At 43.1% G+C, this 51,854-nt stretch overlaps 1 protein-coding gene across 1 annotated transcript; it reads right to left on the bottom strand.

Annotated features, from left to right (window-relative positions):
- Positions 1–208: 208 nt before the first annotated feature.
- Positions 209–23,507, bottom strand: LOC134601783 (uncharacterized). The gene is made up of 4 exons (XM_063446284.1): positions 23,400–23,507; positions 12,538–12,569; positions 7,796–7,850; positions 209–1,074 (listed from the first exon to the last, which is right to left on the bottom strand). Exons 1-4 carry the CDS (start codon positions 23,473–23,475, stop codon positions 209–211), a joined length of 1,029 nt encoding a protein of 342 aa, XP_063302354.1. The 5' UTR covers positions 23,476–23,507.
- Between the last annotated feature and the right edge of the window lie 28,347 nt (positions 23,508–51,854).

The following is a 51,854-nucleotide window of genomic DNA, read 5'->3' on the forward strand; positions in this document are numbered from 1 at the left end:
TAAAGGCAGGGACGTGTTTCCTTTAAATACTTGATGAAAGGGTTATTATATCAAAAATAGTTTTGAGATGATAGTTATCCTTTTAGAAAGTATGTAAATAAGTTATAACCAGAACTGAAATTTACATTTCAAACAGTTAAATTTAAATGTTTATTTTGCTTATGTACCAAAATACATATTATTGAATTATTTTCCAAAGTCAGCTTGTTCAAGAAGATGGTTTCAATAGAAACTCAAGGATCTTTAGTTCATCCTGCAATATTTTCCTTACAGCTTTTAGAGTGTCTTTTTTCATCTTGGAGTTGCACAGAATATGTTTGAGAACAGCATGTATTAAAAATGCTTTCTCTGTGACATCCATGTCAGTGTTTGCAAGGGTGGATTTTATTTCAGGAACATGCTTCCCTAATAATACTATTAATTTGTCCAATTCCTGCATAGATTTTGCTTCTTGTTTGGTTATAGCGACATCTTTTTTTCTGTTAAGATTTCTGGACACAGGTTTAGGTGTGTCGAAGGGAGACAAACCACTGAGTGTTTTTCTTTTGTGTTCAAACATTTGGTGTTCAGAGTTAGTTAGCTGTGCAATGTTTTCTGCACACTCAATAAAATTATCTTCTATACGTATTGTATCACTTTCTATGATGAATGTGCCATGTTCATCTTTGTTGAAAGGGGGTTCCATGTTTAAAGTACGGAGTGAGTCTTCATCCAGATTCTTATCAGGGAATGGTGCAAACTCAGAAATGTTGATTACAAGATCAGTTTTTTTAATTGAAGCTGTTCTATGGGTTGGTGTGATGCTTACTTTACTATGGGTTGATATGGTGCTTGCTCTACTATGGGTTGGTGTGGTGCTTGCTTTACTATGGGTTGGTGTGCGGCTTACAGGGTTTGTGTGCTTCTTAGTAGTATATCTAATTGTTAAACCTTTTGGCAGTCGGTTTTTGGGATGTTCTTTGGGAAAAGGAGAAACACTTGGCTCAGGAAGGGAATATAACAAACCAGCAAAGATATTTCTGAGATAACTTATAACTTCTTCATCCTCCTTTGTTAAATTGTTTGCTTGAGATCCTAAAAGATATTAGGAAATATATCAGAGAAGGTGATATGGAATGCTAGCAATACCAATAAGGACACCTTTATTACAATATTAACCTTTCTAAATGGAAAGAAAAAATAAACTTTAAATGTCATATACAGGAAGCTACACTTGTGCAACAATTTGTTTGATTAGTTTTGCCGGAATCAAATTTATTTTAATCCATACGTAAACGAATCCATTCGTTCAAAATTTACTTCTGGAGTATTGTTCAATAAATAAAACTCCTATGGTAAATCCTGGGCAAACCAATTCACCTGGGTGTGGATTCAAAACAATATAAAGAGCTAAACTTGCAATCACTGGAATCCTGACACATCTTTCCAGCCTTGTGTTTAAGAGCTTTTTTGGGAAACTCCTACCCTACCTGAGCAGAATGGTCTCCCCAGCTGTTCCCACCTCCTATAAGTTCCGACCCATTACCAGCATTACCGGCTATATTTTGTAATTGTTGAGCCTGAGTGCAAGGAACAAATTAAATTTATATACATACATATATAAAAAAAATAAAAAATACAAACAGTGCTGCACTCACTGTATACTCCGTTCACTGCCTGGTGCTGATCAGCAAATATATAAATATGAAAGTAGATAGCACTCCACGGTCTTTTTTCTTGAAATAAAAATTAACTTTTAATGCTCCAAGTTAAAAGATCAACGTTTCAGTCTGGACAATCAGACTTTCATCAGGACATATATATATATATATATATAGATAAATAGATAGATATTTTTTAATATTATACTGTGCCCTATTTTAACAATACAGTGTTTGTGGACACAGGATACTTGAAAACAATAGAAATCTTAATGTATCCTTTCTGGTAAAATATTTTATAAATAAAAAAAATAATGACACCAAAAAAGTTTACTGTAGCCAGAAGGAAAGTAAAAGTGAACCTATGACAACAGATGTAGGCTTACTTTATGTAATACATTTAAGTCTTTCTTCCCTTCAAGTGGCAATGTCATGGTCGCATCCGTTTGTTGTTTTTTTCTAACCCCCCTTCCAACTCCTCTACATTTAATGTACCCCATGTCACATCAAAATGCCTCTAGGTCCCCCATTTCACCCTTTTTACCTCTTAATTCTTGTCCGGATTTATGTCCTTGGCGCCGCCTTCTTAGTGTTCCCTGGATGACCTGTACAGCACTAGGTTGTGGTGTGAAGTTCTAAATTTGCGTGCATGCCCAGTTGGGCACACACTTGACACTTGCTATTGGCCGAATTTCAGACCAAATTTTGTCTATTCGTCTATTCATCAGAAAGACGAATGAACGAAATTGTAAGCCGGTCTTCTATCGGCTCGCAGCTCCCTCCTTGTAATATGTAAAAAAAATAGAAGCGCTGTGGCCACTTCCTAAATCCTCCCATGGCTCCTTTGCTCTATGGGGTAAATAATAAGGTTAAAATATCCTGTCCCTACTCGTTGTAGATTTTAATCTTATTATTCGCGCATGCCCAGTTGTACACTTGGCATTCGCTACTGGCTCAAATTCAGCTATTCATCAGAAAAGCAAATGGAAGAATAGAAATTACAAAGAACGAAGACCGAATTGCAATTCAGCCTTCGTTAATTTAGTTTATTACAAGGAGGGAGCTACCGGCTTGCAGCTCCCTCCTTGTAATATGTAAAAAATAGAAGCATTGTGGCCACTGATAGTCTGAGGTTCAGCTTGGTGCTTGTCTCTCCCTTAATAAAATCTATCCAAGTGGGGGCCTGACCAGCATGGCTGACAGACGTGAAGAGTGTGTGCTCCTGATAAAAAACCTGATCTTGCAGTGGGAATTTAAACTAAAATATAGCATGAATCAACTAATTGGTGGTACCTACATGCTGTGGACCTTCTGCCAACAAGTTTGGAGCCTCACTTCATATCCTGTGGCCCAGACTCATTTTGCAGCCCGCCAGCCTGAAGAACTCATTGGAAGGTAGAAACGGCTGATCTCCCGGCCTGGACCTCCTGACGCCTACAATGCCCCGCCCTATTTAGTGTTGGGGGGTCATCTCTGTTCCAGCCTACAATAGAGCCTTACCAAAACCTCACTGCATGGATAACAGCATGGGGTACGCATGATCTGGATTTGAAGTGGAGAGAGGCCATCACTGTGAAATTCAAGGCTATCTATCATGTGTTCTGGAGCCACATTTAGCTCTGCTACCTCACCCAGGAGGAAGCTATAGCCACAATAAGGCATGCATTAATATGCAATGTTGCAGTTCTGAAGGCAAAGAGGCGGAGGAGGCCTCGACTATGGAGGTGCCGCACAGAGAGGTGCCCTAAGTCACCTGGGCCCTTAGTCCACACAAGGGAGTTTCCCAGTCAACATCTCAACCCCTCGGGAAGCAAGTAATCTACATAAAAGCCAACGATCATCAAGTAGAATCCAAGACACCGTCCAGACCAAAAAGAAAATCAGACCAGCGAGGATCAAGTACAGCACTGTGCCAAAGCCTGGGACTGGTGGGGCAGCTTCCAGAAACACCGGAGCCTTTGGAGACCGCTGGGCAGACTATATCAGCTAATGGGCATAGGATGAGCTCCCTCCTTACTATAGGGCCAGAGCCCCCATTATCTCATTAGACTCTACAGCTCACATAGGGCAGGGACTCACATCACCATGTCTACCTGTGTTAAGCATCCAGTCCTCAGTTTTTTTTACATTTTGCGGCTGCTACCAGTAGAATTACTTCCTAACACATGATATTACTCTAGCACACTTTGCGTTTACTCCATTTTACTTCATGTATTCAGTGCTCTAGCCTAGCATAGCAAATCAGTGATCCTGTAATGCCAACCTATCTAGCAGATCTTCCTTTTGAGGCTGTAGATATAGCTTAGCTTGAACTAGGCACGCAGTCTCATGTCTAAAGGTCTCTCACTATTTATTCTCATACTTTGTTTATTGCTTTGACTTGTAAGTTTTCTTGTTTGTTGCTATATTTACAATATTGTGCTGAATCTCAAATGCCATGCTTCTGTTTTACCATGTTAATATAACTGAGCTGGCGTCTGCTGTCATGGCATTGCAGGCACCTTTATATTCATCTGCACGACAAAGATAAAGAATATATTTTAAATAAGCTATCCTAGTGCGACCTAAGCCTCTAAGCTAGGATCCTGCCTGCCTTACCACCAGCATTTAGGTAATTGCTTTTTTAACTTGTGAAGGTCTCAGCATGACATCATGATATGCAGCTTTAAAAGGGATGCAGCGGCAGCACTGAATCATTCAGTTATTTTGCTTCACTTCGATTCAAATTTGCAAAGGGGCATTTGGGGGTGACTTGGGGGATGATTAGATGTAGGGGAGTCAGAGAGGGGGGTTAAAAAAAACAACAGGATTCGGCTATGACAGTGCTGCTTTAAATACGGTTAAATATACCTAGCAATACTATATATCTACCGTGTGGATGGATAATTTTCTTTTGGAAGGTGAAGTTTTTATCTCTATATAAAAACAGAGACACCTTTCTATATACACTCTGATAAGGCATGAAACTAAACAGGAATATATCTAAAGAAAATATTAGGAACAGCAGGCTTTTAAAGGAACACTTTAAAACCTGTATTCTTGGGGGGGCGGGGCCGGATTGCCGAGCAGGACGATCGGATGTCAGACCAGCTCCTGAAACTCAAGATAAAATAAGCATGAAAATTAGACTTTTGGCATAAAAAGCCAACCGGCAGCTGTGGCCCTCATCGGGTGGAGAGTACCAGACCCAGGGTGAGGCTGGCCTGATGGGTTTCAGTCCCCTGCAGGAAGAATCCTCACTGGCGCAAACGAGGCCTACTCCGGCGGTGAGTGGAGCAGACGGCCGCTGCTCCGCTATCCCGCCCATCGGTGCTCAGCCAAGGGCCAGACCCGTGAGGAAATGGCCCCGTTCCCCTCCCTCTGGACCGGTGGGGGGTGATCCCGGTCCACACCCTTGGGCCCCGACCACCCAGGGCGCAGCTGCAGGGCCGCCCTGATCCGACACCAAGACACAGCAATCAAGATGGCGGAGGCCATATGTGATGGCGCCGAGACCGGAAAACAACAACAGGCTACTCACCAAAATCAGCAACGAGGCTCAGAAGCAGCCCACACCAGTCCCCCTTCAAAGAACTTACCTTCGGGACGGCCCGGCAAGAGGTGACACTTTAATGAAGGATTCCAGTCTGATGCGCCTTTACAACAGAGCCGCGGCACCTGATGACAGCCCGACCACAAGGGGGCAACAGCGCACATGAACTCCCCATGCTGCAGCCGGAATCCATAGGCAACGTAGCTTACAGCTGGAAGAGAACATTTGCTGCAGGTTCCCGGGATACCTGGGATGTCTGCCAACACCACGCTGTAACACTTGAAACCATGCTGAATTTAACCTTTACTTTGGGCCCTCTCTAATTGAAATCCACTTCCTGTAATTAATGCTTACCTTCCCTCATTAACCCTCGATCAGCCGGAGGGGCAGGGTTCCTCTGCTTACTCAGATTGCTGCATGGTGGGGGGTCTCTGGGGCAAAATAATCTTATGTATCTACAAGCAGTTCCTCATAATTCACTTAAAGCTTAATGATAATCTAACTTCCAGATAAGCATAAAAACCTCGACCTGGGCATGGCGGGGCAGATGACTGTAGCTACTCTTGGTTGGCCTGTTTTTTCCAGAGCATACTTAGTGATTAAGCAAACTAGCCACAGAGCTAACTCCCCAATGACTCGTCTTGCCTACTAGTGCCCCCATACAGGTCTTAAACGTAACAATCTAACAATGAACGACCTCAATCCCTGGTGCAACCCCTATGTTATGTCATGATGTTTTGCTCTAGTTAATATTGTAACTTGCACATCCTGATAAGCAGAACAGGGAAAAACACTAGGAAAGATACATCATTGTATATAAACATGTGTAACATCACCTCATGCCTCACTACTATAAATCCATGTCAGAATAACTGCTTAACCAGGCTGTGTTGGCACTGTACACCTGTTTAGCAACACTCAAATATCTAGACCTAATCTAATGTTATCTCATGTTATTTTGTTATACCTATCGCTATAACCAAAAAAAAAGTGCAGCATCTCTTGACTTCCTATGCTCATACTTGTTAACTGTGATCGATTGTACTATACAAGTCTTTGTTTTTTCAGCCTGAAATTAACTCTGCACTCCAAAAATAAAAATAAAATAAAACCTTTATTCTTGACCCTATTGTATTAAAAAAAATTTTTAGACTCCCGGGCCCCCTTAAATAAGTAGAAAATGTACCTTTATTCCAGCTCCGGGTGAGTTCACTGGCGCTGGCCATGCCACCAATACGCCTTCTTGGAATTGATGATCATAGAAAAGCATTGGGATGCTATTGCGCATGCACTGCAAAACGCTGCGCTGGCCAATCAGCATCTCCTCACAATGTGCAGCACCGACCTAGGTAGCACCTCTAGTGGCCATCTGAGTGACTGCCACTGGAGGTGTCCCTAGGAAGCCTATAGAATGTAAGCTCGATTGAGCAGGGTCCTCTTCAACCTATTGTTCCCGTAAGTTCTTTGTAATTGTCCTATTTATAGTTAAATCCCCCTCTCATAATATTGTAAAGCGCTACGGAATCTGTTGGCGCTATATAAATGGCAATAATAAATAAAAAAATAAGCCTTTTTTCTCCGAAAAGGCAATGTTGAAACCAAAAAGCCTACAGGGACTGACTATATTCACCAGAATATTAAGCAATTTCTGCCTGACTATGCCATAAATCATGTAAAAGTAACCTTTCTGTTCTAGGGTATCCCCTTAACAATAAATGTAATCATTTTCATAATTAGAAAAGGGAAAGAAGTCTGCTATGCACTCCATTTGCGAGAGTAGCTGGCAGGATACTAAGGTGGACAGACCAAAACTCAGGAAAACAAAAAACAATATATATTCCCCCCAAGCATAGAACAAAGCAATGTATACTGTATAGATAGAGCTTATGCTCCTAAGAACGGATGTCCAAGGTAATTCTCATACTCTAGTAATAATTTTAAGTGGCAGGTGAAGAAGCTGGGGAATGTATTACGACAAACTCTAAGGAAGGGTCAAAATAACTGTAAAAAGTAATTAAGGGAAGGTAAATAGAAAAATACAGCTCTCATAGAGCTTATTAGTGCAGGTTCTAACCCAGTCACAACTTGGGAAGAGTGGAAGCAATCCTCATGTGAAGAACTACATGGATGGTCAAGTCATTGATATAGCTACAGTAAGCATAAGGTGTCCTGTGGCATAATATGGGAGGCATAAATCAGGTACGTTTACTGTACTTTTACATTTTTTATTTTGTCCAGTAAAACAGTCTGTTAGCTACCTCTTTTCATAGAGGAAAAAAAAAATCTTGGTCAAGTAGATATCAAATTACGTAATCCTCTTAGAAAAAATCAACATCTACCCTCAATTTCTTGAATTTAAGGAAAATCAATATAAGGGTCAATAGGGACTACAATACATCATGAGCATTAATGTGCTGCTATAGGAAGCCCAAGTAAATGTGAAAGAAAACTAAGTAAAAAAACATAAGAAAATTAAATATAGAATAAAATCTAAAGTTATGTGTACCGTTACAGTTATACTTTAAAAAATAGGAGGAAAACTAAATCTAAAGAATTTATAAGCTAAGAAGTTTTATACACATGTACCAATAGAAGTAAACATTAACCAGTTTTAAACACCTACTATTTGTAACAGCTTTTCCCTTCATGTCATGCATTGGTGCAGGTACAGGTGAAACCTATTAAAAAGACGAGAAATATGTTGTAACCGCCTCTCAATCCAAGAATATTCTCTTAAAGGGGATCTGTGCATCTGAAGGTAAAATCTTTAAGAAATAACCATATTGTCTGTGTTGCAATCCCACTAAAATTCCAATGAAGGAACTACTTTCCCTTATGGTACAGTCAGAGGCTGACAAAACTTAACAAAAGGCAGAGGTTTCACTGGCATATTTTGTTGATTCCCAGCAGTCGCCCTAGCAGTGGCGGTGGGGAAAAGCATCTTCACCTGTTTGACATTTTCTCAAAATGTCCTCATCATCGGAAGGTAAACAGTGTACATCAATGTAATACAAGTGCAATAAGTGAATAAATGGCTCTAATTATTTTTTGTATATATACACAAATATAATGAACCAAAATAGCAGCAACCAATTAAGTGTCTAGACGTAAAGGGTTACTCCAACCCTGTTAAAAAATAATCCATTTACATTAATTACAATAGTTCATTTACTGTATATGACATCACTTAGCACTCGCGTAGACCAATCACAGGCTTCACAAAGAGAAGCCTTTGATTGAACCTTTTCTCAGGCTCAGTGCGCATGTGCAGAGGCCGGCGAGAGAGGGAAGGGGAGTTGGGAGGAGGAAGCGGTCACAAGGAGGGGAGAGCTAGCGAAATTCAGGCAAATGGATTCCTTATTTGAAGTAACAAGTTAGCAGGGTAAGTTAGCCAATTAGATTAGTGTGAGCTGAACTGCTGACTTGACTCTGCTCCCAAATGTAATCACTATCTTCTTATAATCTGTATAGAATTTCAAAGCTATACTAAGGGAAAAGAGAATGCTTGAAGCCTCAGAAAGCATTGGAAGTTTAGGGACAGATCTAAGCGATTTTCTCTGGGGTTTAACTGTTTGTTAATGAATTAACCCCTGAATGGAAGCCAGCACCAGGTACCTCCTGGCAACATAACAATTTAATTCTGATGAAGTTGTTTTAGTGCCCATAGTGTTCCTTTAAAGACTGATCAGCCCAAGTAGTGATACACCCTAGGGAAGTAGGCGCACACCTAGAAAATGCAAAGGAGTGTAATGGTTGCTGAGTGAGGATTTTTGCCATGCCCTGGATACTGTACAAGGCAAGCCTATAAAGATTGCCTGTTTATTTTGTGAGTACGTTTGGATTTTTTTTATTGTGGAAATAAGTTTACTGCACTATGGAAATGTTGTTTGTTGCACCTGTATTCTAGAAAATGTTTATTTTGTTACAGAACAGTATTTATTTTAAAAGATGATAATAAAGGAACACACTAAGCACCAACATAACTTAAAGGGACACTATAGGGTCAGGAACAGAAACATACTTGCCCCCCCACTTAGCCCCCTTAAAAGCAATTAAAACTCACCTTATTTTCAGCGCTGCGCGGGTCCGCCGACACTGACCCCGCCCCCTTGGCGACATCATTAGAATTTACGATTTTTAGGCAATCCAATGCTTTCCCCTGGGAAAGTTGCTAAAATCGGCAAGAGGCAGTGCCAAACACCGTTTTGGCCAATCAGCACCTGCTCATAGAGATGCATTGAATCAATGCATCTCTATGAGGAAAATTCAGCGTCCCCATGCAGTGTGTGGAGACGCTGAACAGTAGTGCTGCCTACTGTGCAAGACTGCCCCAGGAAGCATCTTCAGTGGCCACTTGGAGGTGTCCCTAGGGGGCAATGTAAACACTGCCTTTTCTCTGAAAATGAAGGCATGAAATGCCTGAAGGCAATGATTATACTCACCAGAACAACTGCATTAAGCTATAGTTGTTCTGGTGACTAAAGTGTCCCATTAAGTGCATTTCAGCTGTTTTCCGTATACTCATCCCTGTTCAAATCTCTTTAGATTTGCTTAAAAAAATAAATGAAAAAAAAATCCTTTTTTTTTTGCAGCATAACTCCAACCATTTACCCATGCTCCATTTTCACAAAATGTCTTCTTGATCAGAAGGTAAGCAGTGTACCTCAGCAAATGAGAGATCAGTGTGAGATGAGCTGCTGACTTGACCATCTCCCAATCACTGTACTCTTATTATCTGTATAGCATAATAAGTGGAAAGTCATAATAAGGGGAAAGAAATGTAATAATAAGAGGACAGTGATTGCCTATATAGGATCACCCTGATATCTCTTTGGCGGAGGACTTACTCTGAATATGTTAAATGGGAAGTTATTCAAACCAAACAGTTGATCGTCGCCATAAACTGGTAGCGAATGTGAGTGTGAAATGGTTGGAGTGTGAAATGGTTGGAGGAGGGAGTGTGAAAGGGCAAGTGGAGGTAAGTATGACAGGGCAAGTGTTGGCATGGTTGGAGGGACGAGTGTGACAGGATTGGAGGGGCTGATATGACAGGGTGCGTTTCATAGGGTTAGGGTGAAAGTGGCATGGTTGGAGGAGGGAGTATGACAGAACGAGAGCAGTGCGACATTATTAAAGGAGGGTAATGTGACAGGGTGTGTGACATGGTAGGAGGAGGAAGTGTGACAGGGTGAGGGTAGGTGATTGTGATAGGATTAAGGGGGGGTTAACATGTCAGGGTGAGTGTGGCATAGTTGGGGGGTGTGGCAAATCAAGGGCAGGGGAATGTGGTATGATTGGAGGGGATGAGGTTGACATGATTAGGAGGGATTAATGTGAGTGTGGATGGGTGACGGGGCTGACAGCGTGAGGGGTGACTGTGTGTGTGGGCAATAGTGGGTGTAGGGGGGGTGGCAGGAGACTGGAGAAAGGGTGTGTGTGGAGGGATTGTGACTGTGTGTGTTGTGGAAGGGTGATGACAGTGTGTGTGGGCGGCAGTGCAGTAGGGGGGTGACAGTAGAGTGGGGGTGAAAGAGCAGTGAAGGGGTGACAGTATAGTGTGAAGGGGCAATTGTTTGTGTGGCTGTGACAGTGCAGTGTGAGGGGGATGACTGTTTGTGTGACAGTACAGTGTGAGGGGGCGATTGTGTGGCGGGGACAGTACATTGTGAGGGAGTGATAGTGCAGGGGGTGACAGTGTGACAGTGCAGTGGGGGTGACAGTACAGAGTGGGGAGTGATAGTACAGTGTGAGGGTGTGACATTACAGTGTAGGGGATGACAGTATAGTGTGGATGGTGACTGAGCAGTGTGGGGGTGACAGTACAGTGTGAGGTGGTGACTGTGGGGGGTGACAGTGCAGTGGGGGAGTGATAGTACAGTGTAAGGGGTGACAGTACAGTGAGAGAGTTACTGTATAGTGTGGGGTGATAGTACAGTGAGAAGGGGTGACAGCGCAGTGGGGTGTGACATTACAGTGTAGGGGGTGACAGTATAGTGTGGATGGTGACTGAGCAGTGTGGGGGTGACAGTACAGTGTGAGGTGGTGACTGTGGGGGGTGACAGTGCAGTGGGGGAGTGATAGTACAGTGTAAGGGGGTGACAGTACAGTGAGAGGGTTACTGTATAGTGTGGGGTGATAGTACAGTGAGAAGGCGGTGACAGCATAGTGTGAGTACCTTTTTTAACAGAATTCATTCCCTGGTGGTCCAGTGTGGGCCCCCTGGTGGTGATATTATTTTTGCAGTTCCTCAGTGATTGGTCAGAGATCGCGAGGCACATAGTCTGCAGCTCTGTCACAGACAGAGAGGACCCAACATGTCAGTCTGCCCCATGGCGATTCAGGCAGCCGCGAAGCCTTAGTGAGCTGCCTTATTAGAGAGCTGCCTCTGGTCCTGGTTTGGTTAACTCAGTGGAGCTAAACTCAAGAGACAGCTTGAGAGTCTGCCTTGCAAAGACTTCTGATTGAGCTGCATTGGCAACCTTTAATTGGACACCACAGAAAGTCTTGGCGGAGTTAGAAAGGGTGGATTTGCAAAGGCAGCAGACAAGAGAAGTGCAGGTTTTTCAAGCTATTTTTACATATACACCCAAACAGTGATTTTTATTTGTTTTGGGAAATGGAGTGTCCCTTTAACCCCTTAAGTACACAGATTCCCTTGTATTCCAGACGTTGTGTCCTTAAGGGGTTAAGCAGTTTAGTAGATAACACCCTAATTTGGTAGCCTTATATATGGTAATTTCACATAGGGATACCAAATAATAGAGTTATCTACCAAGATGCTAAAAGATCAAATTAAGAAAAGGTCTCTACTTGTTCTACACTGTTCTAATTCACACTCAAAGAGCTTGGTCATGAGAACCAAAACTACAGCCTTTGGCATGTAGGCCCCAACCTCTTGAAGTCAGCCTAATTTAGAATGGCAAACCCACATGGATTTGGCAGTTCTAAAACATTTGGGAGATCTATGTTTTTGGTACTCCTGTTGTAGAGGTTACTGATATAGAGAGCCTATTTACTCAGATTCCCCCCTCCCTGGAATCTTTCACAGTTAACATGTGATTTGTAGTTCCTTGAATTGCAACATTCTTCACTCTTGCAGAGGATACCTATACCAGGGCTAAGCAACCTTTGGCACTCCAGATGTTGTGGACTACATCCCCCATAATGCACTTACACCCATAATGCTGGTAAAGCATCATGGGAAGTGTAGTCCAAAACATTTGGAGTGCCAAAGGTTGCGTATGCCTGACCTAGACTATAAGGTCTTCACCTGTCCTGACTGCTCTGACCCTCTGGAATTATGCATATAGCATTTTGCGTTTTCTTCTTTATTTATTTTCTCTTTATTTATTTTTTTATCCTTACCTTTATGGTGTTCCTTTTAGAACGCCGTTTTGCTGGAATAGAAAACAAATCATTACTATGTACAAGGTACACTATAAATGCAGATAACACAATGTTTAAAAAAAGTAAATACTTAAGTAGACATTATTTGCAACAAGGATCAAACAAATGTATTTATATATATGTTTAAGGATGTGGCCTGTAGTGGTGGGAGGGGTTACCCAGCCTATTTAAACTCAGTCAATCCCCTTACCTGGGTCGTTGCCATTCGTTTCACTCATTGCCTAGGTTACCTAGGCACTTCCGATTCCAGCTACTGGACAAAGTGCGTGAAAACCATACTAGAGTTCAAAAAAGAACCAAAAAGGATGTCTTACATGAAGACCGCCCAGAGGGTAAATGCCCAGTCCAATCTCATCAATAGTATAAATTGCCAAAAAATAAAAAACCTTTATTGAAATCTATTTAAAAGACCTGGGCTATCAGTGATAGACAGAATCATATAAGGAGGAACATGTATGGTAGGAACATGGCTAATCATGAGCCAAATAGCCAAAAGGAACCCTCACATAAAAAAGAGAGGGGAGGGAAGGCAGTATATACCACCATACATTGCTCTGGGTACACAGCAGTGGGGGAAGACAGGGAAGGGGAGAAACATACACTCCCACCCAATAAATTCTCTCTGTGCCAACACCCTATCTCCTATAAAACACCTTCGTGGGTGTTCTAATCTAGAAGCTGTCTCAACATCTGAAGCCCCAGGTTACACAAAAATGCTAAAAAGCCATAAATGTAGAGGTGCTCAGAGCAAAGTGCTCAAAGAGTGTTGAAGACACGGCTAAACCCGACGCACGTTTCGGCGTGACCACACGCCGTCCTCAGGGGTATCAACAGTGAGGAAGGGCTGTCCGGGCGGTAAATTTATACCCTAAGCTTTTTAAGCTTACTGCAATCACCTGTGCTTGTGTTCAAACCGCTCCGGTCCTCCCGCGAATGGGGCTGTAGGGGTGTGGTGTGACTCACCATAGTACCAACCCACATTGCTACGTCAGAGGTGGCCGGAACTGAAAACCGAGCATGATCAGGAGGAAGGTAATTAACCCTTTGAATGCCCCGCACGGAACAGATGTAAATGGATACTTACGATGTCAAAATGACAGTATCCATAACGGTTAACCCTTGGAATGCCCAAATTGTGTCACATAGATCAGGTATATGGATTAATTCTTATCCAGGTTACTGAGTTGTGTGGCTGTAGTACAATTAAAGGAACGCTTATAAACGTTGTAGCTAGTAAGTTTAGCATTTTTGTGTAACCTGGGGCTTCAGATGTTGAGACAGCTTCTAGATTAGAACACCCACGAAGGTGTTTTATAGGAGATAGGGTGTTAGCACAGAGAGAATTTATTGGGTGGGAGTGTGTTTCTCCCCTTCCCTGTCTTCCCCCACTGCTGTGTACCTAGAGCAATGTATGGTGGTACATACTGCCTTCCCTCCCCTCTCTTTTTTATGTGAGGGTTCCTTTTGGCTATTTGGCTCATGATTAGCCATGTTCCTACCATACATGTTCCTCCTTATATGATTCTGTCTATCACTGATAGTCCAGGTCTTTTAAATAGATTTCAATAAAGGTTTTTTATTTTTTGGCAATTTATACTACTGATGAGATTGGACTGGGCATTTACCCTCTGGGCGGTCTTCATGTAAGACATCCTTTTTGGGTTTTTTTCTTCTTTTTTCTACAATATTCAGGGTACCCCCTTTTCAACCAGTCCAGGTGACCTTTATACTCTGGAGGCTCGGCAGTGGGATACGGGAGTGTTTTTTCCTCCCTCTCCACCTTCCGGCCTCTTTGGTTTTCTTTTTCTTGTTACATACTAGAGTTCATTCCCTCTTATTCATAAATCCCACTGGTGAAACTTAGGCCTCAGTCAGACAACACCCACAAGCTTGCAGGTTTACAAGCCTCAGTTCATGCCTTAATTATGATCTATGATTACATGCCTTAATTATGATCGGCCGTCATTCAGCTAGTTACTTTTACATTAAGCGCTCATTCGGGCCGTTACAGAATCATTTTCTAATTACATTCGGACCTCATACGGCCTTTTTCAATGTGCGCCTACTTTCGTTAATGGGGTTTTAAGCCTGTTTGTTGGTCAGATCTGTTTGTGTCTCAGCTCCTGTTCGGCTGGCTAATGTAAGCAAGATCAAACGTATCGGCAAGGTGCCTTCAGGCCCATTCTGCCAGCCCATTCACAAGTACTTTCGTACAGAATCATTTGGCTGGGCCACCTGTTAGTTTCCGCCCACATTAGGCCTGTCCATTTTTTGGCATAGCTGGGCATTTGGCCCTCATTCAGGTAGCCCACGTGTTAGTAAGTTTGGAAATTGCAGGATTAGTTTTGATAGTTTGGCATTAAGCCCACCACGTATTAGGACATTTACTTGTTCAACCTCATTCGATTTTGTCACAAATGAGCATGAATATAACTTGTCCAACATGAGGCCAAGTTACATTGTTATAGGTACGTTGCTGCCCTTACCCTACCAATTGTAGGATTACAGTTTTAAGAAAAAAAATAAACATTATTCAGTCTTATTCGTTCACATAATGAGTTTGATTGTATGGATATTGGGCCCTCATTTGGTCATATAATCAGTACTGTAAATAATCGGCTCTCATTAGCGGCCATACCCCTTGTTTGCTTTTGAGCCTTCTATGGCCATATAGTATGTCTAGTTTAATCATATTCGGCCATATTACATGTTTACTTAAGTACGCTGTCATTATTCAGCCATATAATTACATTGTTTTATAAAAAGAGACAGAATATACCTTGCCCAGTCTCAGTGTACAGTTTTTATACGTACATTGGTCATTGGGTCTTAGGATATATCACACTTCTGATGAAGCAGTGAAGTAGGCGAAATGCGTAAAAAGTGGTCCCTGATAATATTTTATTACAATGTTGTTTTTTTATATTTTATTTATGTAAAAAAAAATTAGCTTTTATATATATATATTTTTCATTTAGCATCTTGCTTGCTAATACTACTATATCCTTAGGTGGGGATTATACCACCCATGCTGTTTATACTTTGTCTCCACATATACTCTGCACACTACATCTTACCTGAAGAACTTGTGTAGTTAGGACCTACATATATCCTAAGTCCGGGATTATACCGTCCATGCGCAACACAGCAGAGCTCTAAGTTAGCTCTGGCAAATGTGAGTGCATCTTATAGACGAATTTAAACATACTTACATATAACAAACTGTGCTGCACTATTAGTGTGTCTGTTTTGTTTTTTATTTTGAGGTCAACTATGTTGGAATAACCCAATGACCAATGTAAGTATAAAAACTGTACACAAAGACTGGGCATGGTATATTCTGTTTCTTTTTATCTTGCTAACTCACTAAGTTTGTGAATCCTTGTATAATTTAATGCTGCCTGTGAAACATTATTCTGACTATAGTGAGCGCCTATCATTTTGCTGTATAATTACGTTCTTGTATACTTCTTCTAATTCAACCCTCATTTAGCTATACGGTCATAGGTACTTCTATCATTTCATTAACAAATATTTTTTTTTTTTAAAAAGGCTGCATATAATTATGTATTTTTATATTGTTCTTTTTCAACTTCATTTCGACCATACGTCTATAGACATACCCATCCATGCTTATTAGAATCAGCACCCTGGCTTATTATGATTATGCAGCAATTAAGCTATGCTGTTTCAATTATGCTACCTACAAGAGAATTTATGACCATTATAAATTAGATGATATTAGATGATATTTTGGTATTAATGGCAAATAATTACAAGCAAACCTATTCACATTAGGTACGCTATTTTATTTATTAAATATGATTTCACAACAACATGCAAACATATGTTACAATTCTTTAAGTACATCTCTATATTCTCTACTATGCTAATTACGCAAGATTTGTGCATTTCCTACATGATACGAGGTACGTTCCCAGATTTACTTGTTGCATAGGTTTTGTTCCATACCACGACTAGGGACAAAGAAACTGGCTTTAAGGTACAGGAGCTTAATATATTATAACTTTCCTACGAGGCCAACTCCCATCTTCTACGCTGAGGTCAGTAACCCATCGGCTCAAATCATAATTAGAGCCTCACCCCACCCTCTTGCTTGGTTATTAGTTAGGGCCTCACTTGTCACAGTCAATTACATTGAGCCTTGTACAGTCACCAAGAGACTAACACCCTGCCACATACACGTGATTGTACCTTTTTTCCCCCAGTACATCTAATTTACTCACAGATAGACATGTGCTTAGTCACTAAATCCACGCTATTAAATGTGCTAGAAGTTCAGCAATGGAACATGTTAGGATCACGCACCAATCACGGTCACATTCAAAGCTTTATACCCGGCACGAGGGAGAGGAACATGGCGCATTAACGAATCTCTTTTAAACACTTAACACCCATCTTACCAAAATTCGGCAATCCATACAGTATTATTTTAAGGAGAACACCGACGCCTCCTCCACCATAACGGCTCAGTGGTTGGCCCACAAGGCTGTTGTAAGGGGGGTCCTGATTCAGCTGGGCTCTTCGAATAAATGACGGGTATGTGCGGCTCAGTAGCGGCTCCTTTGGGAACTCTCCACATTGGAGACCCAAAATAAATGCTCCCCATCCAAAAAACTGACCAAAAGACTAAATCAAGTGAAGCATGATCTATATACACTATCTGTCACGGCACGGTCGGGTACTCACCTGCCCCTGGGCGCCCGCGTGGCAGAATTGCGGTAGTTGACGCTCCTGGAGACCCCCCCCACCCAGGTCTGCGACGGCTTCTATACCTCTCACCGCCGAGGTCCGCGGCAAGCACGCCGTCACGGCAAGATGGCGGCCGCCATTCTGCACAGGGAGGAGGAGAGCTGCAGATCCATAGGGGAGGAACAGGTCAGGGACTATGGTGTAAAACAATATGGCGCAGAGTCCCTGACCTCTTTATATAACCCCTGTGTGCTCCACCTACTGGTGGGAGGTGGCCGGTCATGTGATCCCAGCCACCTATTTAAACCCAGCACACCTTCCAGTCAGTGCTTGGTTATTTTGCTTATCGCTTTATACCTGCCTACTTCCCTAATTTCCAGCTTATGTTCCTGATCCATAATTTCTTGGATGATTGCTCCCGCCTGCTTCCTGACCTAACTCCAGATTGATCGACTACTTCTGCCTGCTGCCTGTCGTTTACTTTTCCTGCTCCTGCTTCCTGGAATTCTTCTATTCATTAAAGGCCTCCATGCCACCACAGACCCTTTGGGACCCTGTTTCCAATCCAGGTGCTCCTGAGCGTCGTGATAGCAAGGGATTGCTGTTTCGCTGCAATTGGGTTCCATCAGCTCCACGAATCCCCAGGTGGGTGTTACACTATCAAAAGACGGAAAGACAGCTCAGATGCTTAAAGCTCACATACTATACCCAAGGTGACGAAGCCGGAAAATTGCTGGCTAACAGATAAAAAAATAGATTGCTGCAAACTAAAATCCCATATGTTACCTCCACACAAAACGCGAAATTGTATAACCCCAATGCGATTGTGGAAGAACTCGCTAGCTTCTACAATAATCCATATAATTTACGTTATTGATATGATGCACCAACCCACCACAGAGGGCACAGAGAGGTTCCTGGGGGAGATCACTCTTCCACATATTAGTATTCATCAAAGACAAGCGCTTGAAAGCAAGTTTTCCAAAGAGGAAGTTAGGGCTGCTATTCTTTCACTCCCTAAACATAAGGCACCAGGCCCGGATGGTTGCTCCAACTATTATTTCATTAAATGTGAACCTCTTCTGACCCCCCACCTAACCAAACCTTACAGCCACTTGTAAAATTCCAGTCTAATCCCACAGGAAATGTTAGAAGCCCATATAATAACCCTGCCCAAACCAGGTAAATCACCGACTGAATGTGCAAACTTAAGACCCATATCGCTGCTGAATTCGGATCTCAAATTATACACCACACTATTAGCGTCTAGAATAAAAACCCTTTTTCCACAATTAATTAGTGTCACCAGAACAAGCAGGTTTTGTCCCACACAGGCAAGCGGGAGATAATACCAGGCACTTCATCAATCTGATAAACTGGGCACAATCTAGGCTTGTGGCAGCTCTCATGCGATGAGGTTGCTCATGCAGCCATGCGTGAAGATATCTTGAGCCAGAAATTCTGGAATATGGCATCCAAACGTTGCTGTATGGTTTCAATAGTTCCGCTGTTAGATCTTTGAGTTTGACAGAGGCCTTGAGAGGCTGGAGTAGGTCCATCCGCCATTTTAGTGAGGCTTGGTATTGGACTCGCCATAGGAATTCCACTTTGGTTCACAAGTGAGTGCAGCAACGTTTGGTGCCTGGTCAGCTTCAGTGGGGACCGAGATATCCTCCACCGGTCTAGAGGGTGGGAAAGAGCTATGCAGCAAGTCTGTGCTGGGAACAGTTGAGTGTAGAGATCGGCTGCCTTTTTTAACTAATCCATCTCAGGCACTTCCACAGCTGCTAAGTCTCCTGCACAAATATGGTAGCATGTCCTAGTATAAAAACAATATACAAAAAACCCAGGCTCTACCAGTGATGCATCCAACGGCCCTCTTGAATCAACTCCAGGTGGCAAACTCTTTTGATTGGCATAAATCCTCGATCACTTATCTGGGTATTAAATTAACCAAGTCTGATAACATGCTATCACAAGAAAATCATAAAGCGCTGCTCCACAAACTAGAAGATCAGTTACGTAAATGGGGGGGTGTAGAGGTGTCGTGACTGTGCTGCATACATACCGGTGAAATGATGATTTTACCGCACATTCTATACCTTTTTCGAACACTCTCAATTGCTCTCCCAAATACACTTCTTAAATCGTTTCAAATGCTCATTAATGCGCACAATTGGAAGAAAAAGCCCCCAAGAATGCCTCAACACCTATTATGGCTCCAAAATGGGTGGCTTAGGAATCCCACACATTACCTTGTACTATAAAGCCTCACTAATCTTCCAAGCTTTATCGGTACTGACGACCTCTTCACAACCACTTTGGCTACATCTAAAAAATGCGTGTTCGGCCTCAGATGTCATGACAAATCTTCTCTGGTGTCAGGACCCCTGCACCGCTCGCGGCGACCTAGCTTACCTCATCACAGCGAGCGGCGTCATCTGGTCCCTGTCTCCAGACTGGCAGTGTGTCTGAAGATGCACGCTTCAGAGCAGCTTCCTTATATGTGTGCTGCACCCAGACATGTGACCCGGCACACAGTGATGACCTCAGAGACCACAAGGGAGGGAAGAAACTCCTCCCACGTGTTGTGGTTAACACTAATTGGAGATTAGCCAATCAGACACACCCTGTGTGTATATAAGCTATCCCCTACCTTGCCTCAGTGCCCTGTTGTGGTCTTTGGTTTACCATTGAGCGTTGCACTTGTTATTTGGATTTCCTGGATACTGATATTTGGCTTTGTCTCTCGTTATTCCGTTTCTCTATTTCCCTTGACCTTGGCTAGTATTTTGACTATCCCTTTTTGCAACTATAAGGATCGGTATTGCAATTTTCTCTACTCTGTCCTGTCTGCAAGTTAGGGTTCCCTAGTGAACGTTACATCTGGACTGCTACACCACCAAAGCCAACAAAACATTCCACTATGTTACCAACTACAAAACACCTTCTTAACACATGGAGGAGAATGGTGCCCTCCCTGTTGGGACCAGTACAGTTAATCACATTGGCTCCTTTGGCGGCGCTAACATCTATTACCACTGATCTATACTTACAATCCTGGATAGACAAAGGGATAAGGCGAGTGGGGACTCTGTGCACATATTCAGGTTTTAAACCATTTCCTGACTTACAAACAGAATTTGCACTGCCTAGCGGGGAACTGTTCACGCACCTAAGACTGAAAAACATAGTTCAATCTAGCCAAATTAAGCAACATGCATCCTCCGATCTGAACCTCTTTGGCAGCACATGCATAGGCTTACATCGAAACCTCAAAAGACTCTCCTTATGCTACAACAATACAATACAGGGGAAGCACAAAAGCTCCCATACATGTTGACTTGGGAAGCAGATTAAGGGAAAACATTTCCCCTGTCAGATTGGCACGCAGCTATTCAGATGACTAAGGCCTCCTAGAGTAGCACGTCCCATTGGGAAGCATGCTGTAAATCCCTGATGAGGTGATACCTGACCCCCACAAAACTAGCAAATATATCCGTTGATCTCTGACGCCTGTTGGAGTTGCGACAAACATAAAGGTACACTTTACCACATATTTTGGGATTGCCCTGCTGTGCGGCCATTTTGGAGATTAATTGAAGAATTCTAGATCACCCCCACCCAGAATGCTTGTTATTGCATTAAATCCCCAACATTAAAAGTATTGAACAAAGAATTGTTGCCATACATGTCCTATTAGCCGCAAAAACTACTTGAGCAGCGAGATGAAAATCCACTCTGGAGGTACTAGATAGAATGGACAAAACTAGCCAATATGAAAAAATGGCATTCAGACTGAAGGGTAAAGAGTCACAATGAATGGCAAAGTTGGATTTGTTTCTGCAGGAACCAGGTGTCATAATCAAAGTTCGGGGGTACTTCACATTGTTTTACAGCCAAATACAGTTGGGAATCGCATTAACCTCCTGATTGGTCCCAACAAGGGCAGGACAGGGGTACACTGGCTTACGTTTTGTGTTAGAACTAGTTAAAGTTGTTCTTTCTGTATCTAGTTGCATACCATGTCATGTCCATATTTCTTGTGCTAACTGACATACAGCGCTACTGATACTACCCACTACACAACATTCGTAAAAGGGGACTGTCAAATGGGGGTCAGTGTCTTGCCACTGTACCTTTAAATTAGTTATGCTATGTATGGCACAAGTGACGCTGTATGTAACGCATAATTGGTAATGTTGTCTGAAATGTGTGACGCATGTCATGTAAGAAACGAAATATTGAGTAATTAACCTGCAAAAAAAAGTTTTTTTCAATAAAAATTATACATGGAAAAAGAACACACCCTGCCACAATGTTCATAGATAGAGCCTGTCTCATTCGCTTAGCACCTAGCAGGGCCTTACATTCCCAGGAAAAGTTAGTCTTTCGCAGCCTGGCAATAGTTAGTAAGCTAGCTCTACCTTAAGAACAAAGGGCAGGAGAGTTTATAATGATACATTTTTCATTTAAAAACTGTGTGTTTATTTATAGTATGTGAATGGAGTTCAGTACTCAGGCTGAGTACCTCCGTTGTAGTTTTCTTATTCCAGGAAAAAAATTGCACTTCATTGATTATAGCTTACCACAGACGACACATAGTGCTGGGGACAAGAACGTACTTTATCATCACAAACTGCAGTTTATATAGGCACAAAATCAGCAGGGGGTCACCACACAAGAACAATGGGTTACCGCCCTGGAGTCTGGAAGATAATAAAATGAACGGACAGTAATTAGTTTAAGTCTGCGGGCACATCCCTATCCGGCGCGGAGTTCCAGACTGTTCACTGCTAAGCACCGCTCACTGAAATAGTCTGTTTTCTTCCTGGCAAAGAGGGGCTCCCCCCGCCTCTTAGGTGGCGATGGTTGGCTGAACCCTCCTCTACCTGCCCTCCAAAAAGCACTCTCATAGATGTTAATTTGAGGGAGTAGGAAGGGCCGTTAGTTTCACCACGCAGCCACAGTGGAATAGGCAAACAGAGAAACTTCTGCCTGGTCCTGCTGTAGGTATTGCGGCTATCCCGGCTTCTGGGACTCTTTTGCGTAAAATGGGCTTGTATGGGGCTGCATAGTCGCATACTGGTCAGAGTGCTAATGATGACCCCTGTCTACTACCAATAACACCTTCTACAGAGACGTAAGCGTCAAAACTGAACCATGGAGCAATGGAAGAAGGTTGCCTAAATCATGTTTTCTTTTAGATTAGTGGATGGCAGGGTGCGTGGCTCGCCTGCAATGAGATGGCAGCAGGAAGCACTATGGAAAAGATGCAGGCCGATGGAGGCAGTGTTATACTTTGGGCAATGTTCTGCTTGGAAACCTTGAGTTCTGACATTTAGGTAAATGTTACTTTGACACATACCATTTACCTAGAGATTGCTGCAGGCCGATAACACCCCTACATGGCTATGGTGGTACCTGATGGCAGTGTCCTCTTTTAGCAGGATAATGCACCCTGACACACTGCAAAGATTGTTTAGGAATGATTTAAGAAACATGACAAAGAGTTAAAGGTGTTACCTTGGTCTCTAAATTCCCCAGATCTCAATCCAATCGATGGGGGACCCACCTCACAGCTTGCAGGACGGAAAGGATCTGCTGCTAATGTCTTGGTGCCAGATACCACAGGACACGTTCCATGCCTCGACGCCTGTTTTGGCAGCACGAGAAGTCCTACATGATATCAGGCAGGTGGTTGTAATGTTGTGGCTAATCAGTGTATATGGTAAGTGTGGGAGACTTGGTTAGCACAATATGTACATCTTTCTCGTCATAAGGTGTAGTATGTTTATCGGTTATCAGTTCATACAGTTGTATACATTATCAGCTTTCAAATCTTGCCTAACAAACTGGACTCTGCATCATGGAGGGTGACTAAAAGCGAGGAATGGAACAATGATAAGTCCTAATTCTCAATCATTTCCCTCTATTCTGCTCCTATATTATCCCTCACACTTGGTCCTGCCCTGCTCCCTGACTCTCTCCCTTACTGTCCGCCATAAGAACTCTAATAATGCGGCACTCAGTCAACTACCACCTCTAATTCCCCCTGGGCTTCGCTATAACGTAATAGGGAGGGTAGCATTTTGTACAGCCCGTACCTGAGCCGGACGATGGGTGAGACCCCAGTGTACACAGCGCTAGAAAAAGGCAGATCGCCGACAGAAAGACCCGCATCGCGCCGTCTGCCTTCACATCGCTGCACCAACGGTCAATTCACAGCCGTTAGCAGCGCGAGCGCCTGCCTGTAGGACGTGCACGTGCCCCACGGACACCGCGGGAAAAACTGTGAGTGGCGTGAGAACCCATACCTGTAGGTACAGGACATGGAGACACTTGGCTGCCGAGTTAGTGAAGGTAGGAAAAGGACTATTCACATAATGTAAATCACTGCAGACCTGGCAGCTTGTATAATGCTCATATTTTGGGCTTGAATGGCATTTTCTGGCCCCCATGTTCTTCCACATTATCTGTAAAATGTAATATATTTGGCGGCTTTATTTATTGTAAAAATGTAATGCACACCTTGCTGCATTTTTGTCTTGATACTTTAAGCCCAGGAACTATTTTGAACACTTCTGAAAGTTTGCTGTATAAACCCATTGCTATTGATGTAAGGCGCATTAGGCTACTGTATTATACACAATGTCTGAGGAATAGAACAGAAATACAGGGAAGAGACACACACACACACACAACTCACACTCACTCTAGAGGGGAGAAAGACATACGATGAGCTTTGGGAGTAAGAGACACACAATAGGATCTCTTATTGGGGGGAGATACACATAAAGGGAGTGGTTACACAAGAAAGAAAGTGATACAGATATGGGCTGGGGAAAGAATGACACAAAAGGGTAAGAGACACACAAAGCGGGAGTAAGATACATTAAAGGGGGTAAGACTTTAAAAAGATGGACCAAGAAACATTAAATGAGGTAAAAAATGCATGGGGGGGTGGGGTCATCAAAATGCATCTTTGCTTGTGTTGGCAGAAATCCAGCACCGACCCTGTTAATAGTGATCTTTGACATAATTTGTAATATACATAGCTCACATTTATGTGCGCATGTCATGACCACACTTGCCTGGAGGTCACTCGCCGCGTCTCCGTCCGCAGCTGTGGCGGTACCCTCTCGGTGCATGCCAAGGACTCCAGCAGGCAGCCAATATCTCTGTAGCACATGGACGTGCTCTGCACCCCACGCCACAACCCGTGGAAAGCTCCAGCCGAACCTTACTCTAGGCGCGAGGACAGCCTCTTAAAAGGAAAGAACACCTGAAATTGTTTCAAGGGACTAATCACTTTTCAGCCAATAGTAGGTGAGAGGTGGATACATCTCCACTATATAATCTCAGTCTACCCTTACCACTGTGCTCTTTGGTGTATACACTTCTGTCTTCATCTGACCGTTGACCTATCCGCCTGTTATAAGTTCCCGAACCTGCGCTGCCTGCCACCGACCTTGGCTTATCCTGACTACAAGGTTGTCTCATCCCTATTTAGTACCTCGGTTTTTGGCTCACTATTGCCCCTGTTTCTGGATCTCCACAAGCCTGCAGCCCACCTCATAACTCTACCAGAAGATCCACAAGGGTCTTTACCAAACTGCTTCTCAGGTGACAGGTCTAAATACCGTTCCTTCATCTCGGCGTGTGAACTGTTATTTGATTTAAAACCAAGGACTTATTACTGTGATGCTGTCAAAGTGCTCACTATTATCACCCTTCTCTTCACCATAACAATGGTTCCATGACCTATTGTGCATTAATGATCCCAGTGTTCAAACATGGAATGCTTTTGTTGCCGCCATGTCTGCTATGTATGATTGTAACAGAGCTCCCTGTACCCCTGGCTGGGTACCTCAGCCAAGGACTGCTTCCTAGCTGGAACAGGGGACAAACCACAGCACTTCTCCCCATGGTCGCCGTGGCTTGACTGGGGCCCTGGAACTGCTACCTCTTAGAGCAGAATGGGGAACTTGCTCAAGCCACCCCTAGGCACTGGATGACACTCAGTCCTGGGAGCTCTAGTCCTTACAAGGACCACAGCACTTCTGCCCACAGTCGCTGTGGCTTGACTGGGGCCCTGGAACCACTCCCTCCTGGAGCCGATTGGGGAACTTGCTCTAGCCACCCCAGGCACTGGAGGACACTTAGTCCTGGGAGCTCTAGTCCTTACAAGGACTTTCCCCGTTGAATCCTCCACACTGGAACAGTGATCAATGAGTAGCCCTTTCCCCTCCCAGTAACCAGACACACCTAGTTCTGGGAGTACAAGCTGGAATACCTTTAATCTGGCCAGATGGTCTGCTTTTATACATTCCTGAACACTGACAAGCACGCCCATGACACTCCCACAGAAAATAGGATAATCTCTCCCCTATGCCTGGGAGATAATTGAGTCAGGAACTGTACAAAACTCCATTATCTCCAGGCACAAAAAAACACACATTTCACAAACACCCCAAAAGTACCTTTAAAATACATTAAAGGATCACTGTAGGGTCAGGAACACAAACATGTATTCCTGACCCTATAGTGTTTAACCCACCATAAAGGGGCCTCCTCCCCCTATAAAAAGTTTAAAACTCACCTCATTTGACCTACGTGGTGCTGGCTCCGCCCCCTTTGTGACATCATCAAAATGGCAAATTTTCAGCCAATCCGATTTCATAGGGAAAGGATTGGATTGGCTAAACTTGGCACAGGGCTGGGCCAAATGCCGTTTTGGCCATTCAGGACCTCCTCATAGAGATGCATTGAATCAAGGAAAATTCAGGGTCTCCATGCAGAGCGTGGGGACGCTGAACGTCAAGGCTGCTTACTGTGCAGCCCTGAGCCAGGAAGCCCCTCCAGTGGCCACTTGGATGTGTCCCTAGTGTCCCTAAAGAAAAGGCAGTGTTTACATAAAAATGCCTGAAGGGAGCTATTCTACTCACCAGAACAACTACATTAAGCTGTAGTTGTTCTAATGACTATAGTGTCCCTTTAAAAAAAAAAAACCCCTCAAAGTTACATCCCCTGATAGCCCTGATCTGGGTGACCAACGTATCCAAAAATCACCCAGATCGGTTGAGGTTTTTGTGAATTTCCTGGAAGTCCTAATTTGACCAACCGCACATGAGGCTCTTGCACAAAACAGTTCCATAAGATCAGGGTGTGAAGAAACCACACACTTAGTTTGTTAACTTTGTTTTTTCTCGTTCGGTAGATAAAACTACCGAACACCCCTCTGGATCATTAACTACAAAGAGGACACGCATATTAAGTGCTCTCCCTGTGTGGCCGCTGTTCGTATGGCCGAACACCACGTGTTGGAGAAAATGGCGGCCATCTTGTTCGCACAAAAAGAGGCAGCAGGGCTTGGTCGTCGAGTGCCTGGAACTAAAATCGGACACTTGACTTCCCGAACGCCGGTCAACTTTGCGAACGCCTGCTTATTTTCACCGACCAGCCAGGACAGCGCTATTTGGTAGCTTTGTTCCCACGAATTAGGGGAACAAACACTACCCATGAGCCAGTGGAACAGTTCGTGAATTTGTTCGGTTTTTAGACTTCCCGAAATGGACCGACCACTACCTCTGAAACTGTGGAACTGTTTTGGGGCATAGGATCTTGTATGCAGACGGTCAAATTATGACCTCCATGCAGTGGTGTATTCTGGTTTTGTGCTGCCCTAAGCATGACAAAACTCAGACCCCCCCCGCTCCACCCCCCCCAGCCCTGCCTTCTAAATACACACACACATTCACTGACAGACACGCATACACTAGCTAACAGACATACACACTCACTGACAGACACATACAGTCACTAGCAGACACACACATTCACTAACAGACACGCATACACTCTCACTAACAGACACACATAGTAACACACTCCCTGACATACACACACACACACACTAACAGACACACAGTCTAACACATACACACTCACTCACTAACACACACTAACAGACAAACACACACTCACAGAAATACACACATACACTAACAGACACACACTCACATTAACACACTCACTTTTTTTTTTAAATTCAACCCCCCCAGCCTCCTTACCTTTGGGAATGCTGGGGGAGGTTCTCCCTCTTCTTGGGGTCCAGTGGCTGCTGGGCGGGCAGTGCTGGCGAGGGAGCTCTTTCCCCTGAGCTCTCTGCTCAGCTCCCTCGCACCCTGCAGAGTGATGCCGGTAGCCAGAATATGACGTCACATTCCGGCTCCCGGCATCACTCTGCGGTGCGCAAGGAAGCTGAGCAGAGAGCTCAGGGGAAAGTGCTCTCTCGCCAGCGCCGACCGACCGGATTTTTAGTTAGCCGCAAGGCTAACAAGACATTTGCCCTGGGCATTTGGGGGCGGCTTTTTTTTTTGCCGCCCCCTGGAAAATGCCACCCAAGGCAAATGCCTTGTTTGCCTTGCGGCTAATACGTCTCTGCCTCCATGGAAAATCCCGAACCACTGAACCGATCTGGATGATTTCTGGATATGTTGGTCCAGATCAGGGCTATCACGGAATATGACTTTTGTGGGGTTTCCATGGGTTTTTGTTGAAATGTATGCTTTTTGGGCCTGGAGATGATTGAGTTTAGTACAGTCCTTGACTCTATTATCTCGTAAGCACAGGGGAAGGATTATCCTATTTTATGTGGGTGTCCTGGACCTGAGAGCCAATGTAGTTGTAGTATGTATTTGGTCATAGTCCCCTCTCAGGTCCAGTGGGGGATGCACCTGGAAAGTGTCACTGTAAACCCGTGCATTGCGTCTTGCATATAAACCGGCCAGTTGGACTGAATAAATTCATTCCTGTTGTACCCTTCATCTAGTCTAGGCTGATGTTTGTTCTTTTTGACTCCAACCTCTCCTTCATCCCTCATGTCCAATCAATCGCCAAATCCTGTCGCTTCCATCTCAAAAACATATCGCGCATTCGCCCCTATTTAACCCTGGATGCGGCTAAGGTGCTGGTCCATGCTCTTGTTCTCTCTCCCCTTGACTACTGACATTCCCTTCTCAGTGGTCTTACGTGTTCTCAGACTGCACCGCTGCAATCTATAATGAATGCGGCGGCAAGGCTCATTTTCCTGTCCGCTCGCACCTCCCACGCCTCCCCGCTCTGTCAGTCCCTGCATTGGCTTCCAGTTTGATATAGGGCTTAATTTTAAATTCTAGTGCTTGCTTACAAGTCCCTGCTCCAACCTACCTATCCTCCCTAATACACAGGTATGTCCCGTCGAGGCCCCTACGCTCTGCCAAGACCTACGTATATCCTCTGTCTGGAAGCCCACCTCTAATGCTCGCCTCCAAGATTTCTCCAGGGCTGCACCTCTTCTGTTGAACTCCCTTCCCTTCTCCATAAGACTTTCACCCAGTCTCTACTCATTCAAAAAATCATTGAAAACTCACTTCTTCAAGAAAGCATATCAATTAAACTGTTAGCAGGTTTTTATCCCCCATCTCCCATGACTCCTCTCCTGCAACTGTCAAAAATTACCTACTAAGCCCTCAATGAATACCTTTCTAACAACCTACTTTGTATCCCTACTTTTACCCTTTGTGTCACTATACCCCACTTCCTCTAGAATGTAAGCTCATTGAGCACGGCCCTCCACCTCTCTGTTCCTGTACGTCCAATTGTCTGGTTAAAATTACATGTTTGTTAGTCCAGCCATTGTACAGCGCTACGGAATGTGATGGCGCTATATAAATAATAAAACAATAATAATGTTTGGGTATACGTCTGATTTACTTGGATGCTGTACTTCTTCTGGAGAACGTTCGAATCAACACCCAAACTGAGAGCTATAATCACTCTAGCAGTTTGGGAGGAAATGAACGGGTATCTGAAATACCAGCGTTTGTTACACAGGGCTAGCGGTCGTCTGGTTTGGTAGTTTAAAACTGAACAATCTACGGAACATAGTCAATATTCTTACCCTGGAGGTTGTTTCCCTTGTTCGTGGGGACGTTTCCACCGAACAGTGTCTTCCTAAGTGTTGTAGAACAGAACGCAGGTGAGGCTGGAAGTTCAGCGGTGTTCGGGAGTTTCTACGTCAGTTTTCAGTTCCATGAACTCGACGACCAAACATCGCTTCCTGCGTTTGTGCGAACAAGATGGCCGCCACCTTGTGGTTGTCCATAGGAAATGTGGCCACCTAGAAGAACACTTAGAACACTGCTGGAAATTGCTACAAAGTGGTGGTTCGTGCGGCTATTCGATTCCTGAACCATATAGTCCAAATACATGGACGGAGACTGTGCATATTACAGTGCATAGTCTGTGGGTAGGAGGCTGGCAAGCAGGCTTCTCCAGGAGGTCGTGGCAAACTCACATGGAAAGTGGAGTTTGTCACACATCTCTTCTCCCCGGAAGACTCCCCAGACCTCCAATCGGTCTGGGTCTGTGATAGTCTGGTGGCCTTTCCCAAAAGGCGTAGTTGTCCAGAAGGCCTCCTGTCACAAGTGCCCATTTATACATCCAGGATCCTGCGGGGAAATGACCCAGATGCACGTCTCCCTGGTTGGACCAAGTGGTCGCTAGGGATGGAGGGCGCAATTCCCCGCTCTGGGCAGTAACTCCTGCCGCTAGGGGGAGGGACCAATTGTCCCTTCTCCCTTTTACCCATACTGCCGCTGGGGAGAGACACTCTCCTCTCCCTGGATCTCCCCTATGAAGCCATCTGTGCTTGATGGGCACAGGCCAGTGGGTGGGTTCAGCTGGGTTGGCCTGTTTGTCGTCAGGCCCCCTGAACTAAGGGGCCGGTAGGGCAGAGGCCAGCTGCGCTCTGCCCTGATGCCTGCTCTTCTGCTGGAAGGATGTCAGTAGAGGCCGTAGTTCCCTCTACTGCACCTGGAACATGGTTGGGAATTGGTTGCAGGAGAGAGGTATCAACTACCCCCTCTCCCTGGCATGCCCGCTGTTGCTGGGGAGGGATGACATCTTCTTCTCCCAGGCTCTCACCCTGCTCTTGGGGAAAACTGCTGCTGACATCCTCATCTTGGCCGAGATTCCGCAGTTGGGGATCTGGGCAGGTTGCCCAGCATCCCCGTAGGGCCGGTGCAGAGACCTCGGTCCCATCTGTTCCATCCATGCCAGGGGGCTTGTCTCTGGATGACAACCCCAGCTGCTGGGGAGTGGGACTGACCGTCTCCACTCCCTGTATCTTTCCCTGTGGTTGGGGAGGGGGAACGACCTCTCAAGGTGTCTCTGGCTGCCGCTGGGGACAGAGACCATTTAACTCCTCTCCCTGCATGATACACCGCTGCTGGGCAGAGAGACCGACTCTCTCCTCTCCTAATAACGCACTCTGCCCCTGGGGAGGAAGGGCAACACACTTCTCTCCCTGTAACTCTGTCTGCCGCTGGGGAGAGAGACCGTTTATCTCCTCTCCCTCCATGATATACTGCCGCTGGGCAGAGAGACCGACTGTCTCTACTCCCAATAACACACTCTGCCGCTGGGAAGGAAGGACAACACACTTCAATCCCAGTAACTCAGTCTACCACTGGGGAGAGAGACCGGCCGTCTCCTCTCCCAATAACTCACTCGACCGTTGGGGAGGGGGACCGACTGTCTCCACTCCTAACATTTCCACCTGTCGTTGGAGATCTGGGCAGGCTGCCCAGCATCACTGTAGGGCCGGTGGAGAGACCGTAGTCCCATCTCCACCTGCCAACTGGGGGCCTTCCCAGGACCAGTCAATAAGATCTTTTATTTCTGGGGCTGGTTGGAAAGTAGGTGGTACAGTGCCTGGGTCTCCTGATGACAGGCACAGCTGCTGGGAAGGAGGGACGAAACTCAACATTCCCTGTGGTATGACAATACAGAAATAAAGTGCGCTGTGCCTTTAAGACCCAAAATATTTTTAGACAGTGAAGACAATAAGTGCAATATTGTACAAATAAAGTGATTAAGTGCATCAAATGTGCAACACACTTACAAATATAAATATAAGTATACAAAATGTGCAAAAAATCTTTTAGTGCAACAATTTTGTGCAATAGAAAACCAATACTTAGCTTTCCCAATTATGGAATTTGCTTTAAAACTTCTGTCAGCAATCCAATATGTGTCTCAAAAAGAGAAGGGAAAATGCACAATAATAGGATAATATGTTAAATTATAAATACTAAGAAAAAATAAACCAAAACACTCACAAGGGTAGAGCAATCAAGTCTGCTCTAAACTATGATGGCTTCTCATGCAATGATGCAAACTGGAAACTGGTAAAGTTGAAATCCTTTATTGACTCTTTAAAAAAAAAATCACTATATCTGGCAGATAAGACCCTCTTTGGCTTTCTCCTCCTTATGGTAAGTGCTGTGCTATGCAGTCTCTCCTTCGGCGCCGGCTTTACAGAGTCTCTGTGTGCCGAAAAGACTTCCTGGTTCAAAACACTTCCGGGAGGCGGGGCTTAGCGGCCGTCTAGCGTAATGACGTCAGAGCGTGATGACGCGTTTCGCCGAAGGGTTCGGCTTCATCAGATCAGCTCATTATCTCACCACAGTCTCATTATAAGTCTTAAAAAGGGGCGTATTCACCCAAATAAGTCTGAAAAAACGGCTTGCTGATAGGTCAGTTCTACATTACTTAATTATTAGATACTTAACATATTTGGCTAGAGGAAGATTCACTAAAATGTTGAAATGTTTAACATAATTCCAGGTTGCAATATATACTATTGCAACCTTATGCAACCTAATACATAGAAATGCACACCAGTGAAACGTATTAAATAATAAACAAGAAAATATTTATATTTAAAATATGAATTAAACCATAATAAAATGGCTAAGATAATATATTTGAAAAATGAAGAAACATAATATATAATTGTCTAAATAATGATAATTACTAAAAATAGGCAATGCAAAAAACACAAACACAAAATTATAAAAAATAATGAGGAGGAGAGATTATTATTTCTAGCACTGTAAAACTTCTCAAAAGTTATAAAAAAAATATAAAAATTAAAAAGATTGAATTCTATATTTAGACCATGTGGTTCCAATGTCTTTAAAGGGACACTATAGTCACCTGAACAACTTAATGAAGCAGTTTTGGTTTATAGAACATGCCCCTGCAGCCTCACTTCTCAATTCTCTGCCATTTAGGAGTTAAATCCCTTTGTTTATGAACCCTACTCACACCTCCCTGTATGTGACTTGCACAGCCTTCCATAAACACTTCCTGTAAAGAGAGCCCTATTTAGGTTTTCTTTATTGCAAGTTCTGTTTAATTAAGATTTTCTTATCCCCTGCTATGTTAATAGCTTGCTATGCCATGCAAGAGCCTCCTGTATGTGATTAAAGTTCAATTTAGAGATTGAGATACAATTATTTAAGGTAAATAACATCTGTTTGAAAGTGAAACCAGTTTTTTTTTTTCATGCATGCTCTGTCAATCATAGCCAGGGGAGGTGTGGCTAGGGCTGCATAAACAGAAACAAAGTGATTTAACTCCTAAATGACAGTGAATTGAGCAGTGAAATTGCAGGGGAATGATCTATACACTAAAACTGCTTTATTTAGCTAAAGTATTTTAGGTGACTATAGTGTTCCTTTAATCTATGGACCCATTTCATTTCCTCTCTTCCTATTTTGGAAATATGGTCACCCACTCTAAAAGATTTATTTACTACTTCTATACCTAAAAACGTTAAACCTTTAGGGTCCTTATTATGTTTTGATCTAAAATGTGCTGAGACACTGTGTTGTGTAACTCCTTTCAAAATATTGTTAACATGCTCCCCTATTCTCTTATGAAGTGGATGTATAGTTCGCCCTACGTATTGTTGTCCACATGGGCAAATTAAAAGATAAATAACATTCCTTGTAAAACATGTAATAAAATTATTAATACTAAATTCATTACCATTAAATGTACTACTAAATTTACTTATACCTTTCAGGGTTCTATTTCTACTGTACTTACATCCAGTGCATTTACCACAGGAATAAAGTCCTTTTTTCTCATTCATAAAATGCCTGTGTGAATTTTTTTGAGGATGATTATGAGTTAAAATGAGGTTAAGATTTGGGGCACCCCTAAAAGTAATAAAAGGTTTCTGCGGTATGATTTTAGCCAATTCTGTATCCTCCCTTAATAGGTGCCAATGTTTATTACCGTATATACTCGAGTATAAGCCGAGTTTTTCAGCACATTTTTTGTGCTGAAAAACCCCAACTCGGCTTATACTCAAGTCAATAGTCTGTATTATGGCAATTTGCATTACCATAATACAGACTGGGGGCTGTCAGAGAGTGTAACTTACCTGTCCTGCAGCTCCTGTCAGCTCCCTCCTCCTCCGCGCCGTCCGTTCAGCACCTCGGTCAGCTCCCAGTGCAAGACTTACAGTGTGAGCTGACAGAAGAGCTGAACGGACGGCGCGGAGGAGGAGGGAGCTGACAGGGGCTGCAGGACAGGTAAGTTACAGCTCTGCCAGCCCCCCTCTCCCCCCCACTGAACTGCCAATGCTGGACCACCAGGGAAGGAGAGCCCCCCTCCCTGCCATGTATCAAGCAGGGAGGGGGGATTAAAAAAATATATAGTAATAATAATAATAAAAAAATAATTAAATAAAATAATTAAAAAAATAATAATAATTAAATAATAAATAATAATAATACAAAATAATAATTAAATTAAATTAAAAATAATAATAATAAATAATAAAAAAAAAATGCCCACCCCCCCACCAAGGCTCTGCAACACACACTCATACACACACACTGCATTCATACACACACACTGCACTCATACACACACACTGCACTCATACACACACACTGCACTCATACACACACACTGCACTCATACACACACACACTGCACTCATACACACACACACTGCACTCATACACACGCTGCACTCATACACACGCTGCACTCATACACACGCTGCATTCATACACACACGCTGCATTCATACACACACACTGCATTCATACACACACACTGTATTCATTATACACACACTGTAAATAAATATTCAATTAATATACACACACACTGCACTCATACACACACACACTGCACTCATACACACGCTGCACTCATACACACGCTGCATTCATACACACGCTGCACTCATACACACACGCTGCACTCATACACACACGCTGCACTCATACACACACGCTGCACTCATACACACACGCTGCACTCATACACACACGCTGCACTCATACACACACGCTGCACTCATACACACGCTGCACTCATACACTCACACTGCATTCATACACACACACTGTATTCATTATACACACACTGTAAATAAATATTCAATTAATATATTTTTGTAGGATCTAATTTTATTTAGAAATTTACCAGTAGCTGCTGCATTTCCCACCCTAGTCTTATACTCGAGTCAATAAGTTTTCCCATTTTTTGGGGGTAAAATTAGGGGCCTCGGCTTATATTCGGGTCGGCTTATACTAGGGATCGACCGATATTGATTTTTTAGAGCCGATACCGATACCGATAAGCTGTGAACTTTCATGCCGATAGCCGATAACTTGCCGATATTCTGTACATTTACCATTTTGAAAAAATAAACTCTTTCTAACGGTAAATGCACAAAATATACATGCCACATGTAGTGGATGAAGTGTATTTAGACAGGGGAGCTGTGTGTGTAGTGGATGCAGTGTGTATTTGTGTAGTGTGTATATATAGTGTATGCAGAGTGTATAGTGAATGCAGTGAGTGTTTGTGTAGTGTGTGTGTATGTATATATATATATATATATATATAGTGAATGCAGAGTGTGTATAGTGAATGCAGTGTGTGTTTGTGTAGTGTGTGTATAGTGAATGCAGAGTGTGTTTGTGTAGTGTGTGTATAGTGAATGCAGAGTGTGTGTTTGTGTAGTGTGTATGTATGTAATGCAGTTTGTGTGTGTTTGTGTAGTGTGTGTGTATGTAATGCAGTGTGTTTGTGTAGTGTGTATGTATGTATGTAATGCAGTGTGTGTGTTTGTGTAGTGTGTATGTATGTAATGCAGTGTGTGTGTGTGTAGTGTGTATGTATGTAATGCAGTGTGTGTGTGTTTGTGTAGTGTGTATGTATGTAATGCAGTGTGTGTGTGTGTTTGTGTAGTGTGTATGTATGTAATACAGTGTGTGTGTGTTTGTGTAGTGTGTATGTATGTAATGCAGTGTGTGTGTGTGTTTGTGTAGTGTGTATGTATGTCATGCAGTGAGTGTGTGTGTGTGTGTGTGTGTGTTTGTGTAGTGATGTAATTTGTGTAAAATGGAGGGGGGGATTTTTTATGTTTATTATAATTTTTTTAAATATTTAAATTGTATTGTTTTTGTTTCTTTTAGTCCCCCACCTGCTTCTTACCAGGGAGGGGGGGGATATAGTATTCCCTGGTGGTCCGGTGGCTTGTTAAGTACTGTGGGGCGGCTGGCAGCAAGCGCTGACTTACCCTCCCAGCAGCTCCTCCAGCTCCCCAGTGTAAATCTCGCGTCCCTTAGTGCCGCGTGGAGCGTTGCCATGGTAACCCGTGGCAACGCTCTGCAGCCGCGGGTCTCGCGAGATTTAGACATGGAGCTGCTGGGAGGGTAAGTCAGCGCTTGCTGCCGGCCCCCCCAGCATCGCCGGGCTTGTAATGAGCCTGGCGTTCCTAGGAGGTATTATCGGCAATATCGGTAGCTATATTGGCCGATACCGATATTGCCGAAAATAACGAATATCGGCCGATTATATCGGTAAAACCGATAATCGGTCGATCCCTAGCTTATACTCTAGTATATACGGTAACTATTTTTTAAATATCTTTATGTGCAATATTAAAGTCAAATACCAATGGTATATTATTTAACTCCCTGTTGTCCACATTATCCCTAATGGTTTCCTTATTAATAAGATCATCCTGTTCTAAAATAGCAGTTTCTTCAAACGCTTCTTGTACTAACTTTTGTGGATATTTCTTTTCTAAAAATCGTCCTTTTCAAATTTGTGCTTGATTTTTAAAAAATTCGGTATCTGTACAATTTCGTCTAAGTTGACCTCTGGAAATGTTGTTTAACCAGGGAGTATAATGTCCACTATTGTACAATACATAATTATTTGCATTAACCTTCTTAAAATATTTTTTTGTTTTGATTTCGTTATCCTCAATATATATTTCTAGATCTAAAAATTCTATTTTAGTGGTATTGTACGTGCTAGTAAGTTCAATACCCCAATTATTCTGATTAAGACCATTTAAAAACATATTAAGATCTTCTGTGATTCTGTGAAGATCTCCTGCCTCTCCATATAAATATAAGATCATCTATATATCTACGGTACAGGGCCAAGTTTGCCCCCCCATCCGGCACTGTCATATACAAATACATTTTCCCACCCTGCCATGTACAAATTAGCGTAACTGGGAGCAAACTTGGCCCCCATAGCAGTTCCTTGTGTAACGAAAATATACCCCAACTCGCAGGATTCAATTAGACAAAAGACAACAGAGAGGAGAGATACGTCTACCGGACCTTAGAATGGCTGGACTCGACGTATCTTAGAGGAGACAGAGTCAGGAACGATCCGAGGTCAAGGGCACAAAGAGACAGCGTAAACTAGGACTAGCCGGGGTCTGGTACACAGTAAACAGCAAGCCGGCAAACAGAACAGAGAAGGATAAAGAGATAACGTAGTCAGAAAACAAAGCCAAGGTCAAGTACGAAGGAACACAACTGAACACAACAAGCGCTAAAGGGAACTGCAACAGAAACCACGATAGGGCAAGGACTAAGGAAAAAGGGTGAGTATAAGTACCTTCTAAATTCATTTGATTGGCTCCTGTCATATCCACACCCCCAAAAGGTAAGTGTATGGGGAGTGTGGCATGACATGGGGCCAATGGGAGCCTTTTTCCAATTTAGGCTCCCACTGTTTCTTTAAGAGCGTGACCGCTTCTCGCGGTCACTGCCCGCCTTCTTGTTGCAGCCATCAGAAAAGCCGCGCTCGGCTCGTGCAGCAGCAGGACCGTGCCCGGCTCGAAGAGAGGACCGCGCGCGGCTCGAAGAGAGGACCGCGGCCGGCCCCTGGATAAGGTAAGTAACGCTACACCTTGGCGCTGTAGATAATATTTGTTATTAAAATAAAAATAATTGTTATCTAAAATCCAAGCTATGCTTTCCACAATAAAATTTATACATTCTGGGGACATTTTTTGAGAATTCTCCAGTTGACTGCGTATTACTTGACATCCTCTATCACATGGAATAGATGTGTACAAAGATGACACATCACAAGTTACTAAAATAAAATAATTTTCCCATTTCACAGTTCTTAACACTTTAATGATGTCAGTAGTATCTTTTATGTAGGAAGGCATAGTTTTCACAAGATCCTGTAAGTAAATGTCTACAAATTTAGATACATTAGCAGAAATGGAGCCTATACCTGAGACAATAGGTCGCCCAGGTGGGTGATTTTATGATTTTCTTTTAGTAACTAGTGATGTGTCATCTTTGTACACATCTATTCCACATGATAGAGGATGTCTAGTAATACGCAGTCAACTGGAGAATTCTCAAAAAATGTCCCCAGAATGTATACATTTTATTGTGGAAAGCATAGCTTGGATTTTAGATAAGAATTATTTTTATTTTAATAACAAATATTATCTACAGCACCAAGGAACTGCTATGGGGGCCAAGTTTGCCCCCAGTTACGCTAATTTGTACATGGCATGGTGGGAAAATGAATTTGTATATGAAAATGCCAGCTAGAAATAATAATCTCTCCTCCTCTTATTATTTTTATAATTTTGTGTTTTAGTGTTTTTTGCATTGCCTATTTTTTTTGTAATTATCATTATTTAGACAATTATATATTATGTTTCTTCATTTTTCAAATATATTATCTTAGCCATTTTATTATGGTTTAATTCATATTTTAACCCCTTAAGACCGCAAGGCGTTCTATGCCGTCCCAATTTTACTCGCTCTAAAAGCCGCAGGGCGGCATAGAACGCCCTGCGATCTTTTCTACTTACCCGGTCGCCGCCCATCCCACGCCGGCGATCGCGGTATGGGGGACTTACCTAAGAGCCCAGGGAGTCCCCCTCCGTCCTCTTTGGCCCCCCAGGGCCATGTGATCGTGAGGTCCTTGCGAGGACCCCGCGATCACATGGACGGCATAGCCGTCCATGTCAATGCCAGCAGGGGGAGTGTCCTTAATAACAGGTACTCCCCCTGCTGTCTGAAAAAAATAAAATAAAATGTTAAAACCGTGTAAAATAACATTATATATACTTAGATCATATATATATATTTATTATATATATGATCTAAGTATATAGATACACATATACACACATACACATAAATCTACATACACTGTCTACGTGTATTTTAATATTAATATATACATAATTATATATATATTAATATCAAAATACACGTACAATGATATTGATTAAATATATAATTTTAATTATATATATATTTATATATAATAAAAAATAAATATATATATATATATATATATATATATATATATATACGTAAAAAAATTAATTTAAAAAATAATAAAAAATAAATAGATAAAAATATATAAACATGCGTAATTTCGTTCTAACTGTATTTTAAAATTAATATATATACCGTATTTATCGGCGTATAACACGCACCGGCGTATAACACGCACCTCATTTTTAGAAAGAAATTCCAGGAAATTTCCCCCCCTCCCATAGTATTCCCCCCCTCGTCCCATAGTATTCCCCCCCCTCATCCCATAGTATTCCCCCCTCATCCCATAGTGTTCCCCCCTCATCCCATAGTATTCTCCCCCCTCCCATAGTATTCCCCCCCATAGTATTCTCCCCCCTCCCCTCCCATAGTATTCCCCCCCTCCCCTCCCATAGTATTCTCCCCCCTCCCATAGTATTCTCCCCCCCTCCCCTCCCATAGTATTCTCCCCCCTCCCATAGTATTCTCCCCCCCTCCCCTCCCATAGTATTCTCCCCCCTCCCATAGTATTCTCCCCCCCTCCCCTCCCATAGTATTCTTCCCCCTCCCATAGTAATCTCCCCCCTCCCCTCCCATAGTATTCTCCCCCCTCCCATAGTATTCTCCCCCCCTCCCCTCCCATAGTATTCTTCCCCCTCCCATAGTAATCTCCCCCCTCCCCTCCTATAGTAATCTCCCCCCTCCCCTCCTATAGTATTCTCCCCCCTCCCCTCCCATAGTATTATCCCCCCTCCCCTAGTATTCTCCCCCCTCCCCTCCCATAGTATTCTCCCCCCCTCCCCTCCCCATAGTATTCTCCCCCCCTCCCCTCCCCATAGTATTCTCCCCCCCTCCCCTCCCCATAGTATTCTCCCCCCCTCCCCTCCCCATAGTATTCTCCCCCCCTCCCCTCCCCATAGTATTCTCCCCCCTCCCCTCCCATAGCATTCCCCCCCCTCCCCTCCCATAGCATTCTCCCCCCCTCCCCTCCCATAGCATTCTCCCCCCCTCCCCTCCCATAGCATTCTCCCCTCCTCCCCTCCCATAGCATTCTCCCCTCCTCCCCTCCCATAGCATTCTCCCCTCCTCCCCTCCCATAGCATTCTCCCCCCCTCCCCTCCCATAGCATTCTCCCCCCCTCCCCTCCCATAGCATTCTCCCCCCCTCCCCTCCCATAGTATCCCCCCCCCTCCCCTCCCATAGTATTCCCCCCCTCCCATAGTATTTCCCCTCCCATAGTATTTCCCTCCCCTCCCATAGTATTTCCCCCCCCTCCCCTCCCATAGTATTTCCCCCCCTCCCCTCCCATAGTGTACTTTCCTCCCCCTCCCCTCCCATAGTGTACTTTCCTCCCCCTCCCCTCGTGTACTTTCCTCCCCCTCCCCTCCCCTCGTGTACTTTCCTCCCCTCCCATAATTACATACCTGTCCTGAAGCGTGGGCCGGCTTCACAGCGCGCACCGCGGTACAGGAACTTTAATTTAAGGTTCCGGTTTCCGGCGGGACTGAAAGGAAGTGTGCACACTATTGTGCACACTTCCTTTCAGTCCTGCCGGAAACCGGAACCTGAAATTAAAGTTCCTGTACCGCGGTGCGCGCTGTGAAGCCGGCCCACGCTTCAGGACAGGTAAGTAATTATGGGATATCGGCGTATAACACGCACCCACGATTTTTCCCCTATTTTCGGGGAAAAAAGTGCGTGTTATACGCCGATAAATACGGTATATTGATATCAAAATACATGTAGAACGAAATAATATATATATATATATATATATATCTATATACATAAGTATATACGTATATATCTCTATATATATACCTATATATAAATAAAAATAATAAAACAAATTCTATTCATATATATATATATATATATATATATATATATATATATATATATATATATATATATATATATACACACATACATATAATTCAGGGAATTAAATTTTCTAGCGCTATATTTAACCCTGTAACTTTCCAAGACACCATAAGACCTGTACATGGGGGGTACTGTTTTACTCGGAAGGCTTCGCTGAACACAAATATTAGTGTTTTAAAACAGTAAAATATATTACAACGACGATATCGTCAGTGACCATGACATTTTTTGCATTTTTCACACACAAATGGCACTTACACTGACGATATAATTGCTGTGATACGTTTTACTGTTTTGAAACACTAATATTTGTGTTCAACGAAGTCTCCTTAGTATAACACTACCCCTCGTGTACAGGTTTTATGGTGTTTTCAAAAGTTACAGAGTAAAATATAAGGTTTGCGTTTCAGTTTTTTCACATTAAAATTCGCCAGGTTGCCTTTGAGACCGTATGGTAGCCCAGGAATGAAAATTATCACCATGATGGCATACCATTTGCAATAGTAGACAACCCAGGGTATTGCAAATAGGGTATGTCCAGTCTTTTTTAGTAGCCACTTAGTCACAAACACTGGCCAAAATTTGCGTTCAAATTAGTTTTTTGCATTTTCAAATATTAACACTAACTTTGGCCAGTGTTTGTGACCAAGTGGCTACTAAAAAAGACTGGACATACTCCATTTGCAATACCTTGGGTTGTCTACTTTTGCAAATGGTATGCCATCATGGGGGTAATTCTTATTCCTGGGCTTCCATATGGTCTCAAAGGCAACGTAACCAATCTGGCGAATTTCAATGTGAAAAAACTGAAATATGTAACACCCTATTTTTGACCCTGTAACTTCCCAAAACACCATAAAACTTGTACATAGGGGGTACTGTTTTACACGTGAGACATCGCTGAATACAAATATGTGTATTGTATTGCAGTAAAAGCAAACAGTATTTTGACATTCACAGTTAAAATGTCACGTAGAACTAAAACATTTTTTAAAGATTCGTATTTTCTCCCATTATTTTATATTTTTTTCATATTAAATTATGTTCCATACCTAAATATTTGATGTTAAACGAAAGCCCTGTTTCCCCTGAATAAAATGAGGGGGGAGGGGGGGGGGGTGCATTTAATATGAAAGAGGTGAATTACAGTTGGACAGACATATAGCGTAAATGCAAGGTTTTGTTTACGTTTTTTTTGGATCACAACTTGTACATTTGGCTGCGGTCTTAAGGGGTTAAATGTAAATTTTTTTTCTTGTTTATTATTTAACCCCTTAAGGACCGGACTGTTTTTGCGATGTTGTACATTTGCGACCAGGCATCTTTTTACACTTTTGTGGTGTTTGTGTTTAGCTGTAATTTTCCGCTCTCTCATTTACTGTTCCCATACAAATTATATATTGTTTTTTTTCAGGACAAAATGGGCTTTCTTTACATACCATTATTTATATAATCTCATGTAATTTAATTTTAAAAAAATGAAAAAATATGATGAAAAATTGAAAAAAATACATGTTTTTTTACTTTTATGTGAAAAATCTTTTACTCATCTACAAAAGCGAATGAAAAAAACTGCTAAATAGATTCAAAATTTTGTCCTGAGTTTAAAAATACCCAGTGTTTACATGCTTTTTGCTATTTTTTTGCATGTTATAGGGCTATAAGTACAAGTAGGATATTGCGGTTTCAAAACATACATTTTTAAAATGTATCAATAGTGACATTGTAACACTATTATCTGTCATAAATCGCTGAATAACACCCCACATGTACATATTTTTTTTTAAAGTAGACAACCCAGGGTATTCAATATGGGGTATGTCCAGACTTTTTTAGTAGCCACTTAGTCGCAAACACTGGCCAAAGTTAGCTAATTTTGGCCAGTGTTTGTGACTAAGTGGTTACTAAAAAAGACTGGACATACCCCATTTGCAATACCTTAGGTTGTCTTCTTTTGCAAATGGTATGCCATCATGGGGGTAATTCTCATTCCTGGGCTACCATACGCTCTCAAAGGCAACGTAACCAACCTGGCCATTTTCAATGTAAAAATATTTTACCCATATATTTGACCCTGTAACTTTCAAAAACGCTATAAAACCTGTACATGGGGGGTACTGTTATAATCAGGAGACTTTGCTGAACACAAATATTAGTGTTTCAAAACTAGAAAATGTATCACAACAATTATATCATCAGTAAAAGTAATGTTTGTGTGTGAAAAATGCAAAAAAAGTCACTTTCACTGACAATATCATCGCTGTGATATGTTTTACTGTTTTGAATCACTAATATTTGTGTTCAGCGAAGTCTCCCGAGTAAAACAGTACCCCCCATGTACAGGTTTTAGGGTGTCGTAGAACGTTACAGGGTAAAATACAGTGATAGCAAATTAAATTCTCTGGACTTTCGGCCTGGGTTGGCAGGCAGGTCCCTTAAATTGCAATCAATGAAATAACTTAATTATGTAAAAATATTACATAAATACGCACGTAGAATTGAAATATATATGCTTATTTATATATTTGAAGTCTACGTGTATATTTATATAATTATTTATATAATTATTTATGTAATTTTGTATATGGACATATGAATAGTTCGTATTCTTTTTATTTATTTATTTATTTATATATACATAGAATGAAATTGTATATATATATCTAAGTGTATTTTGATATAAATATATATATATATTAATATCAAAATACAGTTAGAATAACATTTCGAATAAATATATAATTTAAAAAAAAAATATTATTATTTTTACATGTTTAATTTAAATTACTTATTATTTGTATTTTATAATAATATATATATACACAATAAATATAGTTATTATATATATTATATATATACGTGTGTAATTTAATTATAAGTATTTTTATATTAATATATGTACATATTAATATAAAAATACACTTAGCATGACATTATATGATATATAGACATATTATATAGGTATAATATATGTCTATATATCATATATATATATATATATATACATATATAATAATTTTTTTTTTTATTAACTTTAACTTAATTTTTTTTTATGATTTTACACTAGCAGGGAGACTTCCTGTCAGCACAGACAGTCCCCCTGCAGGCAGACACATGGACACCTATTGTGACCATGTGGTCGCCCTATTGAGCGATCACATGGCCACAGGGGTCCTAATCCGCCATGGAGAGACTGTCTGGGCTGCAGGCAGTCTCCCCACAACGGGAGCACCGCCGATCGCCGCCGGGGGAACGATGGCGATCCGGTAAGTACATCCCAAAGTTAGGACGGTTCAGGACCGTCGGCAATGGAAAAATGCCGATGACTGTCCTGAACCGTCCTCCGTCCTTAAGGGGTTAATAAGTTTCACTGGTGTGCATTTCCATGTATTAGGTTGCATAAGGTTGTAATAGTATATATTGCAACCTGGAATTATGTTCAACATTTCAACATTTTAGTGAATCTTCCTCTAGCAATATGTTAGTGTCTAATAATTAAGTCATGTAGAACTGACCTATCAGCAAGCCGTTTTTTCTGACGTATTTGGGTGAATACGCCCCTTTTTAAAGACTTATAATGAGACTGTGGTGAGATAATGAGCTGATCTGATGAAGCCGAACCCTTCGGCGAAACACGTCATCACGCTCTGACGTTATTACGCTAGATGGCCGCTAAGCCCCGCCTCCCGGAAGTGTTTTGAACCAGAAAGTCTTTTCGGCACACAGAGACTCTGTAAAGCCGGCGTCGAAGGAGAGACTGTATGGCACAGCACTTACCATAAGGAGGAGAAAGCCAAAGAGGGTCTTACCTGCCAGATATAACGATTTTTTAAAGAGTCAATAAAGGATTTCAACTTTACCACAGTTTCCAGTTTGCATCATTGCATGAGAAGCCATCATAGTTTAGAGCAGACTTGATTGCTCTACCCTTGTGAGTGTTTTGGTTTATTTTTTCTTAGTATTTATAATTTAACATATTATCCTATGATTGTGCATTTTCCCTTCTCTTTTTGAGACACATATTGGATTGCTGACAGAAGTTTTAAAGCAAATTCCATAATTGGGAAAGCTAAGTATTGGTTTTCTATTGCACAAAATTGTTGCACTAAAAGATTTTTTGCACATTTTGTATACTTATATTTGTAAGTGTGTTGCACATTTGATGCACTTTATTTGTACAATATTGCACTTATTGTCTTCACTGTCTAAAAATATTTGGGGTCTTAAAGGCACAGCACACTTTATTTCTGTATTGTCTTAGTATAGGTGATTGAGCTTTTTCACTGTATATAGTGCTGCTTATTAGTAATTATTGTTGTTTTATAATTCAGCGCCATAATAATACTTGTGTGTTTTTATCGTTCCCTGTGGTATACAGTCCATAAGCCCTATCATGATGGAGACAGGTGGTGTTACACTTTGGAGCTAGCGAAAGACACTTCCTGTGGTCGTGGAAAGGATGAGTCTGTTTGGGAAGGGTCAAATCATTGGCATGCATCAAGCAGAGAAAACATCTAGGGAGATTGCAGAAACTACTAAAATTCGGTTAAGTATTGTCCAACGCATTATTAAAATTGGAAGGCTAGTGGGAAGCCATCGTCTTCGAGGTAGAAATGTGGTTGGAAAAAAAAATCCTGATGGATTGTGATAGTCGATCTCTTAAATGTTTGGTGAAATCAAATCGTAGACAAATAGTAGAACTCAGGGCTATATTTCACCGGCACAATGCAAAGGGAACTGAAGGGAAAAAAACACTAAACAGTGAGGCTAATCGGGAAAAAATGGCTTCAATTTGCTAGGGAGCATAAAGACTCTGGAGCAATAGAAGAAGGTCATGTGGTCTGATGAGTCCAGATTTACCTTTTTAGAAGAGAGGCAGATGAAGTGATGCAGACCTTAACCACTGTGATCCTTGTCTGTAGATAGCACGGTCCTCTAGGGCAAAAACATGCACAGTCCTTTTATTTTATTTTAATCCCGGCAACTTTATTCGTAAATCCACACATGAGGCAGCAGCAAATGTAACCATAAATGAAATAATGTAACACAAATCCCTATAACAAAAAGCCTAGCTCGTCTGAGCACTAACTCACATCAGATTCCCTATCTATCAGGGGTTAAACTATAACAAAATTTGTGGGTTTCACCAACCTAGTGTATTTGTCTGCTCTCAGCACTCCAGTGCTCCAAGCCAGCCTTGACTGCTTCTTCTCAGCACTCCTAGTGCTCCAAGCCAGCACTCCCAGTGCCTCAAGCCAGCACTCCCAGTGCCTAGTCTCCTTGATTCTCTTACTGGAGAGAACACCCTCTCTCCTACCTGCTTCCTGAGAGGAAGCCAGCAATCCCCCCCTACCTGCCTAGCAGGGAGTGGTTTATTCCCACTGCTACAGCTGATTATCAGCAGCTGAACAGTGTGTTGGAGACAGTCCAAAAAACCCTGGCCTGGATCTATGTCTCCCATGAAAACCACTAAACTGTGGAGTGGAGCATTGGCCCACCCTTCTCTCCAAATGCTCCACCCCAGGGGCCCATAACTAAACAAAGCTTTGTGTTGTGCAAAACACAAACTACATATACTCCCCCTGGGGTTAAATGGCTTCTCTGCCTTCACTTTATCACACCACATTGAGAATCTTTGGGATGTGCTGGAGAAGGCTTTGCGCAGTGGCCCGACTCTCCCATCATTAATACAAAATCTTGGTGTAAATTAATTCAACATTGGACAGAAATTAATCTTGTGACATTGCAGAAGCCTATTGAAACAATGAATGCGTGCCGTAATCAAAGCTAAAGGCGAATGCGTGCCGTGATGAAAGCTAAAGGTGGTCCAACTAGATATTAGAGTCTGTGACCTTTTGGGGGGGGGGGGGGGGTGCGGGCAGTGTACAAGAAAACCTAAAAAAATGATTTATCTGTCCTTCTACTTCTCCTGCAGGGGCTGGTATATTCTTTGTGGGGAAAAAAGATGGAAGCCTAAAACCATGTGTGGATTATAGAGAACTCAATCACATCACCATAAAAAAACAGATATCCACAGGGGCATGGCCTGAACAAGGAGTGAGTGGGAGGGTCCGAGTTAAACTATATTGTTTGGTTGCTACATCTTATTTATTTTTTTAAAGATTCTTTATTTTCATTTTCATATTTCATATGAGCGTTTGTACAGAAAAAAGAAAGTGGTTATTTGGATAACAACAGTAGGGTATGACATTGGGTTATTTGCATTCGAGTCTGGCACTTTGGTCTTTGGTGTCGTTTTCTATACCTTTTGCCGTGGACCACTATTTGTTGGGGATCCCATGGTCAACCTCGCTGTTTGTGTTGTCTGTTTTCATGTTTTAACGGAGGGGTTGTGGTTGGGATGCGATGCTCTAAGTTGGGTAGCGGTCCGGTTTGTTGGCTTCTTCGGCTGAGAGTGGAGGTATAGCTTGTGTGTCTGTTGTGCCAGGGGTATTGATAGTAGTCGTTTTTTGGGGGGGGGTTGGCTGATGTGGAGGTTGCTGTCTTAGGTAGGTTTGTTGGGTAGGTCTGGGTCAGCAGAGCCTTGCACGTGGGTTCGATTCATTGGTCGGGGGGACGATAGGGTAGGTGAGGTAGGTTTGTGGGGGCAGGAGGGGGGAGGGAGTGTCTTGGGGGGGAAGGTGAGGAGATGCTGCCCTCTTGGTTACCCCCCGGTGCCCCGAATAGGGTGGATTCGGTTGGGGGTTTGGTAGATGAGCGTCATATTCGTCGTTGGTGGTGGTGGTGTGGGTTTATGTGATTGTTGTAGGTCACCATGGGAATGCGCTGTGTCCTGGCAACTGGCATTTAATGTGGATAAGTGCAAGATAATGCATCTTGTACGTAAAAACCCAAGGGCAGAGTACAGAATATTTGATAGAGTCCTAACCTTAACATCTGAGGAAAGGGATTTAGGGGTGATTATTTCTGATGACTTAAAGGTAGGCAGACAATGTAATAGAGCAGCAAGAAATGCTAGCAGAATGCTTGGTTATATAGGGAGAGGTATTAGCAGTAGAAAGAGGGAAGTGCTCATGCCATTGTACAGAACACTGGTGAGACCTCACTTGGAGTATTGTACGCAGTACTGGAGACTGTATCTCCAGAAGGATATTGATACTTTAGAGAGAGTTCAGAAAAGGGCTACTAAACTGGTTCATGGATAGTGGATGCATGGAATAGCCTTCCAGCTGAAGTGGTAGAGGTTAACACAGTAAAGGAGTTTAAGCATGCGTGGGATATGCATAAGGCTATCCTAACTGTAAGATAAGGCCAGGGACTAATGAAATTGGGCAGACTAGATGGGCCGAGTGGTTCTTATCTCCCTTCACTTTCTATGTTTCTATGTTAAAGCTCCGCTCTGATAGCACCGCAAATAGCTAACAAAAGCCAGAAATGTGTACCCAAGCACTCACAAACCGGTGGGCATGGATAAGAGACCATGGAAGAAGCACCCAAACTCTCTGGGACATCCGTGGCAGACCTTTTTGCAGTCTTGCGCCCAAATCTGGCATGCTCCCAAGATGGCGGCGACTCGGGCCGGTCGACACCGGGATCTCCACAACGAACAGATGGAGTGGCTGCGGATACAGGCCACTCTACTGAGACAGCCCGGATACTGGCGAAAATGGCAGAGGTCAAGACAGATCTCGCAGGAGAAATAGAACACTCCACACACGTGTTGAAGGGTGAGATCCATGCTTTGGGCGATTGGAATTCCAGGCTAGAGCAGCACCTTGAGGTCACAATATCTGCACACAATCAAGCCGTGATGCACATAAACCATCTAGCGACACGGTTAGGGACGGCGGAACTGGTAATTGAGGATATGGCTAATAGCTCGCGACAAAAAAAAAACAATCCCAGACTATTTATGGCACATTGAGAGAGTGCATATTGCCCTACACGTTAGAAGAAGCGACCAGGAACGGCCACGGGACATCACAGTCCGTTTCATGCATTTTCCAACCAATGAGTCCTTGATGAAAAAAGGCAGAGAAGGCCATATTTCATACCAGGGATCTGACATATCCCTATTTCAGGAGTTAGCTCCTGTTACTTTACAAAGAAGAAGAGAATGGAAGCCGATCAGAAATGCTCTGAGAAGGGCCAACATAAAGTACGTGTTGGGCTTCACTTTCAAGCTGATGGCAATCAATGATGGCCGACCGCTCATGCTGCATCCCGGAGGAGATGCAGCATCCTTGTTTAGCAGCCTCGGGCTCCAGCTGCCGCTCCACATACGATCCACTGCCATAGAATGGGACGCTCTACAAAGCCTACCTGGAGAATGGCACACTGTAGGAGAATGAGCTCAGCCGTCGGCCCCTTTCACTTTACACTAGGCCGGCATGCCTGGCGCACGACTCCGGATTGAGAGAGCTGGCGAGTATGGCTGAGTGTTGTTGTTTGGGAGCCAAAATCGCTTCCTGCGGGGCTGAGTGAACACTCATAAGGGGTCGCCTGCACCGAGAGAGGGACCTTGTTACGGTTGCCTCCAGGCTGGCTGGAAGTTGGACCATAGAAAGGATGCTCCTAGCGCTCACCAAAGGACCATCAGCACCGTAGACACCATAACTACTGCGTAGCCACCATAAGTACTGCAGACTCCATGAACCACCGCTGCTGGGCTGGTATCTCGCCGTCTGCTCTGCGCCCTGGACCTGTGACCAGGCTCCAGGTTCCAGTAGGTGAACCTCTTCCTTCTGTAGAGCGAAGCAGGATCAGGAACAAGAGCTCAGTAGCTAAGGGAGTATGAAGAGCATAGCAATTCCTGTAGTGATTATAGCTGTCCCCTACAAACATGAGTCAAGGCTGCAAGTTAGAGGGTCAAGTCATTCTGTTTATTGGCACCCAAAGGACTTTCTTTTATGCAGGTTTCCCTTAGATAGGACCACCCACAGGGTGTTACAAAACAACCAATAACACACATACATTACAGAAAACACTCCCAGCAATTACACACAAAATCCTCCCCCTCTGCCTGTAATATACTTATGGTACACAATACTTAACATAATTATCACAGGCAGGAAAAATACAGTTTTTACACATACACTGTAACTTTACATCCAATCTCTATAATATTTTATTTAGAATCAGCATACTTTAAATATAAACATAACCAAAAATCATAAAAATCCCTCCAGTAAATCAAAAGTTAGACGGAAGTCCTTTATGACCGACCGCAAGCACATTTTCCTGCCCAAAACAGTTCCATAGATTTGGGCTGTGCGGTCGGTCAATTTTATGCAGAGAATTGCCGAACGGGACTTAGTCTCTGCAGCTGAAAGTTCAGTGTAGGAGAAGGTAAGGGTCAGCGGTGTTCGCGGAAATGTGTAGCCGATTTTAGTTCCATGGATTTGGCTACACATACCGCTGACCTAGTTCGAATGAACAAAGATGGCCGCCGCCACGTGTTGGTTTGCACGAACTGCGGCCACCCAGCGGTCGGCAATTAACCTGCAGGAACCTCACAGCCTGGGAGGTAAATTGTCTGCACACTTTCACTTCTGGGTGGTCCGCCTGTGTGGTACTTGGTTCAATAAGCCCCATTTACTGAACCAAGTGGGAGAAAGCCAGGAACACAGTGTAGTAAAGGTTTGGGGACACCATCTTAAAGGGGCATTGTTCAACAAAGTCACAATATGTCCCCAGACGGTTCTTAAAGGGCCATACACACCCAATAAAAGTCCATAAGTTTTCAGGGGCACAATCACCCAGGGGCCATAGTCATGAGGAAGGAGGCTGGCAAATAGGCTTCTCCACAACCCAGGGAAGCAGGGCAATTTGTCATTTAAAGGGCCAGTTACAAATGGCAGTTTGTAACAGACCTCAACCTCTCCGATTTATAGGTTTGCTCTAGAGTCTTGTAAGGTTTTGTCTCTTCCACCATCAGCCCGAACTGCCTTCACAGGGCCAAGGGTTACTGGTCAATCAGGGGGTGTTCCGGATGGGAGAGAGTGACCACAGGTTTACTTATGATGACCTATACAGATGAGGGGGTGGGAGCCTAGTCGGGGGAGCACCTGGTGGGAGGAGGAAGCTCTTCCCTAGTACTCTAGTACTCAATCACATCACCATAATTCAGACATAGCCTTCCTACAAGAAACACATATAGCTAGACACACTAAGCTCCTACTGAAAGACCATACTTATTCTAAGTCCATTGAAGCTAGGTCCCTTAGAAAGCAAAACGGGTGGCGATCTTTATTCACAGGAGATGCCCTATCCACATTTCGATCTAGACCCAGATTGGAGTTTTTTTTGCCTTGGTGCCTGGGATATGCGAGCCCCTTACCTCTGAGGCGGGCGACATGCTGGGTTGGGTCATGGAGGCGGCAGCATGCTGAGTGGTCATGCAGGGCAGGTGGGCGACTACTATTCACACAGCCAACCGCCAGCCTTGCACGACCACCCAGCATGCCGCCCGCCACCATGATCCTCCAATTTGACGCCCGCCTGAATGATCCCCCAGCATGCTGCCCGCCTGCAAAATCCCCTGGCCGGTCGCCCACTGGACCCCACAGGTATCAATAAAAGCAATAATGCTTTATTCTGCCTGTCATTGTATGGGTCTGTCATGGTGTGTATGAGTCTGTCATGGTGTGTATGAGTCTGTCATGGTGTGTGTGTTTCTGTCATGGTATGTGTGTGTGTGTGTGTCGGTCTGTCTGTGTCATGGTGTGTGTATGTCATGGTGTGTGTTTGTGTCATGGTGCGTGTGTTTGTTTGTCATGGGGGGTTGTTCTGTCATGGTATGTGTGTGTGTGTGTGTGTCTGTCATGATGTATGTTTTTAGGCTACCAGACCCCTTCCGTTCACAAGGGAATGGTGTTTTTACTCACCTTTTTTTTTCACGCCGTGCTGGTCTCACCTCGACTTGCCCTGCCTCTATGGCGGAGGTTATCAAGCTTGATGTTCTCAGCGAATCCAATGTTTTGCCGTAGGATTGGCTGCAAAACGCTGCACCAGTGAGCATCTCCTTATAGAGATGCATTGAATAAATTAATCTCTATGTGGAATGTTCAGCAACTCCATGCAGAGCGTGGAGACGCTGAAAGTAGGTGCTGACACAGGAAGCACCTCTAGTGGCCGTCTGAGTGACTGTCACTAGCGGTGTCACTAGGAAGCAATGTAAACACTGCCTTTTTTCCAAAAAGTCAGTGTTTACCTTGAAAAGCCTGCAGGGACAGGCTATAGACTTCATAACCA

The sequence above is a fragment of the Pelobates fuscus genome, chromosome 3 (genome assembly GCF_036172605.1).
Source record: "Pelobates fuscus isolate aPelFus1 chromosome 3, aPelFus1.pri, whole genome shotgun sequence".
In the NCBI taxonomy this organism is placed as follows: Eukaryota; Metazoa; Chordata; class Amphibia; order Anura; family Pelobatidae; genus Pelobates; species Pelobates fuscus.

What these genes read in the sequence shown, in the direction of transcription:
- LOC134601783 (XM_063446284.1), bottom strand. Translation starts at nt 23,475, where the DNA reads ATGCGGGTCTTTCTGTCGGCGATCTGCCTTTTTCTAGCGCTGTGTACA. An exon ending in TCACCCATCGTCCGGCTCAG is followed by an intron (nt 12,570 to 23,399) that starts GTACGGGCTGTA and finishes TTTCTATTCCAG; the next exon opens with CAAAACGGCGTTCTAAAAGG. An exon ending in CTAAAAGGAACACCATAAAG is followed by an intron (nt 7,851 to 12,537) that starts GTAAGGATAAAA and finishes TCTTTTTAATAG; the next exon opens with GTTTCACCTGTACCTGCACC.